This window comes from Pseudophryne corroboree, chromosome 10, assembly GCF_028390025.1.
Source record: "Pseudophryne corroboree isolate aPseCor3 chromosome 10, aPseCor3.hap2, whole genome shotgun sequence".
Classification (NCBI taxonomy): Eukaryota; Metazoa; Chordata; class Amphibia; order Anura; family Myobatrachidae; genus Pseudophryne; species Pseudophryne corroboree.
This window is the reverse complement of record NC_086453.1, coordinates 18,923,019-18,994,158: the sequence shown is the minus strand read 5'-3', so window position 1 is coordinate 18,994,158 and position 71,140 is coordinate 18,923,019. Positions and strand designations below refer to the sequence as shown.

At 49.0% G+C, this 71,140-nt stretch overlaps 3 protein-coding genes across 5 annotated transcripts in view; 1 reads left to right on the top strand and 2 right to left on the bottom strand.

Moving 5' to 3' along the window:
• ARHGAP33 (Rho GTPase activating protein 33) overlaps nt 1–3,707 on the bottom strand; it is a 153,462-nt gene extending 149,755 nt beyond the window's left edge. The window contains exon 1 of the mRNA XM_063942197.1: nt 3,590–3,707. The gene's annotated coding sequence lies outside the window, so the exon portion shown is untranslated. The remainder of the gene's footprint in view (nt 1–3,589) is intronic.
• A 13,781-nt stretch (nt 3,708–17,488) lies between these two features.
• PROSER3 (proline and serine rich 3) lies at nt 17,489–36,031 on the bottom strand. Of its 2 annotated transcripts, XM_063942190.1 has the most exons (13): nt 35,809–36,031; nt 34,479–34,534; nt 31,870–31,978; nt 25,375–25,652; nt 24,502–24,638; nt 24,175–24,233; nt 23,969–24,057; nt 22,853–22,974; nt 22,580–22,776; nt 20,939–21,415; nt 20,055–20,202; nt 19,436–19,517; nt 17,489–17,650 (listed from the first exon to the last, which is right to left on the bottom strand). In XM_063942190.1, the coding sequence occupies exons 2-13, from the start codon at nt 34,487–34,489 to the stop codon at nt 17,584–17,586; spliced, it is 1,776 nt and encodes a 591-aa protein (XP_063798260.1). In that variant the 5' UTR covers nt 34,490–34,534; nt 35,809–36,031; the 3' UTR covers nt 17,489–17,583. The 2 variants fall into 2 exon arrangements, with proteins under 2 accessions (XP_063798260.1, XP_063798259.1); XM_063942189.1 differs by lacking the exons at nt 34,479–34,534; nt 35,809–36,031 and adding an exon at nt 32,078–32,151.
• On the top strand, nt 35,907–69,892 carry LIN37 (lin-37 DREAM MuvB core complex component). 2 transcript variants are annotated; one of them, XM_063942192.1, is made up of 11 exons: nt 35,907–36,121; nt 40,419–40,515; nt 54,987–55,077; nt 56,336–56,411; nt 56,867–56,917; nt 58,222–58,251; nt 65,022–65,104; nt 67,463–67,614; nt 67,845–67,988; nt 68,233–68,306; nt 69,224–69,892. In XM_063942192.1, exons 3-11 carry the CDS (start codon nt 55,044–55,046, stop codon nt 69,303–69,305), a joined length of 726 nt encoding a protein of 241 aa, XP_063798262.1. In that variant the 5' UTR covers nt 35,907–36,121; nt 40,419–40,515; nt 54,987–55,043; the 3' UTR covers nt 69,306–69,892. The 2 variants fall into 2 exon arrangements, with proteins under 2 accessions (XP_063798262.1, XP_063798261.1); XM_063942191.1 differs by having other exon boundaries at nt 35,908–36,121; nt 40,419–40,496.
• The last annotated feature ends 1,248 nt before the right edge of the window (nt 69,893–71,140 follow it).

Below are 71,140 nucleotides of genomic sequence, written 5' to 3'. Positions count from 1 at the left end.
CGCGGACCTGCGTATTAGCGCGTGGTATGAGTATTTACGGTAGAGTTTGTGAACGCATGGAAAAGCCATCAAAACACATTACATATTTAATACAAATAGTGCACATTATAGCCTCCCTGCACCACAGCAGCAAGTTACAACAGTTTAAATCAGAGGTTCTCAAACTCGGTCCTCGGGGGCACACACAGTGCATGTTTTGCAGGTCTCCTCACAGAATCGCAAGTGAAATAATTAGCTCCACCTGTGGACCTTTTAAAATGTGTCAGTGATTCATTAATACACCTGTGCACCTGCTGGGTTACCTGCAAAACATGCACTGTGTGGGCTCTCGAGGACCAAGTTTGAGAACCTCTGGTTTAAATGGTTTCAGAACAAAGGGATTCACCTTTACAGGATAGGAGGGGACAGACTAAGGTTATAAGGTGGTGTTTGGTATCCAGCTGTAGGGTATTTTAAGGGTAACACTCCGGTGTTGGTCTGCAGCAGATCGCATGTTCCTGCGGATAGTTATGTGCAAGAGCAGAATATAGGTATAATCTGTATTTACTGTACATTATGTATGCGGCGGGTACTATAAATGACCAATCCTGTGTCCAATGGACAAAGATTACAGTATCCATTGTGTTGAGTTTTGGAAGAATTGTATAAGAGAGCCTGCTGCAGGCCTGGTCACAGACTCTGAAGGTCATCACCCTTGATGACTGAGGACCGGACCGGGAAGCGCAAGCGAAACCAAAAGTATATACCATTGATTGTAGCCATTATTCTGTTATATTATATTGTATTGTTTGTGTTGTAACCCCCTTTCAGCAATAAATACGCTGTGGTGTCGGAACCCAGTGGTTTAACTACAAACTGGTGTCGTGTCTTCCTTTCTCTGCTAAGGTTTAAAGTGTATTATTATCACATTGCATTGCTGTATAAGGGTGTGTACGCGCTGTGCGTACTTTGTACCGTCAGCGCGGCGTTTGTGCACAAAGTCCATACACGGTACGGGACTCTGTACGCTAATAGCGTAAAAGGTACGTAGAGTGTGATCGCAAGCGCTGAGTAGGTCTGGAGCTACTCTAAAACTGCACAAATTTTTTTTTGTTGGCGCTCTGAGATCCTTTCGTTCGCACTTCTGCTAAGCTAAAATACACACCCAGTGGGCGGCGGCATAGCGTTTCCACAGCTGCTAAAAACAGCTAGCGAGCGATCAACTCGGAATGACCCCCATAGTTGTCAATTGGTACTAAACCATTACTTCAGCAGGTGCATTATAATATGAACAGCTTGGCACAGAATAGAGGTTGAACCCGATTTTTTGCCTCTTTTCAACCTTACTAACTATGTAAGTAGCTGTATTTGACCATACTTGTTTAATTCAAACACATTAAACACTATATACACCCCAACTGACCTGACTTCACAACCCCCTAATTCCTCAATTAAAATAAAGCCCCAAGTGTAATCCCCCACAGACCTGATAACCCTCCCAGTCATTGAATGAAAAAAAAGCCCCAAAACTGCCCCCCCCCCCCCCCCCCCGATCTGATAATCTCTCAATGCCTCAATGAAAATAATGCCCCAACTATGAACCCCCCAACCTCAAACTGAAATTAATGCACCAAAATTCCTCCCTTCCCGGAGCCACCCTCGCTACACCCCTGGCACGGAGTCAATGTAAACCACCCTATTGCAGAGTGGGGGTATGGGACAGACAGCACATGCTTGTGGTTTGGCGCAGGTCTCTGTACGAGCATGTTGTGATGCTGCATATACTATAAAACTATTATTGACAAATGCAGGGTCACATAGCAGCAACAGCGCGTTCCGTGAGAACAGTTGCGTCTGATCCCCCCGGCTACAGAGCGGGCAGCCCAGCGACAAATAGGAAGGGCGGCGGTGCTAGTACCCTGTAAATGCAAGGCTATCCCTAAAACCTGGACTGTTGGGGCGACTTGAGGACCGTGTTTGGGAAGCACTGGCATAGCCTATAGCCAGCCTGGTTCTCCATGCTCCTCTCATTCTCACAGGTCGCCAACTCAGACAGAGCCGACCCAGCGAGCCCCGACTGGCAGGAAGTTGGGCGGCATGTGCCTGAGCTCACCATGGCAAGAGGGCGGCTCCGGTATGCCTGGCAGTACAAGGGCATTTTACAGCTAGAAATTACCGTCAACCATCGACTGTTTCCTCCCGCTGATAGTTTTACCATCAACGAGAAAGGGTCTGTAGCCAAAATGCCCCCCCCCCCGCTACCAAGCACTCCACATGCTCGGCTGCAGTCCCCCATGCAACTGTGCGTGCTCAGATCTGAACCGTCCCATGGTGGACCTGGCAATGAGCAACCATTCTTAAGGGTGGCAGTGGTAGGTGGTTGCGCTACATTTCAGAAACTCTAGCTGTGCCCAAGGTGGAGGGACCACGCCCCCAATACTTTACTGCCACACCCCCTACTAGGCCACGTCTACCACCTACTAGAGCCACGGCCAAGGCCCACAACTGGTATACCCCTATACCCTGTCGTCTCCCCCCCCCCCCTTTCCCCCTCGTAGACCTCACCACATTACTTGGTTGACTATTTAACTGAACAAAGGTCACAGTGACCAGCAGCGATTTGATCGGGCACACGCATAGAATGCAGCACGGACAGGAGCGGACAACGCATCACATAACGCGTGGGGGGGGGGGGACTGAGAATATACACAGCGGCCTGACTGGGAGATGCAGATATACACAGAGGTCATGTCTACACCACCATTCTCTTCCATCATATTCCATAGGCCTGGTGAGAGCGGACAGGTGCGGGGAGAAGCGGAACGCAGCTAGGGCACAAACATGGACGCGTTACCTGCATGCACCGGACTGGGCGGCGGTGATGGTGATATTCATTCGTGGCACCAGCAGCGGTATATCTGCAATGGGCGCAGGGCATCCGGTGCACACAGGCTCCCGGGTACAGGGTCACACACCCCAATACTCAGTCCCGCGTGGGCGCTGTAGACATTGCCAAGAAAATTGCATTTTAAACATGTGCCACCTGCGGCAGAGGAGGAGCCCATCCAGAGACCGCACCCAGGACCACTTTTGATTCGTTTATGTATAGAAACTGGAACTCTCCTATTTATTAATAACAATCGAGTCACTATTCTATTGTGTATATGATAGTTTATCACATTGTTATATTTGGGCGCAAGCAGAGTCGTGTGACCGTAGCATTCTCTACTATGTACAAATCACGGATGCCTTGCGTGGCTGCCGCTGCTTTGAGTTGCATCCACCTTGATATACGGGCGATTCAACATACACGCGGATTTTTGGTGTACACGCAGTGCGCAAATGCAGCCCATAAACCGTAATCGCATATTCAAAAAACACCACATGCAGGCAACTAAAAGAAGTTGAAAATCACCACCGGAAATCCGGCTTTCCTCTACCAAATCACATTTAGGCATGACTTATCTGTGAAAAAACTACATACACGCACTAACCACCCGTGAAGTCACCACATGTGATCTGCAATCATATCTAGCAATCATCAGTGACAATCATCCCCTGCTAGGGAGGCTCGTGTATGCACCTGTAGCCCCCAGAGAGGTAGACTCACCTCAGACAGGTCCCGGCCTGTATTGGGCAGGATCCAGGAGCTCCCCCGGGGGGACTGCAGGGTTTGTATGAAGTGGAACTACAGCTGTGCCTGCAAACGTGGAACTTCTGCAGTTTCTCGCTACAGTGACTAGAGGAAGCACGTCTAGCGGTCTAAAGAGGGAAGCACCTGATTAACCCTGTTCCTGCCATGAAAAAAAGAAAAAAAGAAAAGAAGCTTTAAAAAGCAGATTATTCCCAGAATGTAAATTCCGAGCAGAAAAAGTGAGAGTCCCAGCGATGACGCCTTATCCCCTTCTGGAGCGAAATGCAGAATAACCGGTCACTAGGAAGCAGCAGCATCGATGTCCGCTTGCAATTGAGATTTTATTTAGGAGTAAAAATGAATGCGCTAAAAATTCAATAATCAGGCCCGACGTGCAATCTGCGCACGAGTCGCGGGCTGCGCGTGATTCTGACCTGTACGCATCTGACGTTTCTCTGCGACCGCTGATTGGTAGTTACTGGGTGGCTACGATCGCACGTAAGAGAAACGTTCCCATGGGTATGGAGCTGGCTTGTAGCCAGAGTAGCGACCTATTCAGTGTGGTGCATATTGCACAGCGAATGCCAAATGTAGTTACCATCATCTGCACCAAACACGGGGCAGGTGTAATCGCCTATCGCAGGGATAACTGTAGACAGAGCACTGGAGCCATTGCATACTCTGAACACAGGTGCATCGTCCCACTGGCAATTTGCGGCGGTCCGGATTTGCCTTTGCATTGCATGCGACTCAGAATAATATTGTGTTATTATGGAACAGATGCTTGCGCCCTCATTGCATGTAAAGCAGAGGCATACCGGAGGAGGTAGGTAGGTAGGTAACCCGTGTACACTGTGGGTCATGCACAGTTTTAGTCTTCAGCTGATTACCGAGAAGCAGTTATTCGTAGAGTACATCAAGTAAGAAGGGAAGACGGGTGCCTACTACCTACAGGAGCAAAAGCGGAGCCACAGAGTTCCCAAATAGGGGGGGGGGGTCATTCAGACCCGATCGCACGCTGCCTTTTTTTGCAGCCGTGCGATCGGGTCTTAACAGCGCATGCATGCGGTCCGCAATGCACAGGCGCGTTGCTGTCCGGCGACGGATTCTATGAAGAAAACGATCGCAAGAAGATTGACAGGGAGAAGGTGTTTGTGGGCGGCAACTCACCATTTCCAGGGAGCATCCGGGGAAACGCAGGCGTGCCCAGCCGTTCGGAAGGCGGATTCCTGACGTCAGCATTGGCCCGGATCGTCGCAGCGGCTGAGTAAGATCTGGGCTGTGCAGAGACTGCACAAACTTTTGCACAGCCGTTCGCACTCCTGCACAGCGATTACCCCCTCCCCTGTAGGCGGCGATTACCTGGTCGCAGCAGTGCAAAAAAACAGACTGCGTGCGACCGGGTCTGAATTACCCCCTAGGAGTAGAGCTGTGCACGGACCCCAGTGTTTTGGTTGTAATAAATCATTGTGTTTAGGTTTTTGGATGCAGATTTCAGGATCCAATTCAGTAAGGATTGTAAATTCTGCATTTTAGCAGAATTTGCAATCCTTTGACTCGCATTGCGATCGCACCGCAATTAGTGCGCGGTCGCATAAATTAGGGAAGCCTCCTGCTGGAGCAGCCTGGCTGCGATGAAAAGGGGCCCTGCGCCATCTTTTTGATTCAATCGGATGAGTGTGACGTCACGCAGCACCCCCGATAACGCCGCTGCCACGCCCCGTTCATAAGCCACCGCCCCCGTAACGCTCCGTCTTGGAAACGGAGCATTGCCACCCCGCGAGCGCCTCTGCCTGTCAGTCAGAGGCGTTCGCAAATACTGCGGGTCGTCCGCATCACCGGTGTAATTATTGCGATTGGATCGCAATTTGCGATCAAACCTGAATTAGGCCCCTAGTTCGGTTTAAAAAAAATAAAAATACCTAAAATCATGTAATTTTTGCTATCTAAACCCAAAATTCAGATTTTAAATTTTAATTCTGAACCACGGGGAAGATTAGAACCAAGATGCTGTTCTGATCGGATCTCCTCGGGGGATCCGGACCGGGTTTTGCTTTAGTTTGGATCCACAAAATTCAGGTTTCTGGAGAACCGAACCACCCATCTACTTAGGAGTAGGTGAGTGGTTCGGTTCTCCAGAAGTACACAGGTAGGGGGGGGGAGTAGGCTGGGGTGTAAGTTTGCACTTAGCTGTGCAAACTTACACCCCAGTCTACTCATCTCAGCCGGATCTGACCCGGCACCAACCAGCAGCCTCCACCTTCAAGTCGTCAGAGAACTGGTCTTACTGGTTAGACTTATTTACATCCCAAACTTCCTTTTAGTCCCAGCCAACAAAGCTCGCTATTAGAATGTAGTTCCCCAAAAAGAATATATAATGTAACCCCGATTGCTGCACCCATCTTTTCACCACACTTTCTGCAATAGATTTCCATGAGAAAAACTACCAGACATCTGCTATTGGTCCACCTGCTCCTTGATACAGTACATGTGGCCACCTTTACTGTAGAAGAACGTTCCGATGAGTCAACAGATTCGAAACATTCTGCAAATCCATGAGTGTGAAACAAGGAACAAATACTCTCGCACAGGTTAATCAAATACTGTCGTGCAGGTTAATCTAGTGACAGCAAAACTAAAAAATAGGGGAAGCCCAAAATCTTCTGTCACGCCAAGGCCTTCACGTACTGCACGACAATCCCCCTCTCTATCCCAAAAACTGGACATGTCATAGGTTCATATCGCTGCTTCGAGATAGCCGGTAATGCTGGAGGAGAAAATAAAGATAAATTGAAGGGCAAAATAAGAATAAATAGTATTCTGGCTGAGCCAGACACATCTGCAGCAGTCTTGCGCCATACGCAGGAAGCAGGCTTGTGGTCACCAGAGATAAATGGTTATTTTTAGAGCCCTATAGTATTAGATGCCGTGACACGCTATCACGTTGATCATCTGCATCGCTGAGGCAGTAGGATATAAATGAAATGTATTTTCTACCTGAAGTTCGCGTTGTCCATACAAACCAGCTAGGAGGTGGATATACTGTATCAGTATACTGCAGAAGATGGGAAACATTGAGGGCGACGTCTCCTCTTGCCTTTTTAAAACATTACCAGAAGTGTGCTATAAAAAGGAAAAATAGGATTTTAATTACCTACCGGTAAATCCTTTTCTCGTAGTCCGTAGGGGATACTAGGAATCCATTTAGTACCATGGAGTATAGACGGGTGCACTAGGAGCAATGGGCACTACAGAAGTTGATTAGGTGTGCTGGCCCCTCCCTCTATGCCCCTCCTACCAGACTCAGTCTAGGAAACTGTGCCCGAGGAGACGACATAATTTGAGAGAAGGATATAGAAAAGGATAGTTGTGAGATTTCGAACCAGCACACACACACAAACAAAAGGAAAGCCATGCTAACCAAAACTTGTAAACAATAACATCAACAGCTGAACCAAACATCACTTAACCAAGTAACAGTGCAAGAAGAACGAAGCACCGGGCGGAGGCCAGTATCCCCTAGGGACTACGAGAAAAGGATTTACCGGTAGCTAATTAAAATCCTATTTTCTCTTACGTCCTAGGGGATACTGGGAATCCATTTAGGACCATGGGGAAGTACCAATGCTCCCAAACCGGGTGGGAGAGTGCTGAGGTTCCTGCAGAACTGATTGACCAAACTGAAAGTACTCAGATGCCAGGGTATCGAACTTGTAAAACTTAGCAAACGTGTTCGACCCCAACCAAGTAGCTGCTCGGCAGAGCTGCAAAGCCGAGACACCCCGGGCAGCCGCCCAAGAGGAACCCACCGACCTAGTAGAGTGGGCTTCAACATATTTCGGAACCGACAAACCTGCCGTGGAACAAGCATGCCGGATAGTAAGCCTGATTCAGCGTGCAATAGACTGCTTTGAAGTAGGACACCCAATCTTATTGGGATCATAAAGAACGAACAGCGGATCCGATTTTCTGCGACAAGATGTTCTCTTCACATAGACTTTCAAAGCCCTTACAACAGCCAAAGACTTTGAAGTAGCAGAGGTGTCCGTAACAACCGGAACCACAATAGGTTGGATAATGTGAAACGCGGACACCACCTTAGGAAGAAATTGCTGACGAGTCCTGAGTTCAGCTCTGTCCTCGTGGAAAATTAGGTAGGGGCTCTTGTAAGACAACGCCCCCAACACATCTTGCTGAAGCCAATGCCAACAGTGTGACGGTCTTCCATGTAAGATTCTTTACGTCTACCTACTGTAACGGTTCAAACCAGTACGATTGGAGGAACTGCAGCACCAAGTTGAGATCCAAAGGTGCCGTGGGAGGCACAAAGGGAGGTTGGATGTGCAGAACACCTTTCAAGAACGTCTGGACCTCGGTGAGAGAATCCAATTGTCTCTGAAAGAAAATAGACAAGGCCGAAATCTTGACTTTTTTGGAGCCTAGACGTAGGCCCGCATCCACTCCCGACTGCAGAAAAGCAGGAAACGTCCCAGATGAAATTCCACTGCAGAATATTGTCTGCTCTCACACCAAGAGACATATTTCCTCCAGATACGGTGGTAATGTTTAGACGTTACCCCCTTTCTGGCTTGCATCATAGTCGGGATGACCTTGTCAGGAATCCCTCTCCTGGCTAGAATCAGCCATTCAACTTCCATGCTGTTAAATGTAGCCGCAGTAAGTCTTGATAGACGAACAGGCCTTTTTGCAGAAGATTCTCGCGAAGAGGTACAGGCCACGGATCTTCGAGGAGCATCTCGAGAAGATCCCTTCGTGGCCAGTCCAGAATGAGGATTGCTTAAACCTTTTACCTTTTTATTCTTTTTAGAATTCTTGGGATCAGAGGAAGTGGAGGAATCACGTACACCAGCCGGTAGACCCACGGAGTTGTCAGAGCGTCTACCGCCACAGCTTGTGGGTCTCTCGACCTGGAACAAAACCGCTTGAGCTTCTTGTTGAGTCGAGAAGCCATCATGTCGATTTGTGGCTATCCCCACTGACGTGTCAACCACTGGAACACCTCCGGATGAAGGCCCCATTTCCCCGAGTGCAGGTCGTGTCTGCTGAGGAAGTCTGCTTCCCGGTTGTCTACTCCCGGGATGAAGACCGCCGACAACGCCACTGCGTGCTTTTCCGCCCAGTAGATAATTCTTGACACCTCTGACATTGCGGCTCTGCTTTTCGTTCGACCCTGTCGGTTTATGTATGTCACTGCAGTCACATTGTCCGACTGGACCTGAATGGCCTGATTCTGAAGAGATGAGGCCTGCAGAAGGGCATTGTAGATAGCTGAGTTCCAGGATGTTTATTGGAAGGAAGATTTCCTGACTTGACCACCTTCCCTGAAACTGCACCCCCTGGGTGACTGCTCCCCAACCTCTGAGGCTTGCATCTGTGGTTAGCAGAATCCAATTCTGAATCCCAAACCTCTGGCCCTCGACGAGATGAGAAGTCTGTAGCCACCACAGGAGGGAGATCCTGGCTTTTAGGGACAGACGAATCCTCTGGTGCATGTGAAGATGCTATCCGGACCATTTGTCCAACAGGTCCAGCTGGAAGGGCCTCGCATGAAGCCTTCCGTACTGAATAGCTTCGTAAGAAACCACCATATTCCCCAGAAGGTGTATGCAGAGATGCACAGAGATTCGAGTCGGCATCAAGACAACCCGAACCATCGACTAGATTACGATTGCCTTTGCCAAGGGAAGGAATACTTTGAGACTCCGTGTCCAGTATCATTCCCAGGAACTGAAGCCTCTGCATTGGTTCTAGGTGAGATTTTGGAAGGTTCAGAATCCACCCATGATCCAGAAGTAGTCTGGTTGAGAGGGCAATGTTCTCCAACAGTTGTTCCCTGGACGGTGCCTTTATCAGAAGATCGTCCAGGTACGAAATTATGTTCACTCCTTGTTTGCAGAGTAGTAAAATCATCTCTGCCATCACTTTGGTGAACACCCTCGGTGCCGTGGAGAGACCAAATGGCAGGGCCTGGAACTGGTAGTGACAGTCCTGAAGTGCAAACCGTACATAAGCCTGATGAGGCGGCCAAATCGGAATGTAAAAGGTACGCATCCTTGATATCCAGAGACACTAGGAATTCCCCCTCCTCCAGATCACCACTCTTAGAGACTCCATCTTGAATTTGAACACTCGTAAATACGGGTTCAATGACTTGAGGTTCAGAATCTGTCTTACCGAACCGTCCAATTTCGGAACTACAAACAAGCTGGAATAGTAACCCTCGTTTTGTAGATGAGGTGGAACTGGAACAATGACCTGGGTCTGTAAGTTTTTGAATGGCGTCCTGTAAGGTTATTCTTGCCTCTTGTGAAATTGGTAAGCCTGATTTGAAGAATCTGTGAGGTGGGAGCTCCTGGAACTCCAGTCTGTAGCCCTGGGATATAAGGTCTATGATCCAGGGATCCTGGCACGATCTTGTCCAGACGCGACTGAAGAATTTTAGCCAGGCTTCCACTTGACAGTCTTCCAGGCATCGCGATCTGCCGTCAAGCAGAAGGTTTTGAGGAAGCAGAGCCTGAACTCTATTCCTGTGAACCAGCAGTAAGCTGGTTTCCGTAGTTAACCTCTAGCACCTCTGGCGGTGGCAGAGGAACCTCTGGCCTTTCCCCTGAACTTGGCCGTCCGAAAGGACTGTAGGTTGGATCATCAATAGGCCTTCCTAGCTGGGGAGCTGCAGAAGGTAGGTATGTAGACTTACCCGCAGTAGCTTGGGACATCCATTTGTCTAGCTCATCTCCAAACAAGGCCTCTCCTGTGAAAGGTAGCCTTCCACGCCTTTCCTGGAGTCCGCATCCACAGTCCACTGGCGTAGCCATATACCCCTGCGTGCAGACACTGCCATAGCTGTAGTGCGTGCATTAAGCAAGCCTCTCTCTTTTATGGCTTCCACCGTAAAGTTCGCAGAGTCCTGTATATGCTGCAGGAGCCAAATAATCTCCCATTGAGGCAAGGTATCCAACCCCTCAATTAGGTTACCCGACCATTTAGCAATGGCTCACGTAATCCACCCACATGCTATAGTGGGTCTCTGGGTCACCACCGCAGCTGTATACAAAGATTTGAGTGTAGTCTCAATTTTGCGATTAGCCGCGTCTTTTAGGGAGGAGAGAGCCAGAATACACCATGATGGTGTATTCCGGCTCTCTCCTTGGTGTAAAGGACACTACAGCTCCACCATGTGCATATAGGTGAAGGCCTAGTACACGAGTATCTTCTGCCAGCTCTAGAATCACCTGTCCAGATACAGAATCACCTGCAGAGTAGCAAAGTTCTCCCTCATTCTCAAGAAGAATGTTCATGACGGTCCATTTCTGCTACAGTATGTAACAGACAAGGGAGACACTAACCTGGACAGACGTTCTCAGCAGTTTAGGAAGAGAGATTTCTAGATGGAGTACTGGAGAAAGGAGGTTCATATCCAAAATCGTCTGATGAACTAAGGTTACCTGTGAAAGGCCTTTGGACCTATGAGAGTACATAAAAAAATCCCCGATACCGTAGAGGGTGCGCATAGAGGCTATTTGTGGATTGAAATTGTGGACTTTTGGAGGTGGGGGTGACCACCTCAAGCCTTGATTGCTGCACTATTGGTCAAAGAAAGGATGGACCTGATGAGCCAACATAAACTGAGGAGAGGTTACAGAATTCTCTTGGACCCTATTCGTGTATCCTTCTCCTAACATCACCTCCATCTTCTCTTGTGGAAATGAGACCACTACAGACTCCTCCAAAACACTCCTGGAGGAGCTAAATTTGGAAGGGAAGGCGCAGCTTTCTCACTTTGCCGTAACTGTTGTGATCGGGATGGGATGAAAAGTGACGGCACAAGGGTCAGTGGCAGTAACTAACCACTCATAAGGCTCAGAAGCAGCTGAGACACCAAATATTATACTGCTGCGGTTATACATAAAGAGGGTGATATCGCATAGCAGTGTAAGGCGGGTATTCTTTACCATGCTAGAGTGCTGTACTGTCATAAAGAGCCACAGCGTTCCCAGTACAATGTCCTTGTGATGCACAAGAGTCATACTGAGGATGACACGCGCAGCCAATGGAGGAGACAGAGAAAGAGAATTATAGAAATTTTCCTGTGCGCTTTCCTATTGGGAGGTATGAGGAAAATGAACTCAGGTGGCGACTAGAACGTTCCCAGCATGGCAATAATAAGATTTTACTCACCGGTAAATCTATTTCTCGTAGTCCGTAGTGGATGCTGGGAACTCCGTAAGGACCATGGGGAATAGACGGGCTCCGCAGGAGACTGGGCACTCTAAAAGAAAGATTAGGTACTATCTGGTGTGCACTGGCTCCTCCCGCTATGCCCCTCCTCCAGACCTCAGTTAGGATACTGTGCCCGGAAGAGCTGACACAATAAGGAAGGATTTTGAATCCCGGGTAAGACTCATACCAGCCACACCAATCACACCGTATAACTCGTGATACTATACCCAGTTAACAGTATGAAATATAACTGAGCCTCTCAACAGATGGCTCAACAATAACCCTTTAGTTAGGCAATAACTATAAACAAGTATTGCAGACAATCCGCACTTGGGATGGGCGCCCAGCATCCACTACGGACTACGAGAAATAGATTTACCGGTGAGTAAAATCTTATTTTCTCTGACGTCCTAGTGGATGCTGGGAACTCCGTAAGGACCATGGGGATTATACCAAAGCTCCCAAACGGGCGGGAGAGTGCGGATGACTCTGCAGCACCGAATGAGAGAACTCAAGGTCCTCCTCAGCCAGGGTATCAAATTTGTAGAATTTAGCAAACGTGTTTGCCCCTGACCAAGTTGCAGCTCGGCAAAGTTGTAAAGCCGAGACCCCTCGGGCAGCCGCCCAAGATGAGCCCACTTTCCTTGTGGAATGGGCTTTTACTGATTTAGGATGCGGCAATCCAGCCGCAGAATGCGCCAGCTGAATTGTGCTACAAATCCAGCGAGCAATAGTCTGCTTAGAAGCAGGAGCACCTAGTTTGTTGGGTGCATACAGGAGAAAAAGCGAGTCAGTTTTCCTGACTCCAGCCGTCCTGGAAACATAAATTTTCAAGGCCCTGACTACGTCCAGTAACTTGGAATCTTCCAAGTCCCTAGTAGCCGCAGGCACTACAATAGGTTGGTTCAAGTGAAAAGCTGATACCACCTTAGGGAGAAACTGGGGACGAGTCCTCAATTCTGCCCTATCCATATGGAAAATCAGATAAAGGGCTTTTACATGACAAAGCCGCCAATTCTGACACACGCCTGGCCGAAGCCAAGGCCAATAACATGACCACTTTCCACGTGAGATATTTCAGATCCACAGTTTTAAGTGGCTCAAACCAATGTGATTTCAGGAAACTCAACACCACGTTGAGATCCCAAGGTGCCACAGGAGGCACAAAAGGAGGCTGAATATGTAGCACACCCTTTACAAATGTCTGAACTTCAGGCAGTGAAGCCAGTTCTTTTTGGAAGAAAATCGACAGCCGAAATCTGGACCTTAATGGAACCCAATTTTAGGCCCATAGTCACTCCCGACTGTAGGAAGTGCAGAAAACGACCCAGCTGAAATTCCTCAGTAGGGGCCTTCCTGGTCTCACACCACGCAACATATTTTCACCAAATACGGTGATAATGGTTTGCGGTTACTTCTTTCCTAGCTTTTATCAGCGTAGGAATGACTTCCTCCGGAATGCCCTTTTCCTTTAGGATCCGGAATTCAACCGCCATGCCGTCAAACGCAGCCGCGGTACGTCTTGGAACAGACAGGGCCCCTGCTGTAGCAGATCCTGTCTGAGCGGTAGAGGCCATGGGTCCTCTGATATCATTTCTTGAAGTTCTGGGTACCAAGCTCTTCTTGGCCAATCCGGAACCACGAGTATCGTTCTTACTCCTCGCCTTCTTATAATTCTCAGTACCTTTGGTATGAGAGGCAGAGGAGGGAACACATAAACCGACTGGTACACCCACGGTGTCACTAGAGCGTCCACAGCTATCGCCTGAGGGTCCCTTGACTTGGCGCAATATCTCTTTAGCTTTTTGTTGAGGCAGGACGCCATCATGTCCACCTGTGGCCTTTCCCAACGGTTTACCAACAGTTGGAAGACTTCTGGATGAAGTCCCCACTCTCCCGGGTGTAGGTCGTGTCTGCTGAGGAAGTCTGCTTCCCAGTTGTCCACTCCCGGAATGAACACTGCTGACAGTGCTAAGACGTAATTTTCCGCCCATCGGAGAATCCTTGTGGCTTCTGCCATCGCCATCCTGCTTCTTGTGCCGCCCTGTCGGTTTACATGGGCGACTGCCGTGATGTTGTCTGATTGGATCAGTACCGGCTGGTTTTGAAGCAGGGGCATTGCCTGACTTAGGGCATTGTAAATGGCCCTCAGTTCCAGAATATTTATGTGTAGGGACGACTCCTGACTTGACCAAAGTCCTTGGAAATTTCTTCCCTGTGTTACTGCCCTCGAAGGCTGGCATCCGTGGTCACCAGGACCCAGTCCTGTATGCCGAATCTGCGGCCCTCTAGAAGATGAGCACTCTGCAGCCACCACAGCAGAGACACCCTGGTCCTTGGAGACAGGGTTATCAGCCGATGCATCTGAAGATGCGATCCCGACCACTTGTCCAAGAGGTCCCACTGAAAGGTTCTTGCATGGAACCTGCCGAATGGAATTGCTTCGTATGAAGCTACCATTTTTCCAAGGACTCGTGTGCAGTGATGCACCGATACCTGTTTTGGTTTCAGGAGGTCTCTGACTAGAGATGACAGCTCCTTGGCTTTCTCCTGCGGGAGAAACACTTTTTTCTGTTCTGTGTCCAGAACCATCCCCAGGAACAGTAGGCGTGTGGAAGGAACCAGCTGTGACTTTGGAATGTTTAGAATCCATCCGTGCTGTTGTAGCACCTCCCGAGATAGCGCTACTCCGACCAACAACTGCTCCTTGGACCTCGCCTTTATAAGGAGATCGTCCAAGTACAGGATAATTAAAACTCCCTTTTTTCGAAGGAGTATCATCATTTCTGCCAAAACCTTGGTAAACACCCTCGGTGCCGTGGACAGTCCAAACGGCAGTGTCTGGAATTGGTAATGGCAATCCTGTACCACAAATCTGAGGTACTCCTGGTGAGGATGGTAAATGGGGACATGCAGGTAAGCATCCTTGATGTCCAGGGATACCATGTAATCCCCCTCGTCCAGGCTTGCAATAACCGCCCTGAGCGATTCCATCTTGAACTTGAACACATACATAAAAAAATTAAAGGATTTCAAATTTAAAATGGGTCTCACCGAACCGTCCGGTTTCGGTACCACAAACAGTGTGGAATAGTAACCCCGTCCTTGTTGAAGTAGGGGCACCTTGACTATCTCCTGCTGGGAATACAGCTTGTGAATTGCCTCTAGCACAGCCTCCCTGCCCGAGGGAGTTGTCGGCAAGGCAGATTTGAGGAAACGGCGGGGGGGGAGGCGCCTCGAATTCCAGCTTGTACCCCTGAGATACTACTTGAAGGATCCAGGGATCCACCTGTGAGCGAGCCCACTGATCGCTGAAATTTTTGAGGCGGCCCCCCACCGTACCTGGCTCCGCCTGTGGAGCCCCACCGTCATGCGGCGGACTTGAAAGAAGCGGGGGAGGACTTTTGTTCCTGGGAACCTGCTGTTTGTTGCAGCTTTTTTCCCCTACCTCTGCCTCTGGACAGAAAGGACCCGCCTTTTCCCCGCCTGTTTTTCTGGGGTCGAAAGGACTGTACCTGATAATACGGCGCTTTCTTAGGCTGTGAGGGGATATGGGGCAAAAATGCTGACTTCCCAGCTGTTGCTGTGGAAACTAGGTCTGAGAGACCATCCCCGAATAACTCCTCACCCTTATAAGGCAAAACTTCCATGTGCCTTTTCGAATCTGCATCCCCTGTCCACTGCAGAGTCCATAAGCCTCTCCTAGCAGAGATGGACAGAGCACTTATTTTAGATGCCAGTCGACAGATCTCCCTCTGTGCATCTCTCATGTATAAGACTGAGTCTTTTATATGCTCTACGGTTAGCAGAATAGTGTCCCTGTCTAGGGTGTCAATATTTTCCGACAGGGAATCTGACCACGCAGCTGCAGCACTGCACATCCATGCTGAAGCAATCGCTGGTCTCGGTATAATGCCTGAGTGTGTATATACAGACTTCAGGATCGCCTCCTGCTTTCTATCAGCAGGCTCCTTTAGGGCGGCCGTATCCGGAGACGGTAGTGCCACCTTTTTTGACAAGCGTGTGAGCGCTTTATCCACCCTAGGGGGTGTTTCCCAACGTGACCTATCCTCTGGCGAGAAAGGGAACGCCATTAGTAACTTTTTAGAAATTACCAATTTTTTATCGGGGGAAGCCCACGCTTCTTCACACACTTCATTTAATTCTTCAGATGGGGGAAAAACTATTAGTAGTTTTTTCTCCCCAAACATAATACCCTTCTTTGAGGTACCTGGGTTTATATCAGAAATGTGTAATACCTCTTTCATTGCCTCAATCATGCCACGAATGGCCCTATTGGACATTAAATTAGACTCTTCGTCGTCGACACTGGTATCAGTATCCGTGTCGACATCTGTGTCTGCCATCTGAGGTAGCGGGCACTTTAGAGCCCCTGATGGCCTTTGAGTCGTCTGGGCAGGCACGAGCTGAGAAGCCGGCTGTCCCGCATTTGGCATGTCGTCAAATTTTTTATGTAAGGAGTCGACACTTGCACGTAATTCCTTCCATAAGTCCATCCACTCAGGTGTCTGCCCCGCAGGGGGTGACATCACATTTATAGGCATCTGCTCTGCCTCCACATAAGCCTCCTCATCAAACATGTCGACACAGCCGTACCGACACACCGCACACACACAGGGAATGCTCTGACAGAGGACAGGACCCCACAAAAAGCCCTTTGGGGAGACAGAGAGAGAGTATGCCAGCACACACCAGAGCGCTATATAATACAGGGACTAACTGAATTATATCCCCTTATAGCTGCTATAAATTATATACTGCGCCTAAATTTAGTGCCCCCCCTCTCTTTTTTACCCTTCTGTAGTGCAGACTGAGGGAGAGCCACGGAGCTTCCTTCCAGCGGAGCTGTGAGGGAGAAATGGCGCCAGTGTGCTGTGGGAGATAGCTCCGCCCCTTTTTCGGTAGACTTTTCTCCCGCTTTTTTATGGAATCTGGCAGGGGTATTTATCACATATATAGCCTCTGGGGCTATATATTGTGATTATTTTGCCAGCCAAGGTCTAAAAATTGCTGCTCAGGGCGCCCCCCACCAGCGCCCTGCACCCATCAGTGACCAGAGTGTGAGGTGTACAAGAGGAGCAATGGCGCACAGCTGCAGTGCTGTGCGCTACCTTGGTGAAGACTGAAGTCTTCTGCCGCAGATTTTTCCGGACCTCTTCTAGCTTCTGGCTCTGTAAGGGGGACGGCGGCGCGGCTTCGGGAACGAACACCAAGGACGGGTCCTGGGGTCGATCCCTCTGGAGCTAATGGTGTCCAGTAGCCTAAGAAGCCCAAGCTACCACCAGTTAGGTAGGTTCGCTTCTTCTCCCCTTAGTCCCTCGATGCAGTGAGTCTGTTGCCAGCAGATCTCACTGTAAAATAAAAAACCTAATATATACTTTCTTTCTAGGAGCTCAGGAGAGCCCCTAGTGTGCATCCAGCTCGGCCGGGCACAGAAATCTGAGGTCTGGAGGAGGGGCATAGAGGGAGGAGCCAGTGCACACCAGATAGTACCTAATCTTTCTTTTAGAGTGCCCAGTCTCCTGCGGAGCCCGTCTATTCCCCATGGTCCTTACGGAGTTCCCAGCATCCACTAGGACGTCAGAGAAATACAAATGAATAAAGCCAAAGCAATAGTTTCTCACAATATTTTATTATTATAGACAGAAAATCTCAATCACACATGTATGATATAAATACAAATTCTATGTACAATGATAAAGCGGGGGTCAGTGTGGCGGTGCCCGGTGCCCGCTGCCCTTACCCTCCATCTCAGCCAGTCTTAAATCCACCACCCTACAGGGAGATAAATGCAGAAGGTAAGAAGACAGACCGAATGCAAACAAGTGCTAAACATTGCACACGGGGCCGGATTCATGTTTGGATGGCATTGCATGGATGCGAGGAAGCGGCTGTGCAATCCCCCGTCATTATCATTCTAATGCAGCAGGAGGAGTCTGTAGGAGATGGACGTCTCCCGTTTCCATTAGCGAGGAGTTGAATGCAGAGTCTGGGATGCAGCCTCAGATCGGTAGCGAGTCCCGATGGTTTTAGGCACCGGCCAGCTTGCGCAAGTATGTATCAGGAGACAGAACCTATGAGAGTCTTGCACATAACACGATCTGGAGTATATCCGGGCATGGAGAGGCACGCTGGAATTGGTGTATGTGGGCGCATGCTGCTGCCGCCATTTCCCTATCTCAACTTGAAATATTCTGTACTATAGTGTCCGATATCAGTAAGTATAGCAAAGTAAGGACACCCGGTCACCTGCCACCGAGACATTCACCTCCTCTATCATCTACACCCCACTTCCCAGCCAGGCACACCTAGAGCCTCCCACTGAGAAAGTTACACGGATGACCAACAGCGGAAGTATCGTTACACTGGCAGCTCCGAAGTGGCCGACGTGACAGCCCTTTCCTGCGACTGTTAGTATCCTGAAGTTCCAGCCTCCAGTTTGCCTTCAGCTACAGCAGTACAAGTATCGACCACTCGTTGTCCTTGCCTCCCAAGGGGAAATAGTGGTGCAAGGCCAACAAGGACGGTCCTACTCCGCTCTCTATAGCTAGTCTAGCGTGTGAGGCTTTTACGCTACTATCTCCACTTTACAGGGCAGTTCTGAGATAGCTTTAGTTGTGAGGGTAAGTCATTGGTGGCACAGTTATGTCTATGCTAACTGCAAGACTAAGGCCTCCTTAGCGCGGCCTACTATACTTCCCTCTGTCTATGACAGCAGCCCCTTCCTGCACTGAAACCTTCAGATGATGCATGGCCTGGTGGGTGCCTCGTCCATTGGGGGTAATTCCAAGTAGATCGCAGCAGGAAATTTTTTAGCAGTTGGCCAAAACCATGTGCACTGCAGGGGGGGGTGTAACATGTGCAGAGAGAATTAGATTTGGGTGGGTTATTTTGTTTCTGTGCAGGGTAAATACTGGCTGCTTTATTTTTACACTGCAATTTAGATTGCAGATTGAACTCACCCCACCCAAATCTATCTCTCTCTGCACATGTTATATCTGCCTCCCCTTCAGTGCACATGGTTTTGCCCAACTGCTAACAAAGTTCCTGCTGCGGTCAACTCAGAATTACCATCATTACCGCTACTTATCCGGATGGGGAATCGCTACAGTATCTTGGGGCATTTCTGTCTCCCAAACAGACTGGCCTAGGACTCTGATTTGGTCTGCTGGCACTTATTGGCATCCCTATACGTAGGAGATGTAGCAGATTTCATTTTGGGGTTAATATTTGGTTAAATCATTTGAAATTCATATTCGTCAACGAACAGGTCTATTTTGCATATATATATATATATATATATATATATATATATATATATATATATATATATATATATATATATATATATATATATATATATATATATATATATATAAATAAGAAAGAAAGAAAGAAAGAAAGAAAGAAAGAAAGAAAGAAAGAAAGAAAGAAAGAAAGAAAGAAAGAAAGAAAGAAAGAAAGAAAGAAAGAAAGAAAAGAATAGAAAAGAAAAAGAAAGAAAGAAAAAAAACCACAGTATTTGCATAAAAGTCTTTTCACTGTTGGAGATTAAATTACCGGAGTCTCGATCGCAGCGACTCTCGTTGTTCCCGCAGGACCTGGAGTAATGGGTCATCCGCAAACTCTGTTCCATCGGAATCTAGAATACAGGATGGTGGAGATCATACAATGATTTAGGATCATCCATAGTGTGACAAAGATCCAGCCATTTGTTTATTTTTATACAGCTATCCGTTCACCATAGATCGGTGACATCATCGGCACCTAGTGAACTGATTGGTTATAATTTTGAGAGCAGCCATAGGTAGCGCGGTAGCTTCCTCCATCATCCACAATCGGAACAATATCCTTATTAAGCGGAATCCCTGTTTCTCTGGAATAAAGGTTTTAGGATCCTTTAAATCCATTCAGGTTTTGTTCTAGGTCACAACTACGTTTTGATTATCTTTCATGACCATCTATGAGTCGTCATACTGTCAAAGTAAAATTTGCTACTATATTTTGTTTGTATGGATTACGTATAGATCAATCATTATTCATGTTTTAAACACTCCCGTTAATATATTGTCAAGAGGAGTTTCATGAATTTATGTGTACGTTTGAGATTAAATCACACCGATAATACCATTCCACCTAGTTTCAGGAAGTCGTTGTTGCGTATAATTTGAGCAGGTACCTTCGGCCTCTTCCAGAAGATGAGCCGCTATCTCTACAGGCTGCAGTTCCTCGTCTTCCTCTGTCGGAGGCGTGACCGGCCTCGGCTTCCTCGTATGAAACTTTGGCTTTGGAGACGGCAGAGGAGAGAAAAGTCGCTCAGAGATCACCTGGCAATAAACACGGAGCAAAAACTAGAATTAGAGAAGACAAAGCGGGACCCGAAGGGCTCACACAAAAATAATCCAGCTTCGTTATAAATATAGAATGCGGCAATGACAGAGACTGGTGAAGAAACAGAACAATTAGTACATTTCGGAAAGAGTATTGTATTAAGAAATAGCGGCGTTCATTTTTCGATATATTTTAAGTTTTCTAATAAAACGACTCCAGTGGACCAGTCAGTCATGGAAAGCCGTGTAAGTGTGTGGGTTTATTTATCATTAACTCTGTAAGTAAAGTTGGCCCCACACCCAGTGATGCAGCGACATCAGATTCAGATATCTATCAGACCCCAGACGGACACTCGCTGCATTTACTGCCCATCCCGAACCCCCACAATGCAATTTGCAGCAAATTACATCCAAAACAGCCCCCACAAAAGCGTGCGGGGGTCCTCTTTACTCAGAAAGCAGCATAAGAACACATTTTGGGGCAGCTGTATTAACTTGGAGACGGCATAAGGAAGTGATAAACCAGTGATTAGTGCAAGGTGATAAATGCACCAGCCAATCAGCTCCAATATGTAAATTAACAGGAGCTGACTGGCTGGTGCGCTTATCACCTTACACTTATCACTGGTTTATCACTTCCTTATGCCGTCTCCAGGTTAATACATTTGCCCCTTAGTTTTTAAAGGTTTATTTTCCAGTAATAAATCATGGAAGAGAACGTGATAAATCCCACCTGTTCCACTGCTTGGTGAATCGGTGACTCCGGAACAGGGGCTTCCATGATTCTTTCTGGGATTCGTTCGCCTGATCCCGTTCTGTCCTTCGTCCTCCTTCTAGATTTGCTCTTCCTTTCTACCGGTTGCTCGGGCTTCTGCAGAGCTTTTTCGGGCTGTGACTTGTGCAGCTCTGCCACATGCTGCGCTCCATCTAATGGGGAGGCAGCTGCTGGCGGGTGCGAGGCTTCTTCCCTCCCTGGAGGACAGGGGGCAGAGTGCGGGCTGCGGGCGCATGGAAGGATGTCACACAGAAGGTGCAGGTGCGGAGGAACAATACTAGAGGTAGGATGAAGGGCGAGGCTTGGACTGGCTAACGGGACACTGCCGATGTAACAGGTGGGGTTTTGTCGCTGTACTGGAACGTGTGAGCTCAGTGCTGCCTCTTGTGGCTGTACATGACACGGAGACTCTGACGGATCCACTGTGTGAAAGACCTACAGAGATACACTCCGACTATATATTTCACAATACGAATTAAGCAGTAAAGCCTCCTAGTATATTCTACACTGGTTTACATTTCAGCACGGGCACAAAGTCTCAGCTCAAAACTAAAGTGGGGGCTTGCGTGTTGAGTAACAAACTTAATGACAGTAACGCAATGCAGACCCTGAGGTTAGCGCAAAGCTGCTATTAAACACTTCCTATGCCTAGCGATGTCCACCGCCCACAACACTATAGAGACTATGGGGGTCATTCAGACCCGTTCGCACGCAGCGGTGCAAATGGGTCGGAAATGCACATGCGCGGCGGACGCATTGCGCACGCGCGTCGTTGCTGGGCAGCAGCGCCGCCAGCGGAAAAAGTAATCGCAGCAGCGAACGCAAGAAGACTGACAGGCAGGAGGCGTTCCCGGGGCGTCAACTCACCGTTTTCAAGGAAGTGTTCACTCTAGGCTGTTTTAGCAGGGCGCCGCGCTCTGCCCGATTTTATTAAGGCAAAACCCGCCCTGCCCTTTCTGCGGCGCCCTGCTAAACAGCCTGCCTGCGTCCTGCTCTCCCAGCGTGTATAGATGCCCTGCGCATGCGCACAGCATCCATTCACACTACGGGAGAGCGCTTAGGGAAAGCCCAGCACCTCCGTAGGTGCTAGGCACGCCCCCTTTAGTGACGCCGCTGGCCGCCCACGCCCCTTTTGTGACGCCGCCAGCCGCCCACGCCCCCTTAAGTGACGCCGTCAGACGCGTGCACAATTGCCCCCACAGACCGGCGCCCTGCTCTAAAAAATTCCTAGGGGGAACACTATCAAGGCGTGGTGAGGCGAACGCAGGGCGGATGTCTGACGTCAATCCCGGGACCTTCGTCGCTGGATCCGTCGCACAGGGTAAGTAGGTCTGACCCTGGTCTTGTTTTGCAGGAAACTTTTTTAGCATCGAGGGCTGCACAAGCGATCGCAGCCTTGCTATGCTAAAATACACTCCCCCATAGGCGGCGTCTAGTTGATCGCACAAGCAGCAAAAAGTTACGTGCGATCAACTCGGAATGACCCCCTAAAGACAGAGTGGGGTGTTCTTACTGGATAGTGGACATCCAAAAAAGTAGTGTGGAATACTCCACTTCACCTGAAGACTCTATAGTACTTTCCCTCACGTGAGGCTGTACCTGTTTGGGGATCCGCACAGGTGGGGAAGGAGCGCGTCTTCGGGTAGTAAGCGGCAAAGATCCTTCTCGTGCCTGCTCCATCTTCCTGCGTAATCGCCACTGGTACAATATGTCCTCCTCGGGGGCCAACGTAGGATGGGTTTGGATGGAGGGAATGGGTAGTGTCACCAGGGGGCGCTGCACAGGCACAACAGGGGCTAGCAACAGAACAGTGAGGTTACACTCATACCACCACCAACCACGTACTCTCTCATTCACCGTACCCATCATTACCTGCATCCAGTGTGCACTGCCTTGTCCTGCTCCTGCCACATTCCGACACTGACCCCCCGGACGATGGAGAAGACCCCAGACCTTCCGAGCTCACAGGATCCACGCTGCTCAGAGACGACTCACTGCTCGAAGACACAATACAATTACAATAGACAAGTAAGAATCTGTATTTACCATGAATCCTTTCACCCGGTGCTGTAGGGATACCCACACCTATGTCCCACCCCATCGGAGGTAGGGTACTATAAAACACAGACTTCCCCTCACTCCTATAACCCTCTGCTCTCCCCCTTCTATCATTAGCTCAGTAACAGTAAGTACACCATCCACACTAAGGGGAGACACGGATGATGGCGATGGGTTATTCTTCAAGCCCCAGCCTGCTCTGGCAGATAGCCGATACCTGGCAGGGTATGCCGGGGGTTGTAGTTTCCCCATACCCGCAGATTCACGTGTTATCCAGGCCTTACACAGGGGAAAGGAGTCCATCTATTTGGCCTCTTTCCTGCCTCTCAGTGCTGGGACACAGAACACTGGTTAGTAAAGTAACTGCATTTTTGCTGGAGCCTAGAACCTACAGGTAACGATCTGTAACCCAGGAGCACCAAATCCGATATCGGCCTACCTCTGCCTTCTTAGTACTACAGCGATCAGAGATGTTCAGCTGCAATGCCCAACATCACCAGCAGCGGCTCATCTGCACTGTAATACAGTGGGGCGGATGTATTAACCTGGAGAAGGCATAAGGAAGTGATAAACCAGTGATATGTGCAAGGTGATAAAGGCACCAGCCAATCAGCTCCAATATGTAAATTAACAGTTAGGATCCGATTGGCTGCTGCCTTTATCACCTTGCACATATCACTGGTTTATCACTTCCTTATGCCTTCTCCAGGTTAATACATCGGCCCCATATTTACTTACAAGGCGCAAATACCACTAATGTATGTAACCCCTAGCAACAAGACAACCGTTCTCACCAGTCCGACAGGACTAGACTGCAAAAGCAGATAGTATCGGATAGGTTACTATGAGTTACAGTACATCTCTGTACCATGTGACTACGTCATGTAAATTACAGGTAGTCATATAGACGGCAATGACCCGGCCACAAACCTCCTCAGTACGAGCTTCCCTGCTCTCTCCTGAAGGCTGACAAGATCCACATCCTCAAAACACAGCCTGGAGTCACTAAGGGAACCCTCCTATACAGAAGCATGAAAGGTACAGTCCTGTATTATTATCAGTGCATGTCTGATTCACAGAATTCTAGTAACAAAAGGCGTTATAGTTACCATGCAACCAAGGAGCGAGAGACTTACCCCCAGGAGCGGTGACCTTTCCAGAGACTGAGGAGAGAATCCAGAGACAGCCAAGATCCCTGCAAGTCCATTTAAAGGTCAGAAATCCACAAGTACATTTTATATTACATGTAAACAAACGTCAATCACAATAAATGGACATTAAGATAATTCGCAAAAGGTTTTTTTTTTTGCTTTATAAAAGTGCAACAGAAAAGATGCAATAACTCCTAGCAACCAAACGTGCAGCTTGCATTCAGTTCCTTAACACGTAGACCGTGTTAGTCTGCTGTGGATCACGCTTCGTACACGCCCCTGTATTTTCATTTCACATGCTTTGATCCCCACCTGAGCCCGGTCGGTGTCTCTGAGCATCCGGACTGTCGGGGGAAACCTGCAGCCACCAGAAATCTTTCCCTGTGGATTGTGGAGGAGAACGCTCCAGCCGGCTGGTGGGATGCCCATTGCGGAACCTTGCTATGTACCTACGGAGGAGCACACGTCAAGGCACGGTTATTGGTCCGGTCACAGTTACTCACAATTGCACAATACCCCACACTCTGCTGTCTGACTACATGAATCCCTCCCCGCATCGCTATCGCTGTAGGCGGTACACACGGAGCGATAATGCTCAAATTCTAAGCAATCTGCTTAGAATATCGCTCCGTGAGTACCCCCCTTAAAGGGGGGTACAACATGGAGAGATCCGTGCTTAATTTCTAAGCAATCTGACTTAGAAATTAAGCACGGATCTCTCCGTGTGTATGCCCCATAGCGATAACGATGCACGGCCCTATTGCTGGTACTAGATTGTGCCTGCATGCAGACCAATCTAATAGATCGCTCACTTCACCGCTGTGTTTGTTCTAGATCGCTCCTCACACATCCCCCCGTGTGTACGGGCCTTAAGAGTATAGAAGGCCAACCCCACCATGTCCTCGCAGAGGAACTGGATCTCTGATGAGAAAGGGATTATGACCTGTGCCCTGAGGAGATGCCATTACCACTAGCATCAGGGCCAACTGGAAAAAACTCAGGAAGCAAATATGCAAGAATACTAATATCGCTCATCAATTGCCCTACGTCCAGCCAAAACCACAAAAAAAAAAAAACAACAACCCCCACTAGCAATTTACCAAATTATTCAGAAGGTGAGGATAGGGCTGCGTGTCCTCGTCGTCGTAGCAATCACACACGTTTATTTAAAGAAAACAAACTCACTTTGCTATGACGGAATCCTCAGTGGCCGGGTGAGAGGACTGAGAGCCTCTCGGTATTTGAGACGTTCCTGTGCCGACACCAATCGATCTCTCATCCCGTTCTGGGGTCTTACTGCTTCCTTCAGAGGACGGCCACGACTCATCAAACGGCCCGGAAGAGTCAGATTCGGGAACGGCCGGCACTAGCCGCTGGGATCCCTCTAGGAAGCGGAGGTCAGTGGGACTCAGTGCCTCGTAGAGGTGATGAGGAAGGAAGCGTAGTCTGTCTGGACTCAGAACCTGGAGGGTGACGCAAAAAAAGAGACTATGGGGGTCTATTTACCAAGCCTTAGAGAAAGAAAAAGTGGACGGAGATAAAGGCCCAAATGTATTAAGCCTTAAAATAAGAATTTACTTACCGATAATTCTATTTCTCATAGTCCGTAGTGGATGCTGGGGACTCCAAAAGGACCATGGGGAATAGCGGCTCCGCAGGAGTCTGGTCACAAAAGTAAAGCTTTAGGACTACCTGGTGTGCACTGGCTCCTCCCCCTATGACCCTCCTCCAAGCCTCAGTTAGGATACTGTGCCCGGACGAGCGTACACAATAAGGAAGGATTTTGAATCCCGGGTAAGACTCATACCAGCCACACCAATCACACTGTACAACTTGTGATCTGAACCCAGTTAACAGCATGATAACAGAGGAGCCTCTGAAAAGATGGCTCACTACAGCAATAACCCGATTTTTTGGTAACAATAACTATGTACCAGTATTGCAGACAATCCGCACTTGGGATGGGCGCCCAGCATCCACTACGGACTATGAGAAATAGAATTATCGGTAAGTAAATTCTTATTTTCTCTAACGTCCTAAGTGGATGCTAGGGACTCCGTAAGGACCATGGGGATTATACCAAAGCTCCCAAACGGGCGGGAGAGTGCGGATGACTCTGCAGCACCAAATGAGAGAACTCCAGGTCCTCCTCAGCCAGGGTATCAAATTTGTAGAATTTAGCAAACGTGTTTGCCCCTGACCAAGTAGCTGCTCGGCAAAGTTGTAAAGCCGAGACCCCTCGGGCAGCCGCCCAAGATGAGCCCACTTTCCGTGTGGAATGGGCTTTTACAGATTTTGGCTGTGGCAGGCCTGCCACAGAATGTGCAAGCTGAATTGTACTACAAATCCAACGAGCAATCGTCTGCTTAGAAGCAGGAGCACCCAGCTTGTTGGGTGCATACAGGATAAACAGCGAGTCAGATTTTCTGACTCCAGCCGTCCTGGAAACATATATTTTCAGGGCCCTGACTACGTCCAGCAACTTGGAATCCTCCAAGTCCCTAGTAGCCGCAGGCACCACAATAGGTTGGTTTAAGTGAAATGCTGAAACCACCTTAGGGAGAAATTGAGGACGAGTCCTCAATTCTGCCCTGTCCGTATGAAAAATTAGGTAAGGGCTTTTATAGGATAAAGCCGCCAATTCTGATACACGCCTGGCTGAAGCCAGGGCTAACAGCATTACCACTTTCCATGTGAGATATTTCAAGTCCACAGTGGTGAGTGGTTCAAACCAATGTGATTTTAGGAATCCCAACATTACATTGAGATCCCAAGGTGCCACTGGAGGCACAAAAGGAGGCTGTATATGCAGTACTCCCTTGACAAACGTCTGAACTTCAGGAACAGAAGCCAGTTCTTTTTGGAAGAATATCGATAGGGCCGAAATTTGAACCTTAATGGACCCTAATTTGAGGCCCATAGACAGTCCTGTTTGCAGGAAATGCAGGAATCGACCCAGTTGAAATTCCTCCGTAGGGGCCTTCCTGGCCTCGCGCCACGCAACATATTTACGCCAAATACGGTGATAATGTTGTACGGTTACATCCTTCCTGGCTTTGATCAGGGTAGGGATGACTTCATCCGGAATGCCTTTTTCCTTCAGGATCCGGCGTTCAACCGCCATGCCGTCAAACGCAGCCGCGGTAAGTCTTGGAACAGACATGGTCCCTGCTGGAGCAGGTCCTGTCTTAGAGGTAGAGGCCACGGGTCTTCCGTGAGCATCTCTTGAATTTCCGGGTACCAAGTCCTTCTTGGCCAATCCGGAGCCACGTGTATAGTCTTTACTCCTCTCCTTCTTATGATTCGCAGTACTTTTGGTATGAGAGGAAGAGGAGGGAACACATACACTGACCGGTACACCCACGGTGTTACCAGAGCGTCCACAGCTATTGCCTGAGGGTCCCTTGACCTGGAGCAATATCTGTCCAGTTTTTTGTTGAGGCGAGACGCCATCATGTCCACCTTTGGTTTTTCCCAACGGTTTACAATCATGTGGAAGACTTCTGGGTGAAGTCCCCACTCCCCCGGGTGAAGATCGTGTCTGCTGAGGAAGTCTGCTTCCCAGTTGTCCACTCCCGGAATGAACACTGCTGACAGTGCTATCACATGATTTTCCGCCCAGCGAAGAATCCTTGCCACTTCCGTCATTGCCCTCCTGCTTCTTGTGCCGCCCTGTCTGTTTACGTGGGCGACTGCCGTGATGTTGTCCGACTGGATCAATACTGGCTGACCCTGAAGCAGAGGCCTTGCCTGACTTAGGGCATTGTAAATGGCCCTTAGTTCCAGGATATTTATGTGAAGTGACGTTTCCATGCTTGACCACAAGCCCTGGAAATTTTTTCCCTGTGTGACTGCTCCCCAGCCTCTCAGGCTGGCATCCGTGGTCACCAGGACCCAATCCTGAATGCCGAATCTGCGGCCCTCTAGGAGATGAGCACTCTGTAACCACCACAGGAGAGACCCCCTTGTCCTTGGAGACAGGGTTATCCGCTGATGCATTTGAAGATGCGATCCGGACCATTTGTCTAGCAGATCCAACTGAAAAGTTCTTGCGTGGAATCTGCCGAATGGAATCGCTTCGTAAGAAGCCACCATCTTTCCCAGGACCCTTGTGCACTGATGCACTGACACCTGGCCTGGTCTTAGGAGTTTCCTGACTAGGTCGGATAACTCCCTGGCTTTCTCTTCCGGGAGAAACACCTTTTTCTGTACTGTGTCCAGAATCATCCCTAGGAACAGCAGACGTGTCGTCGGAATCAGCTGCGATTTTGGAATATTTAGAATCCATCCGTGCTGTCGTAGTACTATTTGAGATAGTGCTACTCCGACCTCTAACTGTTCTCTGGACCGTGCCCTTATCAGGAAATCGTCCAAGTAAGGGATAATTAAGACGCCTTTTCTTCGAAGAAGAATCATCATTTCGGCCATTACCTTGGTAAAGACCCGGGGTGCCGTGGACAATCCAAACGGCAGCGTCTGAAACTGATAGTGACAGTTCTGTACCACAAACCTGAGGTACCCTTGGTGAGAAGGGCAAATTGGGACATGGAGGTAAGCATCCTTGATGTCCAGAGACACCATGTAGTCCCCTTCTTCCAGGTTCGTTATCACTGCTCTGAGTGACTCCATCTTGAACTTGAACCTTTTTATGTAAGTGTTCAAGGCTTTCAGATTTAAAATGGGTCTCACCGAGCCGTCCGGCTTCGGTACCACAAACAGCGTGGAGTAATACCCCTTTCCCTGTTGTAGGAGGGGTACCTTGATTATCACTTGCTGGGAATACAACTTGTGAATGGCTTCCAATACCGCCTCCCTGTCGGGGGTAGACGTTGGTAAAGCAGACTTCAGGAACCGGCGAGGGGGAGACGTCTCGAATTCCAATTTGTACCCCTGAGATACTACCTGCAGGATCCAGGGGTCCACTTGCGAGTGAGCCCACTGCGCGCTGAAATTCTTGAGACGGGCCCCCACCGTGCCTGAGTCCGCTTGTAAGGCCCCAGCGTCATGCTGAGGACTTGGCAGAAGCGGGGGAGGGCTTCTGTTTGTGGGAAGAAGCTGTCTGTTGCAGTCTTTTTCCCCTTCCTCTGCCCCGGGGCAGATATGAGTGGCCTTTTGCCCGCTTGCCCTTATGGGGACGAAAGGACTGAGCCTGAAAAGACGGTATCTTTTTCTGCTGCGAGGTGACTTGGGGTAAAAAGGTGGATTTCCCAGCCGTTGCCGTGGCCACCAGGTCCGATAGACCGCCCCCAAATAACTCCTCCCCTTTATACGGCAATACTTCCATATGCCGTTTGGAATCCGCATCCCCTGACCACTGTCGCGTCCATAATCCTCTTCTGGCAGAAATGGACATCGCACTTACTCTTGATGCCAGAGTGCAAATGTCTCTCTGTGCATCTCGCATATATAGGAATGCATCCTTTAAATGCTCTATAGTCAATAATATATTGTCCCTGTCCAGGGTATCAATATTTTCAGTCAAGGAATCCGACCAAGCCACCCCAGCACTGCACATCCAGGCTGAGGCGATTGCTGGTCGCAGTATAACACCAGTATGAGTGTATATACTTTTAAAGGATATTTTCCAGCCTCCCATCTGCTGGCTCCTTAAGGGCGGCCGTTTCAGGAGACGGTAACGCCACTTGTTTTGATAAGCGTGTGAGCGCCTTATCCACCCTAGGGGGTGTTTCCCAACGAGCCCTAACCTTCATTCAATTCATCTGATTCAGGAAAAACTACGGGTAGTTTTTTCACACCCCACATAATACCCCTTTTTGTGGTACTTGCAGTATCAGAGATGTGCAAAACCTCCTTCATTGCCGTGATCATGTAACGTGTGGCCCTACTGGAAAATACGTTTGTTTCTTCACCGTCGACACTGGAGTCAGTGTCTGTGTCTGGGTCCGTGTCGACCCACTGAGGTAACGGGCGTTTAATAGCCCCTGACGGTGTTTGAGACGCCTGGACAGGCACTAACTGAGCTGCCGGCTGTCTCATGTCGTCAACAGTTTTCTGTAACGTGCCGACACTGTCACGTAATTCCTTAATTACAGCCATCCATTCAGGTGTCGACTCCCTAGGGGGTGACATCACCATTATAGGCAATTGCTCCGCCTCCACATCATTTTCCTCCTCATACATGTCGACACACACGTACCGACACCCAGCACACACACAGGGAATGCTCTGATAGAGGACAGGACCCACTTAGCCCCTTGGGGAGACAGAGGGAGAGTTTGCCAGCACACACCAGAGCGCTATATATGTATAGAGACAACCTTACAATAAGTGTCTATCCCTTATAGCTGCTTATATCTGTTATTTTGCCAAATAAGTGCCCCCCTCTCTTTTTTACCCTGTTTCTGTAGTTGCAGGATGCAGGGGAGATTCTGGGAGCCTTCCTACCAGCGGAGCTGTGTGGGAAAAATGGCACTGTGTGCTGAGGAGATAGGCCCCGCCCCCTTCACGGCGGGCTCTTCTCCCGCTTTTTTCTGGAAAATTGGCAGGGGTTAAATACATCCATATAGCCCAGGAGCTATATGTGATGTATTTTTTGCCAAATAAGGTAAATTCATTGCTTCCCAGGGCGCCCCCCCCCAGCGCCCTGCACCCTCAGTGACCGAAGTGTGAAGTGTGCTGAGAGCAATGGCGCACAGCTGCAGTGCTGTGCGCTACCTTATGAAGACAGGAAAGTCTTCTGCCGCCGATTTATGGACCTCTTCTTGCTTCAGCATCTGTAAGGGGGGCGGCGGCGCGGCTCCGGGACCCATCCATGGCTGGGCCTGTGATCGTCCCTCTGGAGCTAATGTCCAGTAGCCTAAGAAGCCCAATCCACTCTGCACGCAGGTGAGTTCGCTTCTTCTCCCCTTAGTCCCTCGATGCAGTGAGCCTGTTGCCAGCAGGTCTCACTGAAAATAAAAAACCTATTTAAACTTTTACTCTAAGCAGCTCAGGAGAGCCACCTAGATTGCACCCTTCTCGTTCGGGCACAAAATCTTAACTGAGGCTTGGAGGAGGGTCATAGGGGGAGGAGCCAGTGCACACCAGCTAGTCCTAAAGCTTTTACTTTGTGCCCAGTCTCCTGCGGAGCCGCTATTCCCCATGGTCCTTTCGGAGTCCCCAGCATCCACTAGGACGTTAGAGAAAAAGTGATAAAGTGGAGACGGATAAAGAGAGATAAAGTAGCAGCCAACCAGCATCTAACTGTCATTTTTCAAACCCAGCCTGTAACACTGAAGTTGAGAGCTGATTGGCTGGCACTTTCTCTCTCTCTCCAAGGCTTAAGGCCCCCATACACAGGTGCGGTCAGGTGCGTTTTCTCCTACGGGAGAAATCGCAGCCGATGCCCCCTGAGACGCCCGGAAGCTTCCCAGGCGGCAGGATTGCATACAGCCCTTTTTCCATGTGACATGTCGTATGCGATCCCGTTCCCCGCTGCCGGAGCCCGTCCCAAGTCGGTGGTCGGACGTGAAGCACGTCCGATCTCCGATTCGGATACGATGTGCACGGGAACACGCAATCGGATCCGACCTCATGTCAAAACACAGACGATTTAGCCAGTTTTCATCAGAGCCGTCAGAATTGGATCTGTGTATGGGGGTCAGAACATAAACCCCTATATGAGATCTAGAGCTTTGGGGAGGAGGACGACACATATAGGGTGTATGTCGCCATACTCACGGTCTGTTTCTGGCCCTCAGAAAGCGGCTGGGGCTGCGACGGGTGATAATGAGACCTCTTTTGGCCCTGGGTTGGGAAAGGATCGCCTTGATTGGAGAACAAAGCAACACTGCAAATAAAAAAAAAGACAGGACAGATTATTTCACAAGCATCACTGCATTGGTAATTCTTACTGCGTGTTCATAAGCGACATGTATTGCTAACATACAAGCAACATGTAACACTGCTGCAAACACTCTGACATGAAGACGTGTGCCTCCGGGTCATTCAGTGATTAGGAAATGTATTTATTGAACACGATCATCTTAGATAAAAACATGCGGCCTGGAAAATGCAGTATCCGTGACAGCCACCTGGAGTCCTATGAAATGACCCGATTTATTATTAAAGCAGCGGCTCGGGTTCCAGTCTCACTACAACGGCCACTTTGTTCTCAGGAGCAGAGACAATGGGGAGGGATGAAATCGATGAGCATATGACCAGTGCTCCCCTGGCTTAATAACATCACCCTTAATGCGCAATCAAGACTCAGGATTAAACCATCCTCCCTTTCAGTGCTGCAGTATAGCCTCCTGATGACTTCACGCTACCGTAATGCATTGTCTCTGGCGCCCTCTATCTGCAGCTATGTGTTACTGTCCTTACACACCTGTTGTGCACATACCAGCAGGTGCCACGGCTGCCATAGGGCACTGCAGAGATTGCCATTCCCTGTCTCCTGTAACAGATTTACAGCAGGAATGTCACGATTAAACGCTACGCAGACGTAAGGTGGGAAAACTCAGTACTGGCCGCATGTAGGGGAGATTTAATTAGCTACGGCAGAGTTTCCCAAACTCCGACATTACAGTCCAGGTTTTACGGATATCCATGATTGAGCAACGGTGAAATATTATATTAGTATATAAATGAGGCTGGACGGATACAGACGCCAAACTCCCAAACGACCACATAATGCTGGCTTCAAAATCCAGACGGACCTCGGGACGCCCTGAATCCCGATCCTTCTTCCAGCGGGACACACTCGCTTCCTGCCGCGGGGGTAGGGAGCGTAGGTTAAGAGGTTTAGGCATTAAAAGAGGGGCAAGGGTGCAGGGACGGGAGGGGGATGGTTAGGTACCGGGGAGAGCGGTTTAGGGTTAGGCACCTGGAAGGAGGGGTTAGGGTTAGGCACCCAAAAGGGAGGGTAAAGGGCCCCATACACTAGAACGATAATGCCCGATTTCATCCAATTTCGGGCATTCGGGCCGATACATAGGATGAAATCGGGCATTTTGGATGTGTTTCCGATCCGATGCGCGTTCCCGTGAGGGTCGGTTCGGCTCCCCTAGATCGTAAAGGGCCCCATACACTACAGCGACATGTCGGAGGCTAAAGTCGGGTGCGATTTCCCTTGAACCGCATACGATACATCGTATGTGGTCCTTTTGCATACGATGTATCCTATGCGACCCCAGCCATGCCTGCGGGATCAGACATATCACGAGTGCAGCACTAACGACCTAGGGGCTCCGAGAACGTGCATCGGATCGGATGTAAAACACATCTGATTTGCCACTTTTCTTCCGATTTATCGGCCTAAAGGTCGAAATTGGGCATTATCGTTCTAGTGTACGGGGCCCTTTAGTGCTGCACTCGTGATATGTCGGTTCCCGCAGGCATGGCTGGGATCGCATAAGATATTGCATGCAAAATGTACCAAATCGTATGGAACCAGTCCCAGGAAGCTCCAAGGAGAGTTCAAGGGAAATTGCCTCCGACTTCAGCCTCAGACATAGCGTTGTAGTGTATGGGGCCCTTTAGGCACCCACAAGGGAGGGTTAGGCAGCCACAAGGGAGGGTTAGGGTTAGGCACCCAAAAGGGAGGGTTAGGCACCCACAAGGGAGGGTTAGGCACCCACAAGGGAAGGTTAGGCCCCCACAAGGGAAGGTTAGGCCCCCACAAGGGAAGGTTAGGCCCCCATAAGGGAAGGTTAGGCCCCCACAAGGGAAGGTTAGGCCCCCACAAGGGAGGGTTAGGCCCCCACAAGGGAGGGTTAGGCCCCCACAAGGGAGGGGGAGGCACCCACAAGGGAGGGGGAGGCACCCACAAGGGAGGGGGAGGCCCCCACAAGGGAGGGTTAGGGAACTTTTGGAGGGGCTGTCAGGATTCTGATGGCCAGGGTGCCGCTGTTGGGATTCTGACCCCGGCATCCCGTCCATCGGGAATTCATACTGAATCCGGAGGTACATGTACCACAGGTTGGCAACTTAGAAACAGCACTGTGCTTACCTTCCCAAAACTGATTGTCTACAAAGCCTGGTGTGAGAATAGCACAATCTCTATGTAATAAAGTAATATCCAACCATTTACAGAACAACAGAGAAGGGGATTGGGTCAGGCACATGAGGTCACCAAACCCTAGTCTGACACAGCCGATATACAGATAGAAAGTGCTTCCTCCCCAATCACAGAATGATCTGAAATGTTCCTGAAAGATCTGCACAAGGGTCAATCCATCTCACGCGATCCATTTCTCTAGTTGTTTGACCGTGGTTATTGCTGAAATGCTCCAATCACCGGTTGCAACCTGCGCAGTCTCGGCACTTGTATTTAGGAAGTAACGTACCTACTGTTCATTTTCGGACGGCTTTGAAGGACCCTGTGCTCCAGGGCAGCATCTCTCTGCAGAGGCAACAAAACACAAAGAAGAAAGATATCGACTAAATAACGCCAGCACACCGGTACGACCTATAGACAGGAACGGCTGCATCCCAGAGATAATGGCTGAAAGAGGAGAAATTAAAGGGGAACCCATGATTGCAACGGTAGCAGCAGTCCCATGAAAACCAATGATCCTCATTGCAGCATGCTATATACACTGAAGTGCCAAAGGTCATGGGGTAGGTGGCTAGTGTCGTGTAGGACCAGCAAAGTACAGCAAGTCGATGTGGCATCGATTCCACACGTGAACGGAAGATCTCTGGAGAGATGTTGACCCATGGCGTCTGGATAGCTTCCCGCAGCTCCTTGATATTTGTTTGTGCAGGATCTTGGGTATGGATGGACCTCTCCGCCACGTCCCATAACTGCTCGTTTGGGTTCATGTTGGTAACAACGGGATCCGTGTCTCATTGGACCACGCCACATGCTGCCAGTCTTCCGGGTACAATTAGTGACATCACAAGCCCAGGTGAGGCGCGGTCTCCGTTGTCGTAGTGATAACAGGGACACTCTGGTGGGTCTTCTGCTTCCATATAGCGGAAGGTAGAGAATGCTGCACTGACCTGCTGGATATGCGTCTGGTGCCTCCTGCATTGAATGTGGATGGGAGTTGAGCCAATGTCGCATGTCTGTTACCACGGGTAATTTTGGCCAGACACCGCTGGTCACGATCATTAAGCGCTCGTGGGTGGCCATTGTAGGTGGTAGTGCCTTCCATGAGCTAATCCCAGTACACACTGGACAGCGTAGATCGTGGAATGTTAAATATTCACACAACTCCGGAAATGGAATGTTCCCTCCATCAGGCTATAGATCATGACCCGTTCCAACACCATGAGCAGCCTATCCGGTGTTCAGACTGATTCACGGGATGTCAGATTACAATTGATGCAGGTCTGGCCATTTCCTAGACGTCACAGTACAGTGGCGCCAAATACCATTCCCTTTACATGCTTCTATCCCATGACTTTTGGTATATCAGTGTATACAGAGTCTTGGCAATTACACATTCCCCTTGCTATGTTTCTTCAGACTGCTTTTAATGACTGATAAACCCTGCATGTGACTACCATGGCAACCACAGCCACACTGCATGAGCAGAGAGGCTTGGGAACACCCCCTGAGCTCTTTTCATCAGATACAGATTTAACAAGCTTACATTGTAATTAAATTGCAATTTACATAAACGCATTTTATATTTTAACATAAGGAGAGGCCATTGCCCAACGGCTTACCTTCTCTCCAGGACTCGAACCTCCCGCGTTTCCGGCCGCCTGTCACCAGGCAACCGTCACCAACACGGCATCCGCTGCCGTCACTTCCCTTCCAATGGCTGCTTGGACTACATTTCCCGTCATGCTCCTAAGCCCAGCTGCGGCGTCTCCTCTAACGTCAGCACGCACTTGCGAGAGGCGGATCCACTCGCCGCTGCTTCGGATTTGCTGGCGCAGGATGACGGGCAGGTCCGGAGCCGGTAGATTGGAGGCAAGGAAGCGGGGCCAGCCAATGCGGTGGCGAGAGGCGGGGCCAGCGGAGGAGCGGGTTAAGGTGAGTTCAGCCGGTAACAGTTACCGGGAGAGTGGGGTATGTGTGTCTGGGCGGAGCAGGCGGGCGCGGGGCGTGTCCTGTATGGTCGGTGTGTCTGTGTAATGACCGTAGCCTGTAGCTGGCGGATCACTGTATTGACTCCTATAATAACAACACAGGAGGTTCCAACCCATGTAATACCCAATGTTATATATAGTAACTGCCCCCAGTCAGGGGGTAACGCCTAATAACTGCCCCCAGTCAGGAGGTAACCTCTAATAACTGCGCCCAGTCAGGAGGTAACCTCTAATAACTGCGCCCAGTCAGGAGGTAACGCCTAATAACTGCCCCCAGTCAGGGGATAACGCCTAATAACTGCCCCCCAGTCAGGGGATAACGCCTAATAACTGCCCCCCAGTCAGGGGATAACGCCTAATAACTGCCCCCCAGTCAGGGGATAACGCCTAATAACTGTCCTCAGTCAGGAGGTAATATCTAATAACTGCCCCCAGTCAGGGGGTAATGCCTTATAACTGCCCCCAGTCAGGGGATAACGCCTAATAACTGCCCCCAGTCAGGGGATAACTCCTAATAACTGCCCCCAGTCAGGGGATAACGCCTAATAACTGCCCCCAGTCAGGGGATAACTCCTAATAACTGCCCCCAGTCAGGGGATAACTCCTAATAACTGTCCCCAGTCAGGGGATAACTCCTAATAACTGTCCTCAGTCAGGAGGTAACGTCTAATAACTGCCCCCAGTCAGGGGATAACTCCTAATAACTGCCCCCAGTCAGGGGATAACTCCTAATAACTGCCCCAGTCAGGGGATAACTCCTAATAACTGTCCTCAGTCAGGAGGTAACATCTAATAACTGCCCCCAGTCAGGAGGTAACATCTAATAACTGCCCCCAGTCAGGGGATAACTCCTAATAACTGCCCCCAGTCAGGAGGTAACGTCTAATAACTGTCCCCAGTCAGGGGATAATGCCTAATAACTGCCCCCAATCAGGAGGTAACGTCTAATAACCGCCCCCAGTCATAGGGTAGCGCCTCATAACAGCCCCCAGTCAGAGGGTAACACCTCATAATAGCCCCCAGTCATGGGGTAATACATAATAACTGCCCCTAGTCAGGGGGTAATATTGTAGAACGGTCCCTGTCTTCCGCCCCAATCAAATGCTGCAGCTAGGCGGGAACTGTGAGCAGTCACACAGGATTTGTTCTTCCCATGTGCAGACCCCCAAGCATCAGGGTGTATGTAAACCATGGGGTTTACATATATGTCTGTATCAGGCCCCGTGTCAGTACCCCAGGTCATTTACTACTGCCAGATTACATAGTATATACAGATAGTGTGAGTGCGCAGTCAGCAGCAGCTGGTATGGGGGTGGTCAAACCCCCTAAAACAGAGAAAAACTAGAAAAGTGTACCAGCGCTGGCTGTGGAAATCACATACATAGGACGGTCTGCTATATTTGAAAGATTTTACAATTTATTAAAATATACAATAAAACATAATGGTATGTATAAGTATTGGATAATAAAATTCATGTGCACCACCCTCTTTGGGATTCGATTGCAAGTCCACTCTGATATAATGAAGCAATATATAATGATATAATGAAGCAATAAATTCTGGCTGGGACACTTTCCACTTGCGCTCGTGGTATCACGACAATGCACCTGCCCACAAGTCCAGGAAAGTGGTGGATTTTCAGATGCGTGGGATTCGTTTTGAGTCGCCAGAAGCTGCAGTGGAGACCTTCATCCAGCATGTAGAAGACAAACCTGCTTAGGACTGGTCCAGCTGCTTCACCAAGTGGTTTGAGCACATGCATCTTTGCACAGACTCCTCTGGTGAATACATTGAAAAAAAAATGAATGTTCAGTTTGTAAATAGAGAGGATTTTGGTACTTACCGATAAATCCATTTCTCTGAATCCACTCGGGGACACTGGAGAGTTCATACAGCTGGGGTGTGAAGGATGCAGAGCGGAGGTAGCACAATCTCCAAAAAAAAAATATATATATGCACAGGCGGCTCCTCCTCCTTCACACCCCTTAATCCCTCCAGTTTGAAAAATTGACGGAGAGAAGAGGGAACGTGAAAAACCAAACCCATACGGGAAGGAACCAATCACACCAACACGTCAAACAGTAACCAAGAAGTATGAACATAAACAATAGACACTCTAGTGCACAGGTTCTCAAACTCGGTCCTCAGGACCCCACACAGTGCATGTTTTGCAGGTCTCCTCACAGAATCGCAAGCGAAATAATTAGCTCCACCTGTGGACCTTTTAAAATGTGTCAGTGAGTAATTAATACACCTGTGCACCTGCTGGGTTACCTGCAAAACATGCACTGTGTGGGGTCCTGAGGACCGAGTTTGAGAACCCCTGCTCTAGTGCACACTGTACTTATCCTCCTGAGGAAGCTGGATTCTTAACCAACCAGTGAAACGCGTTGAGCTTATTTTGGAAGCATCCACCAGGTTTTTATTCTACACTCTGCAACCTTTGATCATTGGGGGTAACTCTGAGTTGATCGCAGCAGAAATTCTGTTAGCAACTGGGCAAAACCATGTGCACTGCAGGGGGGGCAGATATAACATGTGCAGAGAGAGTTAGATTTGGGTGGGTTATTTTGTTTCTGTGCAGGGTAAATACTGGCTGCTTTATTTTTACACTGCAATTTAGATTTCAGTTTGAATACACCCCACCCAAATCTAACTCTCTCTGCACATGTTATATCTGCCCCTCCTGCAGTGCACATAGGGGGTCATTCCGAGTTGTTCGCTCGCAAGCTGCTTTTAGCAGCATTGCACACGCTAAGCCGCCGCCCACTGGGAGTGAATCTTAGCTTATCAAAATTGCGAACGAAAGATTAGCAAAATAGCGAATAGACACTTCTTAGCAGTTTCTGAGTAGCTCCACACTTACTCGGCAACTGCGATCAGTTCAGTGCTTGTCGTTCCTGGTTTGACGTCACAAACACACCCAGCGTTCGCCCAGACACTCCTCCGTTTCTCCAGCCACTCCCGCGTTTTTCCCAGAAACGGTAGCGTTTTTTCGCACACACCCATAAAACGGCCAGTTTCCGCCCAGAAACACCCACTTCCTGTCAATCACATTACGATCACCAGAACGAAGAAAAAACCTCGTAATGCCGTGAGTAAAATACCTAACTGCATAGCAAATTTACTTGGCGCAGTCGCACTGCGGACATTGCGCATGCGCATTAGCGACTTATCGCTCCGTTGCGAGAAAAAAATAACGAGCGAACAACTCGGAATGACCCCCCATGGTTTTGCTCAACTGCTAACAAAATTGCTGCTGCGATCAACTCAGAATTAGGCCCTTTATCTGCCATCTTTTGGACAATTATCCATCACTGTGAACTCTGTCTACATTCCGGTACACTTCAAATGGATTCGTCCTAAGGCCGACGCACCATCAAGGGGATTTCCACAATCCGTTAACATCACATTGTTTCAACAGTGACTGCATTATTTGGAAAGTGTCCCAGCCAGAATTTATTGCTTCATTATATCAGAGTGGACTTGCAATCGAATCCCAAAGAGGGTGGTGCACATGAATTTTATTATCCAATACTTACACATACCATTATGTTTTATTGTATATTTTAATAAATTGTAAAATCTTTTAAATATAGCAGACCGTCCTATGTATGTGATTTCAACAGCCAGCGCTGGTACACTTTTCCAGATTACATAGGACCACATGACTTGTTCCAGACGCTGTTCCCTTATAAAAAAAGCCGCGTCACCAGACTGCGCATACGCCGCATTGCGGTGCGGCTAAGACGCATTTAGGTCAAAGAAAGACACCCGATGCTAGTGCGCAGGGAGGGTCTGTTTGATGCAACTGCGCCATTGATGTCTGAGGACACAATCTGTAGCAGCGGCATTACGTGTGCTGTGGAAAGCTCTAATGCAAAAAGCAATCAGTTTTCTTCGCCTGACATCAGATTTTGGGGAATAAATAATATATATTATTGGTGTAAATTTCCCATTAGACTGCTCTGCTTCCAGAGAACATTCAGGATGCAGGTCCTTGGTTAGGGAATAAGGAAAACATGATGTCAAGGAATAACGAATTACATTATGCAGAACACGATTTTAAGCGAAGTGCGTAGTGTCTGTACTGTCCATTACTTGTGTTTTCATCCCACGCACTTCTGCTCTTATTCCATATACAGTGCTCTTTACATTTTAATACTTTAAATGGGATTTTTTTTTTAATTCTTTTTAACTTATTGGAATTTTCAATCGTTTCTTTGCTGGATTTCGCCAGACAAGTCAGTCACTCGGCTTTCTGACGCTCCGTGGAACAGGCTGCACAGGAGGACTATGACATAATATCAGCGAGGGGGTATGTTGTCGCCATTTCCGTGAGTAACTGCATATTAAACAGACTGCTAAACCTAAAATGCTAATTGATTTTCTCTGACGTCCTAGTGGATGCTGGGGACTCCGTAAGGACCATGGGGAATAGCGGCTCCGCAGGAGACTGGGCACAAAAGTAAAGCTTTAGAACTACCTGGTGTGCACTGGCTCCTCCCCCTATGACCCTCCTCCAAGCCTCAGTTAGATTTTTGTGCCCGAACGAGAAGGGTGCACACTAGGTGGCTCTCCTGAGCTGCTTAGTGAAAAGTCTAGTTTTAGGTTATTATTTTCAGTGAGACCTGCTGGCAACAGGCTCACTGCATCGAGGGACTAAGGGGAGAAGAAGCGAACTCACCTGCGTGCAGAGTGGATTGGGCTTCTTAGGCTACTGGACATTAGCTCCAGAGGGACCGATCACAGGCCCAGCCATGGATAGGTCCCAGAGCCGCGCCGCCGGCCCCCTTACAGAGCCAGAAGACAGAAGAGGTCCGGAAAATCGGCGGCAGAAGACGTCCTGTCTTCAACAAGGTAGCGCACAGCACTGCAGCTGTGCGCCATTGCTCTCAGAACACTTCACACTCCGGTCACTGAGGGTGCAGGGCGCTGGGGGGGGGCGCCCTGAGACGCAATAAAAACACCTTGGATGGCAAAAAAAATGTATCACATATAGCTCCTGGGCTATATGGATGAATTTAACCCCTGCCAGAATACACAGAAAAACGGGAGATAAGGCCGCCGAGAAGGGGGCGGAGCCTATCTCCTCAGCACACTGGCGCCATTTTCCCTCACAGCTCCGTTGGAGGGAAGCTCCCTGGCTCTCCCCTGCAGTCACTACACTACAGAAAGGGTTAAAAAAGAGAGGGGGGCACTAATTAGGCGCAGTATAAACAATACAGCAGCTATAAGGGGAAAAACACTTATATAAGGTTATCCCTGTATATATATAGCGCTCTGGTGTGTGCTGGCAAACTCTCCCTCTGTCTCCCCAAAGGGCTAGTGGGGTCCTGTCCTCTATCAGAGCATTCCCTGTGCGTGTGCTGTGTGTCTGTACGTTTGTGTCGACATGTATGAGGAGAAAAATGATGTGGAGACGGAGCAGATTGCCTGTAATAGTGATGTCACCCCCTAGGGGGTCGACACCTGAGTGGATGAACTGTTGGAAGGAATTACGTGACAGTGTCAGCTCTGTATAAAAGACAGTGGTTGACATGAGACAGCCGGCTACTCAGCTTGTGCCTGTCCAGACGTCTCATAGGCCGTCAGGGGCTCTAAAGCGCCCGTTACCTCAGATGGCAGATAAGACGCCGACACGGATACTGACTCCAGTGTCGACGGTGAAGAGACAAATGTGACTTCCAGTAGGGCCACACGTTACATGATTGAGGCAATGAAAAATGAAAAATGTTTGACACATTTCTGATAATACGAGTACCACCAAAAAGGGGTATTATGTTCGGTGAGGAAAAACTGCCTGTAGTTTTCCTGAATCTGAGAAATTAAATGAGGTGTGTGATGATGCGTGGGTTTCCCCCGATAACAACTGATAATTTCTAAAATGTTATTGGCATTATATCCTTTCCCGCCAGAGGTTAGGGTGCGTTGGGAAACACCCCCTAGGGTGGATAAAGCGCTCACACGCTTGTAAGAACAAGGGCTCTACCCTGTCCTGAGATGGCCGCCCTTAAGGATCCTGCTGATAGAAAGCAGGAGGGTATCCTAAAATGTATTTACACACATACTGGTGTTATACTGCGACCAGCAATCGCCTCAGCCTGGATGTGCAGTGCTGGGTTGGCGTGATCGGATTCCCTGACTGAAAATATTGATACCCTAGATAGGGACAGTATATTATTGACTATAGAGCATTTAAAAGATGCATTTCTATATATGCGTGATGCACAGCGGAATATTTGCCGACTGGCATCAAGTCTAAGTGCGTTGTCCATTTCTGCCAGTAGAGGGTTATGGACACGACAGTGGTCAGGTGATGCGGATTCCAAACTGCATTTGGAAGTATTGCCTTATTAAGGGGAGGAGTTATTTGGGGTCGGTCTTTCAGACCTGGTGGCCACGGCAACAGCTGGGAAATCCACGTTTGTACCCCAGGTCGCCTCTCAACATAAGAAGACGCCGTATTATCACGCGCAGTCCTTTCGTGGGCAAGCGGGCAAAAGGTTCCTCTTTTCTGCCCCGTGACAGAGGGAGAGGAAAGGCTGCAGAAATCAGCCAGTTCCCAGGAACAGAAGCCCTCTCCCGCCTCTGCCAAGCTCACAGTATGACGCTGGGGCTTTACAAGCAGAATCAGGCACGGTGGGGGCCCGTCTCAATGAATTTCAGCGCGCAGTGGGCTCACTCGCAATTAGACCCCTGGATCCTTCAGGTGATATCTCAGGGGTACAAATTGGAATTCGAGACGTCTCCCCCTCGCCGTTCCTAAAGTCGGCTTTACCAATGTCTCCCTCTGACAGGGAGGCAGTTTTGGAAGCCATTCACAAGCTGTATTCCCAGCAGGTGATAATCAAGGTACCCCTCCTGCAACAGGGAACGGGGTATTATTCCACACTGTTGTGGTACCGAAGCCGGACGGCTCGGTGAGACCGATTCTAAATCTAAAATCTTGAACACTTACATACGGAGGTTCAAATTCAAGATTGAGTCACTCAGAGCAGTGATTGCGAACCTGGAAGAAGGGGACTACATGATGTCTCGGGACATCAAGGATGCTTACCTTCATGTCCCAATTTACCCTTCTCACCAAGGGTACCTCAGGTTTGTGGTACAGAACTGTCACTATCAGTTTCAGACGCTGCCGTATGGATGGTCCACAGCACCCCGGGTCTTTACCAAGGTAATGGCCGAAATGATGATACTCTTTCGAAGGAAAGGAATTTTAGTTATCCCTTACTTGGACGATTCCCTGATAAGGGTAAGATCCAGGGAACAGTTGGAGGTCGGTGTAACACTATCTCAGGTAGTGTTGCGGCAGCACGATTGGATTCTCAATATTCCAAAATCGCAGCTGATTCCGACGACTCGTCTTCTGTTCCTAGGGATGATCCTGGACACAGTCCAGAAAAAGATGTTTTCTCCCGGAGGAGAAAGTCAGGGAGTTATCCGAGCTAGTCGGGAACCTCCTATAACCGAGCCAAGTCTCAGTACATCAATGAAAGGGTTCTGGGAAAAATGGTGGCTTCCTACGAAGCAATCCCATTCGGCAGATTCCACGCAAGAACTTTCCAGTGGGACCTGCTGGACAAATGGTCCGGGTCGCATCTTCAGATGCATCAGCGGATAACCCTGTCACCAAGCACAAGGGTGTCTCTCCTGTGGTGGTTGCAGAGTGCTCATCTTCTAGAGGGCCGCAGATTCGACATTCAGGACTGGGTCCTGGTGACCACGGATGCCAGCCTGCGTGGCTGGGGAGCAGTCACACAGGGAAGGAATTTCCAGAGCTTATGGTCAAGCCTGGAGACATCACTTCACATAAATATCCTGAAGCTAAGGGCCATTTACAATGCTCTAAGCTCAGCAAGACCTCTGCTTCAAGGTCACCCGGAGTTGATCCATTCGGACAACATCACGGCAGTCACCCACGTAAACAGACAGGGTGACACAAGAAGCAGGAGGGCAAGGCAGAAGCTGCAAGGATTCTTCGCTGGGCGGAAAATCATGGGATAGCACTGTCAGCAGTATTCATTCCGGGAGTGGACAACTGGGAAGCAGACTTCCTCAGCAGACACGACCCCCTCCCGGGAGAGTGGGGACTTCACCCAGAAGTCTTCCACATGTTTATAAAACTCGACAAGTATTGCGCCAGGTCAAGGGACCCTCAGGCAATAGCTGTAGACGCTCTGGTAACACAGTGGGTGTACCAGTCAGTGTATGTTTTCCCTCCTCTGCCTCTCATACCCAAGGTACTGAGAATTATAAGATGGAGAGGAGTAAGCACTATATTCGTGGCTCCGGATTGGCCAAGAAGGACTTGGTAACCGGAACTTCAAGAGATGCTCACGGAGGATCCGTGGCCTCTACCTCTAAGAAGGGACCTGCTCCAGCAAGGACCCTGTCTGTTCCAAGACTTACCGCAGCTGCGTTTGACGGCATGGCGGTTGAACGCCGGATCCTGAAGGAGAAAGGCATTCCGGATGAAGTCATTCCTATCCTGATCAAAGCCAGGAAAGATATAACTGCAAAACATTATCACCGCATTTGGCGAAAATATGTTGCGTGGTGCGAGGCCAGTAAGGCCACGACGGAGGAATTTTCAACTAGGTCGATTCCTACATTTCCTGCAAACAGGAGTGTCTATGGGCCTGAAATGGGGGTCCATTAAGGTTCAAATTTCGGCCCTGTCAATTTTCTTCCAAAAAGAACTAGCTTCAGTCCCTGAAGTTCAGACGTTTGTGAAAGGGGTACTGTATATACAGCCTCCTTTTTGTGCCTCCAGTGGCACCTTGGGATCTAAATGTAGTTTTTGGGTTCCAAAAGTCACATTGGTTTGAACCACTTAAATATGTGGAGTTAAAATATCTCACATGGAAAGTGGTCATGCTGTTGGCCCTGGCCTGGGCCAGGTGCGTGTCAGAATTGGCGGCTTTATCCTGTAAAAGCCCTCATCTGATTTTCCATTCGGACAGGGCGGAATTGAGGACTTGTCCTCAGTTTCTCCCTAAGGTGGTTTCAGCGTTTCACCTGAATCAACCTATTGTGGTGCCTGCGGCTACTAGGGACTTGGAGGACTCCAAGTTGCTAGACGTTGTCAGGGCCCTGGAAATATAGGTTTCCAGGACGGCTGGAGTCAGATAATCTGACTCGTTGTTTATTCTGTATGCACCCAACAAGCTGGGTGCTCCTGCTTCTAAGCAGACTATTGCTCGTTGGATTTGTAGTACAATTCAGCTTGCACATTCTGTGGCAGGCCTGCCACAGCCAAAATCTGTAAAAGCCCATTCCACAAGGAAGGTGGGCTCATCTTGGGCGGCTGCCCGAGGGGTCTCGGCTTTACAACTTTGCCGAGCAGCTACTTGGTCAGGAGCAAATACGTTTGTAAAATTCTACAAATTTGATACCCTGGCTGAGGAGGACCTGGAGTTCTCTCAATTGGTGCTGCAGAGTCATCCGCACTCTCCCCGCCCGTTTGGGAGCTTTGGTATAATCCCCATGGTCCTTACGGAGTCCCCAGCATCCACTAGGACGTCAGAGAAAATAAGAATTTACTTACCGATAATTCTATTTCTCGTAGTCCGTAGTGGATGCTGGGCGCCCATCCCAAGTGCGGATTGTCTGCAATACTGGTACATAGTTATTGTTACCAAAATATCGGGTTATTGCTGTAGTGAGCCATCTTTTCTAGAGGCTCCTCTGTTATCATGCTGTTAACTGGGTTTAGATCACAAGTTATATGGTGTGATTGGTGTGGCTGGTATGAGTCTTACCCGGGATTCAAAATCCTTCCTTATTGTGTACGCTCGTCCGGGCACAGTATCCTAACTGAGGCTTGGAGGAGGGTCATAGGGGGAGGAGCCAGTGCACACCAGGTAGTTCTAAAGCTTTACTTTTGTGCCCAGTCTCCTGCGGAGCCGCTATTCCCCATGGTCCTTACGGAGTCCCCAGCATCCACTACGGACTACGAGAAATAGAATTATCGGTAAGTAAATTCTTATTTTTATAATTCTGCGAAGGAAAATGAAAATACAATAAGCTTATCTTCTTCTGGTCCTGAAATTCTCCATAACGCCGGTTCCTTGTTAGGAATAAAAAATGGAGACCGAAGAGGACGCAGCATGGTGTAGTCATTTTTAAAAAGAAAATATTTATAATTCTGGGTGTTAATGCCTACATAATATCAGCTGGAGACAAGTCCAGAGGTCTTAAGGTCTAGAAGCAGATCCAGAAAAACAGTGCAAAATAAAAGTACACAATTACCAACGCGTTTTACTCTAAACAGCACAGAACTTCATCAGAGGGAAGAGGAGTGAAGCTTTTTCACCCTACACTGTGAGAATAATTTGTATACTTACTGTGGTGGGCGTATGGTAGCTTCGTAGTGAGCATGACATACCCACATTCAGGCCATGTGTGAGAACTGTATTTCTGTAGCATCAAATCTGGAATACACTACTTTTTGTATGGTGGCTGGTCAGTTTTTCCGGGCATCCTGTCCAACTTCAAGAGCTAGATGAGGTTCCTTCCAAGTCCAAGATTCTGGTCCTGCCCTCTCATGCATTGTCTCTGTTGAGTTGTAGATAGGTGTACAGGAACAATACTCAATTGGACAGGCAGACTTTTTTTTGGCCATTCAGATTCGTCCGTCATTGGCGTTTTCACTGCACATGAGCAACCTGCTCAAGGGGTCTCCCTTTTCACTTGACATGGGTCACTAAGGAGAAGAAGGCTTTTCTTCAGATGAACTTACTGGAGTTGCGCGTGGTCACTCACGTGACGGCCTATGTTGTTCAGATAGCACCAGACAGGCCCAGGAGGACATGGAACCTCCTTGCCATCTTCTTCTAAGAAATGGCTAATCTCTTACGTCCTAGAGGATGCTGGGGACTCCGTAAGGACCATGGGGTATAGACGGGTTCCGCAGGAGACATGGGCACTCTAAAGACTTTAGATGGGTGTGAACTGGCTCCTCCCTCTATGCCCCTCCTCTAGACCTCAGTTAGATCCTGTGCCCAGAGGAGAATGGGCGCACTGCAGGGGAGCTCTACTGAGTTTCTCTGAAAATACTTTTTGTTAGGTTTTTTATTTTCAGGGAGCACTGCTGGCAACAGGCTCCCTGCATCGTGGGACTGAGGGGAGAGACGCAGACCTACTTAACTGATACGCTCTGCTTCTTAGGCTACTGGACACCATTAGCTCCAGAGGGTCGGAACACAGGTATCGTCCTCGTTGTTCGTCCCGGAGCCGCGCCGCCGTCCTCCTCACAGAGCCGGAAGATAAAAGCCGGGTGAGTATTAGAAGAAAGAAGACTTCACAGGCAGCAGAAGACTTCAGATCTTCATTGAGGTACCGCGCAGCGGTAACGCTGCACGCCATTGCTTACACACACACACACACACACACACACACACAGCAGGCACTGTAGGGTGCAGGGCACAGGGGGGGGCGCCCTGGGCAGCAATAAATACCTCAAGGGACACTGGCTAGTACAGTATATACTGCGGAGGCAGTATATTTTAAAAAAAAAACGCCAGTATAAAGATTTTGAGCGGGACCGAAGCCCGCCGTCGAGGGGGCGGAGCTTGATCCTCCAGCACTAACCAGCGCCATTTTCTCCACAGCACGCTGCAGAGAAGCTGCTCCCCGGACTCTCCCCTGCTGAACAAGTACAGAGGGCAAAACCAGGGGGGGGGGGGGGGGGGGGGGGCACATTTTATTGGCGCAGTGAGTGTTTATTGGTATAATAAAAGCACTGTACAGACTGGGATTTTGTTCCAGTGTCCACTAGCGCTGGGTGTGTGCTGGCATACTCTCTCTCTCTGTCTCTCCAAAGGGCCTTATTGGGGGACTGTCTCCATATTTATATATCCCAGTGTGTGTGGGGGTGTCGGTACGTGTGTGTCTGCATGTCTGAAGCGAAATGCTCGTCTAGGGAGGAGGTGGAGCAGATGATAGTGGTGTCTCCGGCGCCGCCGACACCGGATTGCTTGGATATGTGGAATGTTTTAAATGCTAATGTGACTTTTTTTACATAAAAGGTTGGACAAAGCAGAGTCCAGGGAAAAAGCTGGGAGTCAATCCATGGCTTTGACTGTGTCACAGGGCCCTTTGGGGTCTCAAAAACGTCCCCTTTCCCAGACAGCAGACACTGATACCGACACGGATTCTGACTCCAGTGTCGACTATGATGAGGCGAGGTTACACCCAAGGGTGGCCAAGAGTATTCAATATATGATTATTGCAATAAAAGATGTATTACATATCACTGAGGACCCCTCTGTCCCTGACACGAGGGTCTGCATGTTTAAGGAAAAGAAACCTGAGGTAACCTTTCCCCCATCTCATGAGCTAAATGCCTTATTTGAAAAAGCTTGGGAAACTCCAGACAAGAAACTGCAGATTCCCAAGAGAATTATTATGGTGTATCCTTTCCCCTTACAGGATAGGTTAGGGTGGGAATCCTCGCCCACGGTGGACAAGGCGTTAACGCGCTTGTCCAAAAAGGTTACACTACCGTCCCCAGACACGGCAGCCCTCAAGGATCCTGCTGATCGCAGACAGGAAACTACCTTGAAATCAATTTATACACATACGGGTGCCTTGCTCAGACCGGCAGTAGCGTCGGCATGGGTATGTAACGCAATTGCAGCATGGGCAGATAACTTGTCATCTGACATTGACACCCTAGATAAGGATAGCATTTTACTGACCTTGGGTCTCATTAAAGACGCAGCGTTATATATGAGAGAGGCTGCGAGGGACATTGGGCTGATGGGTTCAAGAGCCAATGCCATGGCGATTTCTGCTAGACGGTCCCTGTGGACCCGCCAATGGACGGGTGATGCCGATTCAAAGAGACATATGGAAACTTTACCTTACAAGGGTGAGGTTTTATTTGGGGAGTGCCTCGCGGACCTGGTTTCCACAGCTACCGCGGGTAAGTCTTCCTTTTTACCTTACGTCCCCCCTCAGCAGAAGAAAACTCCTCAGTATCAGATGCAGTCCTTTTGGTCGCATAAGTCCAGAAGGGGTCGGGGCTCTTCCTTCCTCGCCAGAGGTAAGGGTAGAGGGAAAAAAAACGCCTGCAACGGCTAGTTCCCAGGAACAAAAGTCCTCCCCGGCTTCTACAAAATCCACCGCATGACGCTGGGGCTCCACTGAGGGAGTCTGCGCCGGTGGGGGCACGTCTTCGACTATTCAGCCAGGTCTGGGTTCTGTCGGATTTGAATCCTTGGGCCATAGAAATTGTATCCCAAGGCTACAAACTGGAGTTCGAAGAAGTGCCTCCTCACCGATTTTTCAAATCGGCTTTGCCAGCTTCTCCCCCAGAGAGGGAAACGGTTTCAGCTGCCATTCAAAAGCTGTGTCAACAGCAAGTGGTTATCAAGGTTCCCCTAATGCAACAGGGGAAAGGGTACTTTTCAACCCTATTTGTGGTCCCGAAGCCGGATGGCTCGGTCAGACCCATTCTGAATCTAAAATCCCTAAACCTGTATTTGAAAAAATTAAAATTCAAGATGGAATCTCTCCGGGCAGTGATCTCCAGCCTGGAAGAGGGGGATTTTATGGTATCACTAGACATAAAGGATGCATACCTTCATGTCCCCATTTATCCCCCTCATCAGGCATACCTGAGATTCGCTGTGCAAGACTGTCATTACCAGTTTCAGACGTTGCCGTTTGGGCTTTCCACGGCCCCGAGGATTTTCACCAAGGTAGTGGCGGAAATGATGGTGCTCCTGCGCAAACAAGGAGTCACAATTATCCCATACTTGGACGATCTCCTGATAAAAGCGAGATCGAGAGATCAATTGTTGAACAGCGTGTCGCTCTCCCTGAGAGTGCTGCAGCAACACGGCTGGATCCTAAATCTACCAAAGTCACAGCTGATTCCAACGACTCGGCTATCATTCTTGGGCATGATTCTAGACACGGAACAGAAGAGGATTTTTCTTCCAATGGAAAAAGCCCAGGAACTCCAGAACATGGTCAGAGACCTGCTAAAACCAAAAAGAGTGTCAGTTCATCAATGCACTCGGGTACTGGGAAAAATGGTGGCAGCCTACGAGGCCATCCCCTTCGGCAGGTTCCATGCGAGGCCATTTCAGTGGGACCTTCTGGACAAGTGCTCACCTTCTAGAGGGTCGCAGGTTCGGCATTCAAGACTGGGTTCTGGTGACCACGGACGCGAGCCTCCGAGGATGGGGAGCAGTCACACAAGGAAGAAACTTTCAGGGACTATGGTCAAGCCAGGAGGCTTGTCTACACATCAACATGCTGGAATGGGGGGCCATATACAACGGCCTCCGACAAGCGGAGAATCTTCTTCGCGACCTACCCGTTCTGATTCAATCAGACAACGTCACAGCCGTGGCTCATGTAAACCGCCAAGGCGGGACAAGGAGCAGAGTGGCAATGGCGGAAGCCACCAGGATTCTTCGCTGGGCGGAAATTCACGTAAGCGCTCTGTCAGCAGTCTTCATTCCGGGAGTGGACAACTGGGAAGCAGACTTCCTCAGCAGACACGATCTCCATCCAGGGGAGTGGGGTCTTCATCAAGAGGTTTTTGCAGAATTAACAAGTCATTGGGGACTTCCTCAAATAGACATGATGGCGTCACGCCTCATCAAGAAGCTTCGGAGGTATTGTGCCAGGCCAAGGTACCCTCAGGCAGTAGCAGTGGACGCCCTGGTGACACCATGGGTGTTTCAGTCGGTCTATGTGTTTCCTCCACTTCCACTCATCTCAAAGATATTGAGAATCATAAGACGGGAAAGAGTGCAGACAATACTCATTGTTCCAGATTGGCCTCGAAGGGCCTGGTATCCAGATCTTCTGGAAATGCTCACAGACGAGCCGTGTCCTCTTCCTCTCAGGGAGGACCTGTTGCAGCAGGGGCCCTGCGTGTTCCAAGACTTACCGCAGTTACGTTTGACGACATGGCGGTTGAACAGCAAATCCTAGCTGGGAAAGGTATTCCGGAGGAAGTCATCCCTACTCTGATAAAAGCTAGGAAGGAGGTGACGGCGAAACATTATCACCGTATCTGGAGGAAATATGTATCTTGGTGTGAGGCCAAGAATGCTCCTACGGAAGATTTCCACCTGGGCCGGTTTCTCCACTTTCTACAAACTGGAGTGGATATGGGCCTAAAGTTAGGTTCCATTAAGGTGCAGATTTCGGGCCTATCAATATTCTTTCAGAAGGAATTGGCTTCTCTCCCAGAAGTCCAGACTTTTGTAAAGGGAGTGCTGCACATCCAGCATCCTTTTGTGCCCCCTGTGGCACCATGGGACCTTAATGTGGTGTTACAGTTCCTTAAATCACACTGGTTGGAACCTCTTCAAACGGTGGAATTAAAGTTTCTAACTTGGAAAGTGGTCATGTTGCTGGCCTTGGCGTCTGCAAGACGGGTGTCCGAATTGGCGGCTTTGTCTCATAAGAGCCCCTATCTGATTTTCCATGTGGATAGAGCAGAGTTGAGAACTCGTCCTCAATTTCTGCCTACGGTGGTTTTATAATTTCATATGAACCAACCTATTGTGGTGCCGGTGGCTACGGGGAACTTGGAGGATTCCAAGTCTCTTGATGTAGTCAGGGCCTTAAAAATTTATGTAGCCAGGACGGCTCGAGTTCGGAAAACAGAGGCACTGTTTGTCCTGTATGCAGCCTACAAAGTTGGCGCTCCTGCTTCTAAGCAGACTATTGCTCGCTGGATCTGTAACACAATTCAGCAGGCTTCATTCTACGGCTGGATTGCCGTTACCTAATTCTGTAAAGGCCCATTCCACTAGGAAGGTGGGCTCTTCTTGGGCGGCTGCCCGAGGAGTCTCGGCTTTACAGCTTTGCCGAGCGGCTACTTGGTCGGGTTCAAACACTTTTGCAAAATTCTACAAGTTTGATACCCTGGCTGATGAGGACCTCATGTTTGCTCAATCGGTGCTGCAGAGTCATCCGCACTCTCCCGCCCGGTCTGGAGCTTTGGCATAATCCCCATGGTCCTTACGGAGTCCCCAGCATCCTCTAGGACGTAAGAGAAAATAAGATTTTAAACCTACCAGTAAATCTTTTTCTCCTAGTCCGTAGAGGATGCTGGGTGCCCGTCCCAGTGCGGACTACTTTTCTGCAAGGCTTGTATATAGTTGTTGCTTACATAAGGGTTATGTTACAGTTGAGATCAGTTTCTGGCTGATGCTGTTTTGTTCATGCTGTTAACTGGTTTAGTATATACCATGTTGTACGGTGTGGGCTGGTATGTATCTCGCCCTTAGATTAACAAAAATCCTTTCCTCTACTGTCCGACTCCTCTGGGCACAGTTCTTTAACTGAGGTCTAGAGGAGGGGCATAGAGGGAGGAGCCAGTGCACACCCATCTAAAGTCTTTAGAGTGCCCATGTCTCCTGCGGAGCCCGTCTATACCCCATGGTCCTTACGGAGTCCCCAGCATCCTCTACAGACTAGAAGAAAAAGATTTACCGGTAGGTTTAAAATCTTATTATTTGTCTAAGTTCTATTTCTTCACCCCGATTAGAATAGCTTGCTTGGAAGGAATGACACTAAGAGCGGTATTCAATTCTATTCACCCCCTTCCACACCTGTTCTGTTTCTGCTGACGGGCGTGGTATAATCATTTCAGTTTGCTACCCCCGGGGTAGTAAGGGAGCACAAACTTGATTGCTATGGGCGCGATATGCACGATAACGGGGATCACTTTAGAAAGGAGATAGGGCGTGATATATCATTTAAATACCACCCAATAAGTCAAGTTCCTATGGCAAGTGACCTTTCTAGTTCGGTCATCCTGACTATGCTTAGAACTGGAAAACCTATTATGGTTAGGATCTACCACCAACTATGGAAGACCTCCATCATCTGGTATTAACACAGGGAAGTCTATGCCTCATAATTCTGTCTTATGCGCCTCCTTTCTTTTTTGCAGGTTGACTTGGATCAGGGATTTTATTGCCATCTATTAATCATCAGTTTTTGGCCTTTTCTATTGTCTGGCTTTCATTTAGAAGTTTCAGACCTTCATCCAGGGGGGTTATTCATATACAGTCACCTTATATGCCACCTGTTCCTTGCTGAGACCTAACTTTGGTCTTGGAGGCTCTCCAGAAGACTCCATTTGAGCTACAGGACTTTCGAGCTAATGGAGTTGCATTTCCTTAACTGGAAGGTTGCGTGCCTGCTTGCTCGAGCCTCAGCCCCGCAGAATTGTCATGTAATTCACCTTTGTTGATTTTCCATGCTATCCGTCTAGTCCGTCGAACTCTCCCATTCCTTCAGAAAGAAAGAAAATTGTGTCACAGTTCCATTTAATGCAGGAAATTGTTCTGCCGGCTCTTCAGCAGAACAGATCTCCTTCTAGTCCCTCTAGTTTTCTTGGATGTGAAATTATTATTGCAATTATAAATAGGAGCCTCAAAGTTTCAATGGGAAACCTCAGCAATTTCACTACAAGAAATCACAGTGGTTTCACTTGTTGATGCCACCTGTGTTTACATTAGAGAGAAGGACCAAGATTTCCGTAGATTAAACCTTACTCCCCAAAGGCTCTGCGTAGTAGCAGGGCATGCTTATCTAATGTTGTAAGAGTAATGGTAGATGTATGCTGTGTGTGGATTGCATTATTGCCATACCTTTGTCATACAGGAAGTGTTCTTATACAGTAAGTGCTTCTGCAGCCATGGTTCAGTATGATTTGCAGGTAGTAAAGACACACTTCTGCAGTTCTCCAGAGTGCTGTGGTGATTTTCACACAGATTGCTTTACAGTAATGTAGTGAGGGCATACATGATGAGCTATAGTTGGTGTATGTAGGAATGGGGAAATAATATGTTAATATGTATTCTGGAATTGGTACATGAAATTGCCTGGGTAGCAAGCTTAAGCTCCTTGGAGGAATTGGACAATGTGTGGACACCTTTGATGAACCAACTGTTGTCCCAAATGACATCTGAGACAATCTCATGCTTTACATCCAAATACTCCGCCGGCACACTGAAAAGAATCAGCAATGAGATTTGAATGTTACATGATAATAGAAATAAAGACATCTCAGTTTGCATGGATTTGCAAAGATATGATTAAGCCAGCAGGCCATGTCACGGCATCTCTGTTTCTGGTGGTCCCTAACACTACATAGTTATAGCACACACTCTCGGTCATAATTGCATATTGTTATGCTACTTGCATATTGTTATGCTACATGATAATAGCCAACTCACCTGGAGACACATTTATGACCACCATAGGGTCACCCACTAGTCCCTTGGGACTTGAATTCACTGTTGATAGCATTACAGCAGTTGTCCTTTGAACCACTGCCTGCAGAACTTGTTGTCTCCTCATATTTGTTCCAGGTTTGACAAGGGGCATGTGGCTGTCTTTATCAGCAAAGTCCTCCAGGCCACCATTTTGCCATAGACATTCTCTCCCTAAGTTTATTGGCGGCTTTTGGACATCATATTGTCTGCGCCCCCCTAATGCAGATTTCTGTTTGTGCTTGTTGTTAAATCGCTTTCTCCACTACTTGAAGGAAGACCTATATGGGACAACGGCTTGTCTCAGTCGTAGATCCTAAGTTGGGCTTCATTTATTACACTGGTTAGGAGCAGGCGGGACAGTGGCTTACTGAGAGAAGACAGTAAGATTCTGTTTGCACGCCTTGCCTCCTAGAGGGCTCAGCTGTCCTGTATCTCCATGCAGGCACTGGAGAAAATTATTTAATCAGAAACGCCAAACGTCATCAGATTAGGCATCAATCGCTTGTCTTTAGCACTTCTGTAATGTCTGTTCTCCATTATAGGTGTTCCAGATACTAGTAAGGAGAGATTTCCAGCTGTGACCCAGTCTGACGTCCGCCATGTCACTCACAAAGGTGAAGGTGGAGAAACCAGGTGAGGAGGACGCTTGTAGCCATTTAGGTTAGTCACTGCCCTTGGCATGTGCACGCAGATAACGATGTCCATCTTAGATTATAGCCAGATTGGTGCGACATCGCAACGTGTGGACAGTCAACTGAAACCAGGTCAAGGCACATGAAAAGCACTTTATCATAATTATTAGTATAAGACTTTATAGGGAGTCTGTGGTCCACAACGCCGTACAGAGAGCAAATGACAAGACAGTACAGGGTAACACAGTACAATACAGTAAGCAGTACAGTATACAAAAATAAATAACACAACAACTCTCAACTGGTACAAGTGGTGCAACGGTAAACTCGTTACAAGCTGAAACCTGTACCCGTAGGCTAGGGAGCAGCTCACAGATTTAGAGCCACTGCAAGAGGTGTGAAGGATAGACAAACATGGGGTAGGGTTCTGGGCATAGGGGTTCATTCCGAGTTGATCGCACAGCTACGATCATTCACACTGACATGCGGGGGGGCGCCCAGCACAGGGCTAGTCGGCCCCGCATGTCAGTGCCGCCCCCCCCCCCCCCCCCCCCCCCCGCAGAAGTGCAAAGACATCGCACAGCGGCGATGCCTTTGCACTTCAAGAGTAGCTCCCGACCAGCGCAGCTTTAGCATGCTGCCCGGGAGCTACTCGTCGCTCCCCGGCCCGCAGCGGCTGCGTATGATGTCACGCAGCCGCTGCGGCCCGCCCCCCCAACGGTCCAGCCACACCTGCGTTGGCCGGACCGCTCCCCCTAAACGGCGGCTTAACGCCGCCGTCCAGCCCTCTCCCGCTCAGTGATCGCCTCTGCCTCAGAGGCGATCGTTAGGCAACGACGGCTGCCATGTGCCGCCGCACTGCGGCGCATGTGCAGTTCCGACCCGATCTCTGCGCTGCGACGAGCGATCGGGTCGGAATTACTCCCATAGAGTCCAAGGAGGAGGTGAATGAGTGTAGCTAGTCTGATGAGACAGGAGGGAGGAGGGCCCTGCTCTTAAAGCACTTTCCATTTGTCCTGCCCATCCTCTGTCATCTGTTTTCAGGAGGCCATGGAGAATTTTTCAGTAGATAGCTACTGATTTTAATATGGGAATACACTGCACACATCTCCTAGATGAAAGGGTGGGGGCGATTTTACAGAGAGATAATTTATTCATAATCATTGAACCCAACAGTGACTGCTGTATACTCTGGTTGTTGTTGCTACTATTGCAGCTCACTACAGACATATATATTTTCTCCTCCATCAATCTCCTAGACTTAGAGGCAGCAAGTGCCCGCAATCGTCTGGACGCAGTCCTGCAGGAGCTCCTGGATAAGAGCGATGTGGACAGGTGAGATGGTCTTCCGAATACCGTGCAGGGGATCCCAGTACAGCACTGACCGCCTATTGGTTTGCTGTATTCTGTCCGGCCTGTAGGTGGCGTCACTGTCTGGTGTGCCCCCGTACGACTAGCTAACGGCTGTTGAAGTGTATTAACCACAATGTCGACAGTCAAAAAGCCGACACTACAATGTTAAATGTCTTAATGTTGATAACACAGCTAAAATATCGTCAAAGGAAATGTTGGGGGCTGGGGTTTGGGTGTCAACATAATGTACTTGTCTACATGTTGACTGTTGACATGGTTTACCTGTTGACATAGTGGGGTCCACATAATCACTGTCGACATTGTAGTTCATGACGACACATACCAAACCCTAATATACTGTTTTCTGTTTAATAACTGTTTGCAGGGGTAATTATATTCCGTTGTCTGCTTCATGTAACATCTGTGTGTCTCTATAGGGAACAGCTGGAGGATGAAAGTGGCAAAGCCTCTACAGACCCCCATTGCAAGTAAGGTAGAGAGAAGGGCCGTTGTGTGATGCTTATATTTGTATCTGGAAGATGATTCTTGTAGTGGAACATTATTGCCTCCTAAGATATTAATGGGGGGTATTTATCGAACCATGGAGAGAGATAAAGTATGAGCCAATCAGCTACTGTGGTGTTACAGGCTGTGTTTTAAAAATGACGGGTTGGTTATGCTTTATCACTCTCCGGGGCAGATGTACTAAGCCGTGGAGAGAGATTATGGGGTCTATGTACTAACCCTTGGAAAGAGAGAAAGTACAAGCCAATCAGCTCCTAACGGCCATGTTACATATTTGAAGTTTTGGTTCCGTGACACCTTCCACTAATTATGTGATGCAAAACTCCATGTTACAGAGTGCTAATAACACCGCAAATTATAATAGAGCCATTTGGTCATAATAATGCAGCCTTAGGTGTATCTTACCAAACACAAGAGGACACCATTTGCGCCAATCAGGGTTTCTCTTTCATCCTCTTGGGGGACACTGGACCAATAGGGGTAGAGACCCACCGTTAGGAATTTGGCACTTTAAATGTGTCCGAACTGTTTAAGCCCCACCCTCTTGTATGTCCCCATCATACAAGGAGCTCCGTTTGCGGGTTGAAATCTGATGGGCAATGGATGACAAATGACAGTCAGAACCAATGCATAGTAGCAGGTCACCATGTATGCATGTCGGTTTCAATCCAACGCTTGGTAAATTGACCCCCCCCTTGAGTTTTAAAGTAGACTACTAGACTATATGGGTTGAATGATTTATTGTGGGTGGTGTGGCAGGCACTACAAATCGAAAACAGAGGAATCATTGGATCGCCGTTTCTGCGGTCAGACTGCTCTGCCTCTATCACGCTAAGAACCTTGGCAGGCTATAATATTCAGCGAGTCCCAAACCCTCCCTGCTGGAGTCCCTGGCTAAAGCCATTCTGTGATCTGTGTCCCAGGCTAAAGCCGTTCTGTAATATGTGTCCTTGGCTAAAGCCGTTCTGTGATCTGTGTCCCAGGCTAAATCAGTTCTATGATCCACCCCTGCAGGCCACCCCAGCTCTCCCTGTCCCAGGGTGTACTGTATATAGTCTCCCAGACACGTCTGTAGCTCACCCCACCCCTGCAGGCCACCCCTAGGAGCCGTCCCAGCTCTCTCTGTCCCTGGGTGTACTGTATATAGCAGTCTGGTGTAAGAAGAAAACCACAATTCCGCAGTGGGCGATGCTTCCAGGTAAAACCAGATCTCTAAATATTGTTAAATGTAAACTGCAGTTACGTGACGTTCCTCTTTTTCTTCCAGGGACTCCTCTCCATCTGCTGCCGGCAAACGGTAATTATTGGTTTTCCTTCCTCTTCCTAGAGCGCTGCGGTATGACCGGTAAGGTATGCGTATGGGGTGTGTCACACTAGCCATAGCACATAATGGGAGCAGTTCTGCCCATTTACTCATATACATAATGTAGAATAGAAGGGACGTAACGCTGCACGTAGTGGAAAGCGAATCAGTCTCCATTAGTACAGCGGTTTGCACCACATTCACCCGTGTTCCGAGGTCCGAGCATATGTGCGCACGGGATAGGTAATAAGGATTAATACACTTGAACAAAACTCTACTTGGATAAAACAAGCTTTGTAAATTCCACTTAGGGTTCACTTTTTGAGAATGTCCCCATATTGAACATAGATGTATTATTAGGGCACATAAGGCGCCACTAAAGCTGCTTTGTCGCTTATCCAGGCCAAGCAGGACGCAATAACGCATAGCCGGCGTGTAGGACAGAAAGCTCCGCCCTCTGCTGATCTCGGCATGTCTCATTAAGTATCGGCCTAGTGCTGATGTGTCACGTGATCAATCCTGGCCGGCCCCAGTGTGCAAAATAAGCAATATCTCATGCGCAAGTTCCCCTCCACTGTTCCCAGACCGCAGGACACAGTACACACACCAGCAGCTAGTCCTGCCAGTATGTGAGAAGACAATACGCTATGTTATTTAATAAAAGCCACAGTAATACTGTCACCATAGAGGTGGCCATATACTGCTATATCGGTATATGTATGCAGAGACTGGAGAAAAAAAGGGATGTTAATTGCTTTAATACATGTTGATGGTCAATATTAATATATATATATTTCTCTAACGTCCTAAGTGGATGCTGGGGACTCCGTCAGGACCATGGGGAATAGCGGCTCCGCAGGAGACAGGGCACAAAAATAAAGCTTTAGGATTAGGTGGTGTGTACTGGCTCCTCCCCCTATGACCCTCCTCCAAGCCTCAGTTAGGTTTTTGTGCCCGTCCGAGCAGGGTGCAATCTAGGTGGCTCTCTTAAAGAGCTGCTTAGAAAAAGTTTTTTAGGTTTTTTATTTTCAGTGAGTCCTGCTGGCAACAGGCTCACTGCATCGAGGGACTTAGGGGAGAGAATTTCAACTCACCTGCGTGCAGGATGGATTGGATTCTTAGGCTACTGGACACCATTAGCTCCAGAGGGAGTCGGAACACAGGTCTCACCCTGGGGTTCGTCCCGGAGCCGCGCCGCCGACCCCCCTTACAGATGCTGAAGATTGAAGGTCCGGAAACAGGCGGCAGAAGGCTCTTCAGTCTTCATGAAGGTAGCGCACAGCACTGCAGCTGTGCGCCATTGTTGTCACACACTTCACACCAAGCGGTCACGGAGGGTGCAGGGCGCTGCTGGGGGCGCCCTGGGCAGCAATATTTTAATACCTTAAGGCAAAAGAATACATCACATATAGCCATTAAGGCTATATGTATGTATTTAACCCATGCCAGTTATCTAAATCTACGGGAGGAAAGCCCGCCGAAATAGGGGGCGGGGCTTATTCTCCTCAGCACACAGCGCCATTTTCCTGCTCAGCTCCGCTGTGAGGAAGGCTCCCAGGACTCTCCCCTGCACTGCACTACAGAAACAGGGTAAAACAGAGAGGGGGGGCATTTTTTGGCGATATATTGGATATATTTAAGCTGCTATAAGGAACAACACTTATATAAGGTTGTTCCCATATATATTATAGCGCTTGGGTGTGTGCTGGCAAACTCTCCCTCTGTCTCCCCAAAGGGCTAGTGGGGTCCTGTCTTCGATAAGAGCATTCCCTGTGTGTCTGCTGTGTGTCGGTACGTGTGTGTCGACATGTATGAGGACGATGTTGGCGTGGAGGCAGAGCAATTGCCGATAATGGTGATGTCACCCCCCAGGGAGTCGACACCGGAATGGATGGCTTTGTTTATGGAATTACGTGATAATGTCAGCACATTACAAAAATCAGTTGACGACATGAGACGGCCGGCAAACCAGTTAGTACCTGCCCAGGCGTCTCAGACACCGTCAGGGGCTGTAAAGCGCCCTTTACCTCAGTCGGTCAACACAGACACAGACACTGAATCTAGTGTCGACGGTGATGAAACAAACGTATTTTCAAGTAGGGCCACACGTTATATGATCACGGCAATGAAGGAGGCTTTGCATATCTCTGATACTGCAAGTACCACAAAAAGGGGTATTATGTGGGGGGTGAAAAAACTACCTGTAGTTTTTCCTGAATCAGAGGAATTAAATGATGTATGTGATGAAGCGTGGGTTAACCCAGATAGAAAAATGCTAATTTCAAAAAAGTTATTAGCATTATACCCTTTCCCGCCAGAGGTTAGGGCGCGCTGGGAAACACCCCCTAGGGTGGATAAGGCGCTCACACGCTTATCAAAACAAGTGGCGTTACCGTCTCCTGATACGGCCGCCCTCAAGGATCCAGCGGATAGGAGACTGGAAACTACCCTAAAAAGTATATACACACATACTGGTGTTATACTGCGACCGGCCATCGCCTCAGCCTGGATGTGCAGTGCTGGGGTCGTCTGGTTGGATTCCCTGACTGAAAATATTGATACCCTGGATAGGGACAGTATTTTATTGACTATAGAGCAATTAAAGGATGCTTTCCTTTATATGCGAGATGCGCAGAGAGATATTTGCACTCTGGCATCGAGAGTAAATGCGATGTCCATATCTGCCAGAAGGAGTTTATGGACGCGACAGTGGTCAGGTGATGCGGATTCCAAACGACATATGGAAGTATTGCCGTATAAAGGGGAGGAATTATTTGGCGTCGGTCTATCTGATCTGGTGGCCACGGCAACTGCCGGAAAATCCACTTTTTTACCTCAGACCCCCTCCCAACAGAAAAAGACACCGTCTTTTCAGCCGCAGTCCTTTCGTTCCTATAAGAACAAGCGGACAAAAGGACAGTCATATCTGCCTCGGGGCAGAGGAAGGGGTAAGAGAGGGCAGCAAGCAGCCCCTGCCCAGGAACAGAAGCCCTCCCAGGGTTCTGCAAAGCCCTCAGCATGACGCTGGGGCCTTACAAGCGGACTCAGGAACGGTGGGGGGTCGACTCAAGAATTTCAGCGCACAGTGGGCTTGCTCACAGGTGGACCCCTGGATTCTGCAGGTAGTATCTCAGGGTTACAGGTTGGAATTCGAGAAGTCTCCCCCTCGCCGGTTCCTAAAGTCTGCTTTGCCAACGTCTCCCTCAGACAGGGCGACGGTATTGGAAGCCATTCACAAGCTGTTTTCTCAGCAGGTGATAGTCAAGGTACCCCTCCTACAACAGGGAAAGGGGTATTACTCCACGCTATTTGTGGTACCGAAGCCGGACGGCTCGGTAAGACCTATTCTAAATCTGAAATCTTTGAACCTGTACATACAAAAATTCAAGTTCAAGATGGAGTCACTCAGAGCAGTGATAGCGAATCTGGAAGAAGGGGACTTTATGGTGTCCCTGGACATAAAGGATGCTTACCTGCATGTCCCAATTTGCCCTTCACATCAAGGGTACCTCAGGTTCGTGGTGCAAAACTGTCATTATCAGTTTCAGACGCTGCCGTTTGGATTGTCCACGGCACCTCGGGTCTTTACCAAGGTAATGGCCGAAATGATGATTCTTCTGCGAAGAAGAGGCGTATTAATTATCCCTTACTTGGACGATCTGATAAGGGCAAGGTCCAGAGAACAGCTGGAGGACGGAGTAGCACTAACCCAAGTAGTGCTGCAACAACACGGGTGGATTCTGAATTTTCCAAAATCTCAGTTGACCCCGACAACACCTCTGCTGTTCCTGGGAATGATTCTGGACACGGTTCAGAAAAAGGTGTTTCTTCGGGAGGAGAAAGCCAGGGAGTTATCCGAACTTGTCAGGAACCTCCTAAAACCAGGGACAGTGTCTGTGCATCAATGCACAAGAGTCCTGGGAAAGATGGTGGCTTCTTACGAAGCGATTCCATTCGGCAGATTCCACGCACGAACTTTTCAGTGGGATCTGCTGGACAAATGGTCCGGATCGCATCTGCAGATGCATCAGCGGATAACCTTATCGCCACGGACAAGGGTGTCTCTTCTGTGGTGGTTGCAGAGTGCTCATCTGTTAGAGGGCCGCAGATTCGGCATACAGGACTGGGTCCTGGTGACCATGGATGCCAGTCTGAGAGGCTGGGGAGCGGTCACACAAGGAAGAAACTTCCAGGGAGTATGGTCAAGCCTGGAGATGTCTCTTCACATAAATATACTGGAGCTAAGAGCGATTTACAATGCTCTAAGTCTGGCAAAACCCCTGCTTCAGGGTCAGCCGGTGTTGATCCAGTCGGACAACATCACGGCAGTCGCCCACGTAAACAGACAGGGCGGCACAAGAAGCAGGACAGCAATGGCAGAAGCTGCAAGGATTCTTCGCTGGGCGGAAGATCATGTGATAGCACTGTCAGCAGTATTCATTCCGGGAGTGGACAACTGGGAAGCAGACTTCCTCAGCAGACACGATCTACACCCGGGAGAGTGGGGACTTCATCCAGAAGTCTTCCACATGATTGTGAACCGTTGGGAAAAACCAATGGTGGATATGATGGCGTCCCGCCTCAACAAAAAACTGGACAGGTATTGCGCCAGGTCAAGAGATCCTCAGGCAATAGCTGTGGACGCTCTGGTAACACCGTGGGTGTTCCAGTCAGTGTATGTGTTCCCTCCTCTGCCTCTCATACCAAAAGTACTGAGAATTATACGGCAAAAGGGAGTAAGAACGATACTAGTGGCTCCGGATTGGCCAAGAAGAACTTGGTACCCGGAACTTCAAGAGATGCTCACGGAGGATCCGTGGCCTCTACCTCTAAGACGGGACCTGCTTCAGCAGGGACCGTGTCTATTCCAAGACTTACCGCGGCTGCGTTTGACGGCATGGCGGTTGAACGCCGAATTCTAAAGGAAAAAGGCATTCCGGAAGAGGTCATTCCTACACTGGTAAAAGCCAGGAAGGAGGTGACTGCACAACATTATCACCGCATTTGGAGAAAATATGTTGCGTGGTGTGAGGCCAGGAAGGCCCCCACGGAGGAATTTCAACTGGGTCGATTCCTACATTTCCTGCAAACAGGATTGTCTATGGGCCTCAAATTGGGGTCCATTAAGGTTCAAATTTCGGCCCTGTCGATTTTCTTCCAGAAAGAATTGGCTTCAGTTCCTGAAGTCCAGATTTTTGTAAAAGGAGTACTACATATACAGCCCCCGGTTGTGCCCCCAGTGGCACCGTGGGATCTTAATGTAGTCTTGGATTTTCTCAAATCCCATTGGTTTGAGCCGCTCAAATCGGTGGAGCTGAAGTATCTTACATGGAAAGTAACCATGCTACTGGCCCTGGCTTCAGCCAGGAGAGTATCAGAATTGGCGGCTTTATCATATAAGAGCCCATATCTGATTTTCCATACGGACAGGGCAGAACTGCGGACGCGTCCTCATTTTCTGCCTAAGGTGGTGTCAGCGTTTCACCTGAACCAGCCTATTGTGGTGCCTGCGGCTACTAACGAGTTGGAGGATTCCAAGTTGTTGGACATGGTCCGGGCATTGAAAATATATATTTCAAGAACGGCGGGAGTCAGAAAGTCTGACTCACTGCTTATATTGTATGCACCCAACAAGATGGGTGCTCCTGCTTCTAAGCAGACGATTGCTCGTTGGATTTGTAGCACAATTCAACTTGCACATTCTGTGGCAGGCTTGCCACAACCTAAATCTGTCAAGGCCCATTCCACAAGGAAAGTGGGCTCATCCTGGGCGGCTGCCCGGGGAGTCTCGGCATTACAACTCTGCCGAGCTGCTACTTGGTCAGGGGCAAACACGTTTGCAAAATTCTACAAATTTGATACCCTGGCTGAGGAGGACCTTGAGTTCTCTCATTCGGTGCTGCAGAGTCATCCGCACTCTCCCGCCCGTTTGGGAGCTTTGGTATAATCCCCATGGTCCTGACGGAGTCCCCTGCATCCACTTAGGACGTTAGAGAAAATAAGAATTTACTTACCGATAATTCTATTTCTCGTAGTCCGTAGTGGATGCTGGGCGCCCATCCCAAGTGCGGATTGTCTGCAATACTTGTACATAGTTATTGTTACAAAAAAATCGGGTTGTTATTTGTTGTGAGCCGTCTGTTCAGAGGCTCCTACGTTTGTCATACTGTTAACTGGGTTCAGATCACAAGTTATACGGTGTGATTGGTGTGGCTGGTATGAGTCTTACCCGGGATTCAAAATCCTTCCTTATTGTGTACGCTCGTCCGGGCACAGTATCCTAACTGAGGCTTGGAGGAGGGTCATAGGGGGAGGAGCCAGTACACACCACCTAATCCTAAAGCTTTATTTTTGTGCCCTGTCTCCTGCGGAGCCGCTATTCCCCATGGTCCTGACGGAGTCCCCAGCATCCACTACGGACTACGAGAAATAGAATTATCGGTAAGTAAATTCTTATTATATATATATATATATATATATATATATATATATATATACATATACATATATATATATATATGTTTCTCCCATTGGTTTGTGTGTTCCAAGCACGGTGGGACATGCTGCTGTGTAAAAACCCGGACCAGCCTCTTCTATAGTTGACGTTTATGCATCACTTTGCTTTTTGGTGCATAGTGTATATGAGGTTAAGAACTACCTACGCTGTCGCATAGGTTTATTCATTTACACATCTGTGACAGTTTATTTACGTAGTTATTGGTTGTTCCTGTTAGCCTGTATGAATAAATGTTCCCTCCCCCTAGGCCGTCAGTACGCCTCTCCCACCACCGCCGCAAGAAACGAAAGGAGGAGGATGGAATCAGTGAATCCGGACTTCCCAAAACCAGTAAGCGCACGGCCAGCGACCTTAGAGTCATAAAATAGGGACAAGGGTACATGGGGATTCAGCAAGAGGAGATTGCATCAATATAAATTCACATTAACTTATTAACACTTATTTATATAGCTCCAGCGTAATCGGCTGTGCGTTGCAATTGTGAGCAGAACTGTAATAAAAGGAGACTGGGTAATAACTGAAGCCTCCTGGAGGTGACGCATGGTTCCAGTGTCTCCCACTTGAATTGTATGAGAAACGGGATTTGTGGTCACCGGCACAATTTTGGCGAGATAGCCGTTACATGTAAAAGTTCTGTTTGTCCTAAAAAACGAATTGCCACTTTAAATCTAGCAACTAACTTGCTGAAATTGCGCTGTTGCTGTTACATGTGGGCCATGGACTGTCTGCATGACGCAGGGGCAGTAACATTAAAGCGGCAGAGTATATTACGCTACTATTATTACTATACTCCCTACCATGGCTGGAGGGGGATGTAGTTGGCATCCCGACACTCAGGATGCCGGCGGACGGGACTCTGGCGGAAGACTACCGACACCTGTCAGAGTACAGATGCTGAAATACCGACATCCAACATCCCGCACATAAGTATCAGGGGTAGGTTAGGGTTAGGCTGCAGGAAGGGAGGGTTAGGGTTAAGCTAGGGGCAGGGAGGGTTAGGCTGGGGGAAGGCAGGGTTAGGCTGGGGGAAAGGAGGGTTAGGCTGCATGAAGGGAGGGTTAGGCTGCGGGAAGGGAGGGTTAGGCTGGGGGAAGGGAGGGTTAGGCTGGGGGGAGGGAGGGTTAGGCTGGGGGAAGGGAGGGTTAGGCTGGGGGGAGGGAGGGTTAGGCTGCGGGAAGGGAGGGTTAGGCTGGGGGGAGGGAGGGTTAGGCTGCGGGAAGGGAGGGTTAGGCTGGGGAGAGGGAGGGTTAGGGTTAGGCTGTGGGAAGGGAGGGTTAGGCTGGGGGAAGGGAGGGTTAGGCTGGGGGGAGGGAGGGTTAGGCTGCAGGAAGGGAGGGTTAGGCTGGGGGGAGGGAGGGTTAGGGTTAGGCTGTGTGGAGGGAGGGTTAGGCTGGGGGGAGGGAGTGTTAGGGTTAAGCTGCAGGAGGGGAGGGTTAGGGTTAGTCTGCGGGGAGGGAGGGTTAGGCTGTGGGAGGGACGGTTAGGCTGCGGGAAGGGAGGGTTAGGCTGGGGGGAGAGTTAGGGTTAGGCTGCAGGAGGGGAGGGCTAGGGTTAGTCTGCGGGGAGGGAGGGTTAGGGTTAGGCTGTGGGAGGGGAGGGTTAGGCTGCAGGGAGGGATAGGGTTAGGCTGCGGGGAGGGTAAGGCTGCAGGAAGGGAGAGTTAGGGTTAGTCTGGAGGGAGGGTTAGGGTTAGGCTGCGGGAAGGGAGGGTTAGGGTTAGGCTGCGGGGAGGGTTAGGGTTAGGCTTGGGGGAGGGAGGGTTAGGGTTTGGCTGCGGGGAGGGTTAGGCTGCAGGAAGGGAGAGTTAGGGTTAGGCTGCAGGAGGGAGGGTTAGGGTTAGTCTGTGGGGAGGGTTAGGCTGCAGGACGGGAGAGTTAGGGTTAGGCTGCAGGAAAGGAGGGTTAGGTTGCAGGAGGGGAGGTTAGGTTTTGGCTGCCGGGTGGGGTTAGGGTAAGGCTTTGCAGGGGGGGGGGGGTTAGAGTTAGGATGTGGGAAAGGAGCGTTAAGGGGAGGGAGTGGAGAAGGTTAGACTACTCACCCTATAATTATCGGGATCGTGGCTGTCGGGATGCCGGCGTCTGTCTTCTGACCGCGGCATTCTCAGCGCCCGGATTCTGTACCCAACCCGCTGGAGGTAATATTAAGCAGCAGCAATTTTAAATGATTATTCCTACTAAAACGTATAATGCAGTTTTGGGGGTGGAATTAGGTGCAGCAAAATCTCCCTTGTGCCGGCCGGATCCTCCAGCTCAGCGGGTCCCGCGAAGCCTGGAACTGCCCTGAGTAGAAGAAAACATTGACAAGAGCCCAGCACAGACACAAAGATGGCGGGGCTCAGCCAGATCTGTCGCTCGTAGGGGAGGCATCTTTGCTTTTCTCCTAATTCCATCTGCAACTTTTTTTTGGTGGCTTTCTCATTTAATTTGTGGGACAACACTTACCTCTCGTGGTCAATGAAAATCGAATTCATTATGGGTGAGCAAATAGCCAGACACTCACTTATTCCCAGTGTCTTCATTCTAGCTCTTCGTACATTCATTTTGTACTGTTGTCTACACAACTGTTGTCGTGCCGGGACGTAGAGTATAGCGCTGTACTGCCCGGTATGGAAGCGTTCTACAAAAAAACTGTTTATAATAATAGCAGATAAAAAATCCTAATGACATTAAATACTTCTCTCCCTGCCAGACACTTTTGTCATTCGCCTCTTTGACCGCAGCGTTGACCTGGCGCAGTTCTCAGAAGACACACCCCTTTACCCTGTGTGCAGATCTTGGCTCCGTAACGCCCCGGGAGCCAAAGTTGCTGAGCGGCCCCCAACACCGCCGCCATCAGAAGAGGTACAGTATCTCCTAGATATGAGCGGGGTTTGGAGAACAGGATGGACAAGGTCAGATAAAGTATGTGTTGTTACACAGGTAGCCTTTAAACATGGTCTTTACTGGCTAAAATTCCGATGTGAAACGCGCCAAATCCTACAGACTCTTATTGCCTGATAAACCACAGAGGAAATAAGGAACACTGGGCTTTGCTCCACTTTTAATTATTGTTCCCTTTCTTCTATTTGCAGGGTGAAGTGGTGAACGGGAGTTCTCAGAATCTGCACCATCTGCCTCCCCCAGTGCCGGGCCTGTCAACAGAAGCCGGAGAACCAGTAAACCTGCGGATACCTTCTCCTCTTCCTCGAGATGATGAGCCCCTCAATATCAACGCCGTAAGAGCAGCCACAAAGCAACAACATGGGCTTAAACCAAAGTGCATGCTCTGTTCTCTTCCTTCTACGCTATGGGGGGGACACTGGGACCTTGAGGTTCTGCCAGGAGTTTGAGCACGTTAAACAATTCCTGACACACATTGTGGGGGCAGCTACTGGCGCTTTGTGTTCAGAACCAGGCCGGCAGCGTGTACAGGGGTATCCGATTATTTATGTTACTCATTAATTCCTCTTTCACTTTCAGCCAGCCGATATGCTGCCTAGCATGTCCAGTCTTATCTACCAGAATATGGACCGATGGAAGAAGATCCGGCAGAGGTGAGCCTGTGGATATTGGTGGTCATTCCGAGTTGATCGCTCGCTAGCTGTTTTTAGCAGCCGTGCAAACGGTATGCCGCCGCCCACTGGGAGTGTATTTTAGCTTAGCAGAAGTGCGAACGAAAGGATCGCAGAGCGGCTACAAAATAATTTTGTGCAGTTTGAGTAGCTCCAGACCTACTCAGCGCTTGCGATCACATCAGACTGTTCAGTTCCTGATTTGACGTCACGAACACGCCCTGCGTTCGCCCAGCCACGCCTGCGTTTTTCCTGGTACACCTGCGTTTTTTTGAACACTCCCTGAAAACGGTCAGTTCACACCCAGAAACGCCCTCTTCCTGTCAATCACTCTGCGGCCAGCAGTGCGACTGAAAAGCTTTGCTAGACCTTGTGTGAAACTACATCGTTTGTTGTAATAGTACGCCGCGCATGCGCATTGCGCCGCATGCGAAGAAATGCCTTTTTTTTTTGCCTGATCGCAGCGAACGAAAGCAGCTAGCGAACAACTCGGAATAACCCCCATTGGCCAATCTGTGCTCTCGCGTCCCGACCACAACACATTACACTTGTAATCACTACTGCGATGGTTCCAAAACTTTCCTGGTTCATGAGGCACCTGGACCATCAGCATTCAGCTGGCGGTGGAGTTCTGGTGGAACCTTGTGCGCTTATACAATGTGAGTTATCCGTCCGTAAATCCTTGCTCGGTTTTGAGACTGGCCCACCCACGGAACCCTGTTTGGGGACCGTTGCACTACCGGATAACTAATACGTCAGCATAAGACCACACGAGGCTCCCGTCTCATCTATCCATGGTGGTTTAGTTACCTCCCGGGAACGTTCACTAATACTCTGTTTTGTTGTTGACTGTGCGATCGCCATTGTACACACAAACTTCCTATTCTTGTGCTTAACAGGTGGAAAGACGCGTCTTACCGTAACCAGCAGCGATACGCGCAGAGCATTAAGATCCTGAAGGAGATTTACGAGCGTCAGTAAAGATCCGAGACCCCAGTCCGTCCCGTCCCAGCACCACCACTTACTACAGGACTGACCCCGAGCGTTGTGTTGTGTAATGTCTATGTGTCACCGCTCCCGAGGATATGTGTCTGGTGGCTGTAGTTTATGAGGATTGGATTGGAACGCAGGATGGTAACCGCCTAATACTCACAGTACCTACCTTGTTAGCGCAGAGTTCCATGTTAATGCCAAGAGCCGCCGACTTTATATCCCTCCAACCTAGACATTACGGGAGCGGCACACATTAAAGCATAGGTAATAAGTCCCTGTCATATGATGATTTCTGCCTGCAGTGCTCATACATTGTAGCATCTGCATGAAAGACGCCATTTACACTGCCTGGTATGTGCGGGCTACACGCGTTCCACCGACCTATAACTCAGCTATATTTAGGTTTTACTGATCCTTCCCCTTTATCTTGTTTCCTGCCGCTATCACATGGTTACTTTGCTATCCGTTACCGTTGTGGATCATGCTTGTAGTTGCCTTTTCTTCCTTCGGGGATATTATTAGAACTGAATTTTTAAAACATTTTATTAAAATAAATTAAAACTATGCATTTCTAATGTTTTACCTTTATTTTTGTGAAGTATCACTGTTGTTTTTATGACTAAACCCGAGTAGTTTTCAGCGCTGTTTTAGGGTGCTAAACGGGGCTTATGTGCCCAGTATGTGATCCTGGTGATAGAATAAATCTGCATTACAGTGGAACGCCTGACTTGCATTATTCAGGAGGCAGGAGGAAAGTCTGGTCAGCGGCAGCAAGTACAGAGCAGAAGACGGGAGACTGATCGCTACACACAGATCTATCGCAGCAAAGCTGACACATTGCTCAGAGGCTGCCGGTGTTTGTGGTAGGACCTGGCAGAGGCGCTGTGTACGTGACTACACCTAGCCACATCCACCTGACACCTATTGGGTCTGTGTCTGACAGCTGGTATGACTGCAATCCGGAGACATCATACAGAGTGTAATACAAGTTGTATGTGTAGTCTCTTCTCGTGTAGACTGCCTGATTCAGCGATGGAAGAAAATAGGATTTTGGTACTTACCAGGTAAATCCTTTTCTTTGAATCCATAGGGGGCACTGGAGTACTCTTGGGATATGGACGGGGCTTTAGCAGGACAGGCACTGAATATTTAAATTTAGTAATTCTCCTCCCCTCCATACTCCCATAGTACCTCTGTTTTTTTACTGAGCCGAACAGGAGCGATAGAGAAGATGACAATGGAGAATTACATATAACATTATAACGTAACGGACAACAATAAAGTTGACACATAACGTAACTGACAACTAACAGTTGACACTATAACTGATATAACCTGTACATTTGAACAAGTCGGTGAGAATGTGTTACCATAAGATCCCCTGAACTTACCACAAGACAGGTAAAACTGCTCTGGGTGGGCGTCCAGTGCCCCTATGGATTCAAAGAAAAGGATTTACCTGGTAAGTACCAAAATCCTATTTTCTTTTTCATCCACTAGGGGTCACTGGAGTACTCTTGGGACGTACCAAAGCTTCCCCCGTGGGCGGGAGAGCTGTTTGACACCTGTAACATTAGGCGGCCAAAGCTAGATGCTGATGCCGCAAACGTATCAAACTTGTAACAGCGCACAAACGTGTGCACTGATGACCATGTAACCGCACGGCAATGCTGCGTCGTGGAAGCCCCACGACCAGCTGCCCATGAAGTTCCCACAGAACGTGTGGAATGAGCTGTTACTGATGTAGGTGGCTGTAGCCTAGCATGAAGGTAAGCCTGACGTATGGTCAGTTTAATCCATCTGGATAAGGTCTGCTTGGAAGC

Coding starts and splice junctions, on each gene's coding strand:
- LIN37 (XM_063942192.1), top strand. CDS start 55,044: ATGTCACTCACAAAGGTGAAGGTGGAGAAACCAG. Junction 67,989..68,232: donor AGCCCCTCAATATCAACGCC/GTAAGAGCAGCC, acceptor TTTCACTTTCAG/CCAGCCGATATGCTGCCTAG. Junction 68,307..69,223: donor TGGAAGAAGATCCGGCAGAG/GTGAGCCTGTGG, acceptor TGTGCTTAACAG/GTGGAAAGACGCGTCTTACC.
- PROSER3 (XM_063942189.1), bottom strand. CDS start 32,136: ATGACCCGGAGGCACACGTCTTCATGTCAGAGTGTTTGCAGCAGTGTT. Junction 31,979..32,077: donor AGCAGTGTTACATGTTGCTT/GTATGTTAGCAA, acceptor TTTTATTTGCAG/TGTTGCTTTGTTCTCCAATC. Junction 24,058..24,174: donor AAAGGTCACCGCTCCTGGGG/GTAAGTCTCTCG, acceptor GCTTCTGTATAG/GAGGGTTCCCTTAGTGACTC.